The sequence below is a fragment of the Liolophura sinensis genome, chromosome 9, assembly GCF_032854445.1.
Source record: "Liolophura sinensis isolate JHLJ2023 chromosome 9, CUHK_Ljap_v2, whole genome shotgun sequence".
In the NCBI taxonomy this organism is placed as follows: Eukaryota; Metazoa; Mollusca; class Polyplacophora; order Chitonida; family Chitonidae; genus Liolophura; species Liolophura sinensis.
The window spans coordinates 28613735-28685823 of NC_088303.1; the positions used below are offsets into that span (position 1 = coordinate 28613735).

The following is a 72089-nucleotide window of genomic DNA, read 5'->3' on the forward strand; positions in this document are numbered from 1 at the left end:
GACAAATCAAACTGATAAGGTTTCTTACAGATTCTGGTCTGACCCAGAAATCCTACATGTACAAATAGGGGTTCCGTAGTAAATTAAGTGAAGACGAATGATTTCCGACAGGTTTGTGTTGACATGTCTCCGAAGAATTTACCGTCGGCCATGAACTCTCCATTAAACGTACGGAGAACGCAGAGGTTCCATTCCATGTGAGGAAATGTTAGAAATGTCGGTGTCTTTGGTCAAGTCATATCTCATTACACATCTCATTTTGAGTTCGAGATTGACAAATGATGCTCTTAAAGTAGACATAAAGTCAGCCACCAAAGCTGAATTTTTTAATAAAGTAGTTTTCTAGAAATGTTCTAAAAAAGTTTAAAAAACCAAACAATAGTCAGTAACTGACCACTCATTTGGTGACGCCATTTTGCCATGTTGCAGCTATCTAGAGTGACGTCACAAAACTTAGGAGCTCTCCCGTTCCATCGATATTAAACAATGTGACATTGAGAAAATACAAACAAAACCGCCTGATACCCAAACAAAGGGTATCAGCTCTGTTCTGTGTTCAAAGGGGCGATGTTTCGTTTAGTTTGGCGGTCCGTCGGAGTGATTTTCGTGGATACAAGCCTCGTATTTAAGCGGTCCTGCTCATCGTCGTCCAGCATGGGTGTAAGCATTTGGCCTAGCTGGCTGTACCGACTTCAGGGAATTTACCGAACACATCAGGACCTTCTGATTGAGAACTGACCATTTCGTTCAGATTTTGGGAAGATATTTTCGTAATAAATCTGACATTGCTAAGGAAATTTATGCAAAGTCAATATTTTTCTTCAATCAATAACTCTCTCGGGGGTAGGGGGGAGGGGTCCTGAAGTTACTGTGGTATTCTGCCCAACATGTGCGCACTGTGACAGGGGCAGCCGTTCTCAGTTCCCTGCTCATAAGTGTGTGGTTCAAAATGCATTAGTTTTACACATAAACTAATCACAAAATCCAATTTATTGCACCAATATGTTTCTATAAGAAATCACATTCACGCTCGATAGTTAACAGGTTTTTTGACGTGACAGCCAATTATCACGTGGCAAACTTTATGTTCACTTTAACACTTTGTCCTAATACTTAAATATGCAGCACTGGTGGGTTTTCGTAACTGGTATTAATTGTTGTTCGTGCTTTGAATTTCGTATTTTAATCAACACATTAACTCCTGTCCTTGATACTGCGCTTATCATTCGACTTGTTTATCATGTTTAAATATAAGTTATGAATAGAGTACGAACAAATTTCGCTATAGGTAAAAAAAAAGCTACAGTATCAAAAATGTCAAAAAATTATTGAAAATTATTGCCGCATGACATTTACTAAAACATGGGCGTCTGAAAAATCCTCGCCAAAAGCTATTCTGAGGAGACAAACGATGGAGGAAGTTTAGGAGCTGAACGTTTGTGAACACGAGAAGTTTCTGAAGGAAAGAGGGTTTTTTCGTGTCTCTAAAACACGGTGAGACAAATAACCTCCCCATTAATATCACAAAGGCTGGCTGACTGTTTTTATCTTCAACGACAAAAGAGTTCGAAATCGCAACTCCCGTATCATCAGTAAGCTTTTGGAAACATTATGTCATTTACACCAGTTAAGAAAAGTCGATAATATGAACAGTAACGCTTAGTGAACTGTGATAAGCTCAAACAAGAGAAATTATTAAATTATCACCCGATGGAATAAATCACGTGAACCCGATCATCCCTTCAACACTTTTTTGTGAAAACTATTTCAAGTCAGTCATAACTACATGCGGGTGGGCTATCCTATAAGCTATAACTGCGGAAGAATGCACTCGTCTCTAACAGTCAGCTATAACTAAGTAAGAGAGTACTATTTTCTACAAATCAGCTGTAACAACGTAGGAATGTACTAGCCTTTAACAGTCAGCTGTAACTAAAGTGTACTAGTCTCCAGCTGTCAGCTATAACTACGTAAGAATTTACTAGCCTCCAACAGTCAGCCATAACCACGCAAGAGTTTACTAGCCTTTAACATTCAGCTATACCTGCGTACGAGTGTACCAACCGTTAACAATCAGCTATGATAGATGTAACCCTTCCCAGAGGAAACCCCGTCAGTATTCGAATACGACCACTGCAAAGCTATAACGATTGCCACACGCAGAGTTCTTTCATTCGCACATGAGTGCGAAAGTCAGTTTACGTCTGAGCCGAGAAACACGCTAATAATTAGTACTCGCCCTGTGAATCCTTAGAAAACATCGGTGTCCTTGGAAAATTCGGCCAACACCTAGGCTTATTATACGTGTGGGCTAAACCTTATTGTTCGCAACAGTTATAACCCATTCGTGTACCGATGAGATACGATTTATACCGCCTTAAAGCATAAAATAACGAATACATTATTACGTTCTTATTAATATTCTCATATAACTATTATAATGACCGAAGGGAGAATAAAACATCAGCTGTAATCCTGTCATCCTGAAAATGCTTTGTTTTCTTCCGGTAAAAGTTTGATATGTAAGTATTTAATGCAGTGCGCTTATATATTTCAAACAGAATCGTTCGGATTTCAAAGGTTATAGAGATCTGGAGTCACTATTCTGAACTGTTTTACCCGCAAAACAACTGTTTATTTGTCATGTGATCAATAACAGAGCTGTAAGATATAATCCCTTGCAATTGTTGTCTGCTGGGGAGAGTGAAACAAGTTGATCGCATCTTGCCTCGCACACTCGTCGATAGAAGAATTGGCGAATATTCCACAGTGCAAAGACACTAACAATACAGATCATGTAATCGAATCAGATTTTTTGATGTAATATAGCAATTTATTTCCTCCGTTAGAGTTATGAGCTGAAAGTAATCTCTCTGGCTCCCGGTACCCTCTGTGGACCGACTTAACATAGGCTCGCGGCAGCTAACATGACAATCTATACCTTCGGGACCGGGAACGCCTAGCATTATTTTCAAATAATGATCAAGGGTGGGTAAAAAATTGCCAAATCACATCATGGGATGCAATATAATATGAAATATGTCAAACATAAAACAGTAAGGTATAATATAGTGTGTGCTATATGTAAAGTGGAACCCTTGAACCTCTGTACATAGACTTCAAGGCGTCCGAGCAACGTTTCACCATAAATTATGACGAATGTATTATGAAACAAGTTTGAGTGTTACTGATTATTATTCGTCAGTTATGGAATAAACAAACTTTGCTGCTGGTGCAATCTTTTTGTATCTCAAAACATAGTTTGCCTTTTACGGACTAATGGTATACGAATGTCGGACATGACGCTTATATTTGATATTTTATCTACATAGTCTACATTTTAAATTTATCCTCCCCCCCCCCCCACCCCCGAAAAAAAAATAAGGGAAGTACTCGACACACATAACACAAGCGAGCATACAGTATGGCACGATATTACCTCGAGCATAGAATATTTCCATCTTAGTATATAACCTTTAACGCTCAGGTAAAAGTTTGAGATTGTCCACAAAATACGGAATACTTAAGCAGTATTTTTGGACATAGTTTAGATTACCCTGATACTCGATTTTAAATGCACCTTGGTATAAGAAAGTCATATTATCCTTTGGCTCCACTGAAACAACGAGCACCAGCTCCTTTCGTTATGTCTTTGCATAATCCAAGCAATAGGCATTTGTTGGTCATCAGTGCAGTAATTACAGCCTGTCGGAATATATCCCCTAAGTTCACTGTTACCATCGTCTAGTGTCCACTCTGCTATTTCTACCTAAATTACTCCAGTTTGATTTATCTTTTCATAAATTATACATAACGACAGACGTTCGTGCCTGCACGGCTTAAACCCCATTCCGGTTATTGTATTTCCTTGTTTATTCTTTTTTTAACGTCAGAAATGTCGCTGTTTCAGGGTCATGTCAATCCGTCATTTGAAAGAAAGCAAAAACGCCATCGCTAAGGAACAATTACGGCAGCAGAGGCCTCGTAATTAGGCACGATGGCTTCTCGGTGCGACACAGATGTAAAAACTTCACCATGACTACAAACGAAATCGTAGTTTACAGTCCATGCTGTTTCATACCCGCTGAAATCACCTACTTTTCATCCTGGTGTAAAAAACAAAACACACACACGCGCATAAAAAAACATCCTCATTACACCCGAAAGCATGTATTTTAGGTAAACTACATGGAATTGCTGTATTCTGTATTTACAGTAAGAGAGAATGTCCCGCGTGGTTTTACCCTGACACGTGTTGGATCTTGTTCAGATTCAGAATATTGACGTGCCGTTAAAGCATTTGGAAATAACAGCGCACATGGGCCTGTAATTATAGGTCTGACCCAGAAAAAACGCCGTTAGTCAGTACACTCGTGTTGCCGAGCAACGCATCCTAATGAAATTGGTATATTAGATATATAGACGGCGCCACCAAAACATCGGTGTAAACAATGCTCTCCTCTTTCATTTATCTGGGTCACTCGCCGAAAGAATAATTTACTTCTATAGGGTTAAGGCTGTACAAGTTTTTTTATGTTTTTTTTTTCATCTTAAAAATAAACCTTATTGTCTTTTTAATTTACATATATGATCATACCGCAATTTGGTACTCGATTCAGTTCAAATAATACTGCCTTTACGATAAAGTCTCTACGTAATTAAATAATCGTTAAAAAATAATAAAAATATAGCAAATGATTCCAACGATACATTATAGGTATGGTATGTCTCAAATAATACTTCATTTTCCATAAAACTAAATCAGTTTAACGGAAAATGGAAGCTCTGATGTGCCATACCAAGATATCAAAATAACCCACATTTAGGTTTCATTTCAATTCCAATGTCCTTACTAAATGTTTAGCTGATGCCTTGTTTTAACGACCTAAATACAGGGACACGTTTAGAATGAGGGCAGTATTGATGCAAAACATTAAAAAATCCGAGACAGGACGTCTATACTGACCGAAGTGTTTCAGTATGAAAGGAGTGTTTATCCATTTGTTTATCTAAGCACTTGTTCGAATGCTGTTTAATAACTCCACTGATGTGTCATTAAAATTTAGGCAATGAGAGAAAAAAAGCTTTCCTTCTTTGCGACGAGGGAGTCCAAACCTCGTACATTTCGAAATCATTTCGCTAAAAGAAGTCTAAATGAAAAAGATTGGAAAAAATGAACCCTGTCACAATAAATGAAACACGCCTTCTTCTTTTTTTCAGTGTTTCTATGCCTGTGCCATATTAACGATCCCTTTTCGAAGTGACACATTCGAACATATTCGGTACATTCAAACTCCCGCGTGTGATCTTGGTATTTTAGGCATGTTCGATTTTCCCAAGGTAACCTATTGGCAATTAAGAAATATGATTACTTTTCAGAGAAAAGAGAAATGTTTTTAAATGTCACCATCAATCTATAAGTAATTAAACATGGCGTAGTTTTTGTTCGCTCAAATGCGCAATTACATGTATACTAGATAAAGCCCCCCAAAAACATTGAGAATACAAAAAAAAAAAACTTAATTTAAATAGACATTCTTACTCAAGTGGCAAAGGAATAAGGCCATGTCCATTCACTCACTGCAAGGCAGTGTTTGCGGGTTCAAACCCGGCCTTGGACAGGGAATTCTTTTATCTCACATGGCTCTTAGGGCATTGTGATGGTTTTGGTGACAACTATCAGCCGGAGACGCTCATGAGGGAATTAGCACAGTCTAACGGTTGCTGAAGAACTTTCGTCTTCCTCCAACATGATGCGGATATCTATACATGTCCATCAGTGGTAGAACAGTTACAGTTATAACTTACCAAAGATCGGTTGTCTACGCGAGATCTTGTGTTTCCACAACTTATTAAAATGGCTGACATTATATGAGCGACACACACTTGAGTACGGTGTTAAACATCAATGGAATAAAGAAGTGTGAACAATCTGATCAAAACATCTTTGTGAATATTGTAAGTGAGTGAGTGCTTGGGGTTTAACGTCGTACTTAACAGCTTTTCAGTCATATGATGACGAAGGATTCTTCGAGTGCATGTGATGTGCCTGCTTGTTGCAGGACGGGTTTCCACCGTTCTTTTATCTAGTGCTGCTTTACTGTGATGTCTTACCGAAGGCAAGTAAGCCAACCAGCCCAGGCCATTATACTGATACAGGTCAACAAGTCATTGCACTGTCCCCTTCATGCTGAAAGTCAAGCGAGGAAGTTACAACTTCCTCTTTTAAAGTCTTAGGTGTGACTCGACCCAGGATTAACCCTGGATCTTCCCCTTCCCAAGGCGGACGCTTTGCTTACTGTGATATCGAGGCCGGTGTGAATATTGAATATATATTTACATATGTATGTCTTACACTAGAGAATAGCCTGAAATCTTTGTGAATATTATAGCACATACATATATTAACACGCGTATAATTCGGTTTGTCGTACACTAAACAATAGCCTGGAAGACAATTTACAGGCATTATGTTTTACACTTACATGTAAGCGTTGGTAAATCGCCGAATTTTAGCTAATTTTGATTACGACCTTATTAATTAGGACTTGAGTGAGTAAGTGAGTGAGTGAGTGCTTGGATTTTAACGTCGTAAAATTTTTTCAGTCATATGACGACGAAGGAATCCTTAGAGTGCATGTGATGTACCTCCTTGTTGCAGGAAGGATTTCCACCCCTCTATTATCTAGTGCTGCTTCACTGAGACGACTTACCGAAGGCAGCTAGTGAGGAAGCTTTCTGACTAGTGAAAGCTACATACATGTATAGTATCGTATCGCAAATTCCCGTTGTGTATGATGCACAAATGTTGCAGTGCCATGTATCTGATTCACCATGCACTCTTCAGCTTGGGCTCGCATATTTGAGCCTGCAATTATCGCCTGCTGGAGAGAGTGAAAGAAGTTGCCTGCATCTTGCCTCGCACACTCGTTGATAGAAGAATTGGTGAACATTCCACTGTACAAAGACACTAACAACACCAATCATGTAATCGAATGTAATCGATTTTTTTGATGTGACATAGTAATTCACTTCCTCCGTTTGAGTTATGAGCTGAAAGCAGGACCGACCTAACATTAGTTCGCGGTCGCTGACATGTCAATCTATACCTTCGGGACCGGGAACGCCTAACATTATTTCAAAATGTTATCAAAGGTGGGTAAAAAAGTTGCCAAATGACATTATGGGATGCAATATAATGTCAAATGTGTCAAACATAAAACAGTAAGGTATAATATAGTGTGTGCTATATGTAAAGTGGGACCCTTGAACGTCTGTACATAGACTTCAAGGCGCCCGAGCAACGTTTCACCATAAATTATAACAGATGTATTATGAAACAAATTTGAGTGCTATTGATTATTATTCGTCAGTTATGGAATTACAAACTTTGCTGCTGGTGAAATCGTGTGTTCGTAGTAGTACAGTATTTGGCACTTGTATACACAATGGTTTTGAGGATACTCTATACGATTGATGACCCCTCTAAGACAAATACAGATAAAGCGGCGTTCTGGCTATAGTGTCGATTGGTACCCTGATCAATCGTGCCACGTGCCCAATGTGTTTGAAAACAACCGCCCTTGGAATGGATGAGGCCTTATGTAAGAAAGTTTGTCAAGTACCTGACGGTCTGCAGTCACTTTTTCAGGACTCGGTTTCATCCATTTATAGACCTTTCCACTGTTGTATAAAGAACAAAGCCAGTGTTAAGAACTTAGTCAAACCCCAAAGAAATAAGCAACCTGCTGTGATCGTTCTAATTGTTAAAGTTTTGTTCCTAAAAACATAGTTTGCCTTTGATATTTAATCGTAGTATTGAACATGAAATACAGTGTGATGTAAAAATGCAAAAGTAGATTAATCCAAGCACCAGACATTTGTTGGTCGTAAGTGCAGTAATTACAGCCTGTCGGAATATATCCTTTAAGTTCACTGTTACCATCTTCTAGTGTCCACTTCGCTATTTCTACCTAAATTACTCCGGTTTGATTTATCTTTTCATGGATTATACATAACGACAGACGTTCGTGCCTGCGCAGCTTAAACCCCATTCCGGTAATTGTATTTCCTTGTTTATTCTTTTTTTAACGTCAGACATGTCGCTGTTTCAGGGTCATGTCAATCCGTCATTTGAAAGAAAGCAAAAACGCCGTCGCTAAGGAACAATTACGGCAGCAGAGGCCTCGTAATTAGGCGCGATGGCTTCTCGGTGCGACACAGATGTAAAAACTTAACCATGAACACAAACGAAATCGTAGTTTACAGTCCATGCTGTTTCATACCCGCTGAAATCACCTACTTTTCATCCTGGTGTAAAAAACAAAACACACACATTCGCATAAAAAAACATCTTTATTAGTCCGAAAGCTTATATCTCAGGTAAACTGCGTGAAATTACCCTTTTCTGTATTTACAGTAAGAGAGAATGTCCCGCGTGGTTTTACCCTGACACGTGTTGGATCTTGTTCAGATTCAGAATATTGACGTGCCGTTAAAGCATTTGGAAATAACAGCGCACATGGGCCTGTAATTATAGGTCTGACCCAGAAAAAAACGCCGTTAGTCAGTACACTCGTGTTGCCGAGCAACGCATCCTAATGAAATTGGTATATTAGACATATAGACGGCGCCACCAACACATCGGTGTACAAAATGCTCTCTTCTATTATTTATTTGGGTCACTCACCGAAAGAATGACTTTTTTGTATGAGTTTACGGCGTTACAAGACGCTTTTTTTTTCAAATATACCATCTTTAAAATAAATAAAATTGTCTTTTTAATCTACATATATGGTCAGCCGCAATTTTCATGCCGCTATTTTGTGCTCATATCAGAGAAGGTAATATAACCTTTATGATAAAGCAAAAAATATAGCAAATGACTCCACTGATACGTTATATATATGTTAGGCCACAAATAATTTTTCATTTTCCATAAAACTATCCAGTTTAAAGGAAAATGGAAGACGACATGTACTTTTGATAAGGTAGCACGAGTCAGATTCGAACCTACGACCTAATACAACCTAGCGTGTGTCTGTGGACTCGTCATATAGATAACTCAGATAGCAGGATAAGACAATCTAAAAACTTCCATAAATTACCACAGTTGATGGTCCTTTTTCTATAGAGAAAGTATCTAGAGACTATAATTCAGTTTAAAGGATCAGGCTCTGAAAACCAAACCTTTCTACTATCCCCAGGGCTTCAGCGAGGACAAGTGGTCGCTAGTGCTTGCAAAACGATTGAGGGTTCTTCGATGGAGATTGTGCCTTCTACAATCACAGCCCAGAAGAGTAAAAAAATACACCTGTGTGTTCCATAAGCGGAAAAAATTCGTCAGCTATGTACAAAGGACCTATGGTTTACTCTGGGCGCTCCGTTTTCCTCAGATTCCGATCAAAGTGTAAAGTATATGTCTTGAGCACAGCATTAAAAGACAAATCAACCAATTGACAGCATGAACAATATTTATTAAATTATTTTAGACACATTTAAGTAAAACAAAGAATATGTGGACTAAAAGAACGGCATTCTAGGAGACTTTAAGGTAATATTGCAATTTAGTCTCGGGTCCTACTCCACAAACCAGTCATAAGTTCATGATAACTATTCCGTGGGAACATAAGTCTAACAGTGTTGCAACTGTAATTACAATTAATTACAATGATGTTCTGTTGTATCGCAGGAAAGGGCCCTGATCCGCATCAAATGTCTTAGATTTCATATTAAGAAAAAGAATCACAAATCAAGATGAAGTTTGCTAGCATAATACTTAGTTAGGTTTCTAGTGTGTCTGATTTTGCATCTTCAGCTTCATCATGTGTCCACAAGGCTCTGATGTGGCATATCCAAGATATCAAAATACCCCACATTTAGGTTTCATTTCAATTCCAATGTCCTTACTAAATGTTTAGCTGATGCCTTGTTTTAACGACCTAAATACTGGGACACTTCTAGAATGAGGGCTGCATTGACGTAAAACATTACAAGAAAAGAAAATGAGTCACGCCTGTTACAAGACGTCTATACTGGCCGAAGTGTTTCAGTAAGAAACACTTCGTTTAAATAAGCACTTGTTCGAATGCTGTTAAATAACTCCACTGATATGTCATTAAAATTTAGACCATGAGAGAAAAAAGCTTTCTTTCTATGCGACGAAGGAATCCAAACATGGTACATTTCGAAATCGTTTTGCTAAAAGAAATTTAAATTAAAATGATAGGAAAAAATGAACTTTTTCACAATAAATGAAACACGCCTTTTTCTTTTTTTCAATGTGTCTTTTCCTTACATTAATGATGTCTTTTCGAAGTGACACGAATACATTCAAACTCCCGCGTGTGACCTTGGTATTTTAGGCATGTTCGATTTTCCCAAGGTAACCTATTGGCAATTAAGAAATATGATCTACTTTCCAGAGAACAGAAAAATGTTTTTAAATGTTACCATCAATCTATAGGTAATTAGACATGGCGTAGTTTTCGTTGGCTCAAATGCGCAATTACATGTATACTAGACAAAGCAAAATAAAACGTTGAGAATACAAAAAAGCAAGAATTTACGGGTTCAAACCCGGCCTTGGACAAGGAAATTATTTCATTGCTCGTAGAGCACTGTAATGGCCTGGGTGACAACCATCGGTCGGAGACGCTCATGAGGGCATTAGCACAGCGAACTTTCGCTGAAGATCTTTCGTCTTCCTCTTACATGGTGTGCATATCTGTACATGAACATCAACAGTAGAACAGTTAGTTGGTGTATAACTTACCAAAGATCGGTTGTCTACGCGAGATCTTGTGTTTCCACAGGTTATTGACATGGCTGACATTATATAAGCGAAACATACTCGATTACGGCGTTACAGATAAATTAAATAAAGAAATATGAATACTCTGATCAAAACATCGAATATTTGTGAATATTGTAGCACATGTATATATTTACAAGTGTATTATTCGGTTTGTCGTACACTAGACAATAGCCTGGAATCTTTGTAGATATTTTAGCACATACATATATTTACAAGTGTATTATTCGGTTTGTCGTACACTAGACAATAGACTGGAATCTTTGTAGATATTTTAGCACATACATATATTTACACATGTATTATTCGGTTTGTCGTAGACCAGAGAATTGCCTGGAAGACAATTTACATGCATTTTGTTTTACACGTACATGTAAGCGTTGGTAAATCGCCTAATTGTAAGCTCATTTTGATCATGACCTTTTTAACTAGGATTTGAAGGAGTTAATAAGCATAGCAGCGAGGGAACTAGTGAGAAAGTTTTGTGAATAGTGAAAGGTATATATAGCATCGTTAACTATCGCAAATTCCCGTTGTGACGAATAAACCATGACGTATGATGGCCAAGTGCTGCAGTGCCATGTATCTGATGTACCATGTACTCTTCAGCAAGGGCTCGCATATTTGAGTTCTACACAGCTTAATAACAGTGGAAAGACATCCCTTTGTCATGTGACATCGCCGCTTTAAGCCGTGGACACACAAGTCGGATTTTTTTCGCTTGTTGGGACGAAGTTAATCACCCGTGAAATTCGCTGAAGATATTCCCAGCATGGTTGCCGACACACTAGGCCGATTTTTCCGTTGATCGTGGTCAGTAGTATATGTTATATGACCTGGTAAACCATGTGACACAAACAAAATTTCACAGTTCAGCACGATTCCGTGTGGTTTGATTGGTCAGCTCGATCGTCTCGATCGCCTAAATTCGCTGGAGCGGACGGAGTGAAATCGCCGGAGTATTTTTTCGCTAGTATCTGACATGTTTGATACAAGCGAATTTCGGGGCGAATAAGATAGCCTGCGAAATATGCTCTAGCTCGCGAGGTGGATTTTTAGAAATTTATAAAATACGCCTGTTCGAACCAAAAAGTCAAAATACACACAAAAGTGTGTCCACGGCTTTACGTTAAGCTGTGGATACTTCCCTCATACTTAAAACATGCTGGTTTTAAAATTTTACAATTTTGTCAAACATTTGGTTTTAGTAATTTCTCTTCTCAAGCAAATGCAAATAAAGAAAAGAAAATACAAGCTGAATGTCATCTGCTCAGGTCGCAAGTTCAAATCCACAACTAGACGGTTTTACTGAGATCTAGGCCCCGTTGTTCTAAACGGGTTTAACACTTAATAACCAGATTGAAGCCAAATCTTCAGTTTTGTTCTTAGCCTGAACAAAAAATTACATTACATTAAAAATAAAACTGCTGCTGTTGTACTTTGACTTTGGAGAACTGGCTGCTGAGTTTGGCTAATATTTTAAATATAAAATATGACTTAATACCTGTATTAGATAATAGACATTCGAAGGACTGGCCCATCGGTTTATCTGCTATGTGTAATTGCGTAAGTGGTATACTTCTGAGCCGTGAAATACCAATCAAAACAAATAAAAAGTTAAATAAATAATCTGAACAAACATTGGCCTCACGGTGCCAAGATCACAGGTCTATTCTGACTGTGCAATTTGAAGACCGAGTACTGAAATTAATCCCGGAATATCCCGCGTTACCTCGTTAATCACATTCTGTATCCTTGTGGATACTTGGTCTATTTATGACGACTGAAGAACGCTATAATCGAATGGCTTAGAGGTCAAAAATTTAAACCGGACTTCCTTTATATCCACAGGTGTTGAAGGATGTGATCAGGTGTGCTGGAAGTATTTACGTGTTTCACACCTATAAAGACTGACTCAAATATAGAAACTCCTTGACTGGGCAGTCAGTAAACTCTCGAGTTTTATAGGTTCTACCTTTTCCTTACGATTCCGGTGCGTGAAGAAAAGATGCTTTAGGGCATGCCTTCGTCATTTAACGGGCATGTGTATGTATCCTGTATAGGTGGAATAAAGAGAGCAAGTCTTGTTTCGTTTCTGAAGGAGCGAAGTATTGACGAACTCTGTGTGTCAGTCAAGCCTGGGTTAGACAAGTAACGAACACAAAGATCGATTGCTTCACTGTTACCGCCGGCTGCCTCGATCGGCTATCCCGACCGATGACACCAGCTCCCACAAGACACCGTGGTCACGTGGTCGCCACTCTGTAGGCGGACTGGTTGAACATCAAAAGCGACCGTACTCCATTCGGAGACGGTTAGTTCTCGAGAAAGGTACGATTCTCGCCGCGCTCCACACCGTGTCCAAGTTTCACGTCGAAAATGTTCATTTTTTTAGAAAGTGTAGCAAGGCAGTTTCTAAAACGGTCGATCAGCACTGCAACTCAGACGGGACATGTTCACTCCGAAGCGGTAAAGGAAAACTGGGATTAACACCTTGTCCTTTCAATTCCAACAGGCTTTCCTCCCCTGAGATGAAAAAGGGCGATGCGAGTACATGCCGCGCGGCCTGAGCTGTGTCTGACAGCTTTAGAAAACGAGACTTCGCTGTGAGACTCGATATTCACGTATACACAACACCATCCAAGTCTGACTGATCATTGCTCGGCAAATTTATATGGACCGCCAAACGTCTCCTCCGACTTTCTGACGCATACAAGATCTCCGTGATCGTGAGTGAGCGAAGAGCCGTGAGGATTGGCACAAGAGCTTCTTCAAGTGGACTCCGTGCTTCTTAACAATCCTATAGAGATCGCATCACACGGACGGGAATGAATTGTTAAACCCCAGGCTCGTGGCAGTAACTCTTTCGTCGATAAAGGGGGCCATTCATCTCTTTCTGACTGTCTTACCTGTCGCTCCAATTCCTTGGGATCTTAACTGTCTTCGACAGACTAGGCATCAACGCCTGTCCTTAAGGTAGGTTAGAGCATGTACTCTCTACTAATAGACTGCAAGTTCTAGACGCACTTGTGTCGCGCACTGTACGTTGTCAAAAGACTATTGTTCACTTAAAAACGTATGCGTTTGGATATATATCGCTAGGATCATTAGTCCAAATGTAACTTTTTATGAAATAACAAAGGACAAATACTAAAGACGTCTTCCTATTTTACCATACTGCGATCTTGCGTTAAATTTACGACTTTTACATTTGCGACCAAACTAGTGAAAGGCAAGGTCAATGTCATTTATCCGAAGTAATATCGAAATTTATCCTGATCTTTAATATGTCTTAAGATTAAGATCCCAGCTCTCCAATTGGAGCATAACACATAATATCCTATTTCATCCAAAGTGATGTAGTTGATAATAAGTCGAAGAACTGTTATTTTTTCTTTTTCTTAGTGCCTTTATTGACTTTACAATGAAATTGGGAAAATTCATCAGATACACACAAAAATTAAGAAGTAAGATGAAACATTAATAAGATAGTACAAGTAGTATTTGGCCGTCCCTGTATAAACTGTTTCCATGTGTTCTTTATTCGAGAATTGGTATATAAAATAAAACGTGAAAGTGTGCGTAATACAATAAAATTTTCGGCTACATATTTTAGTTCAATTTTGCATATATTTACTTGCATATAGTTTGAAAAAAACGTGACCAACTCATGGGACTTGATGTCTCACATGTTTCACCGTATGTATTTTTGAAAGTATTTTAATAAATATTTGAAGCGATAGTCACGTAGACATGTACCCGTCTGATGATTATGGATGACACAATGCGCTGCAGACGATCAAGGTGTACAAAATTGGTTGTATTATATCCTACAATCACGACCTGTATGAGAGATAACCCTTCTGTTATCACAAAAATCATAACGGTCCTGGGAAATTAAATTGTATGAAGTGGGAAATAACTCAGATTAGGTTGTAGCGCTCTCCAGTACACGTTCGTCAATAACCGCATGGTGAACTTTCTGTATAAGTCGATCGAAATGCTAGTCTACGAAAAGGAACAAAAACGCTTGCTATTAATTTATATACTTGATTGATGTTTTGCACAGTACTCATTCGGGTACCCTGAATTATCCTTAAAGGCTCCCTTTCAATAACGATTCCGCTTGGCTTAATCCGCCCAAAGTTCTAGGATGTATGGAAACCCAGCTGCCGAAGTATATGTCTACTGGCAATGCTACGTCATAATGGTATTCATATTTTATCGGTTTACTGTTTTGCAATTATATTCACCTATATGAATGATGACGACATAATATTACGATTTATTTGATTAGTGTTTTACGCCGTACTCAAGAATATTTCACTTATACGACGGCGGCATTATGGTGGGTGGAAGCCGGGCAGAGCCCAGGAGAAACCCACGACCATCCGCAGGTTGCTGTCAAACCTTCCACGTACGGCCGGAGAGCAAGCCAGCATGAGCTGGACTTGAACTCACAGGGACCGCATTGGTGAGACCCTAATGACTCCTGGGTCATTAGGATGCCATTAAGGCCAAGTGTAGTCGTTCAAGTACACAGGTAAGTAACGGAATTGTTCTAAAGTAGATCCAGTACTCTACCAAACAAAGTCATCAGCTGTCTATTCACGTTGAAGTCATTGACATTGTAATGTGGCATGCGACTATTTTTGTTTGTAGTTAAAAATGGAAATATGTTTAGGGGAGAAAAATGTTCGAATTATAAAAGAACTTGTAAACTGTCTGTGATTTCCCATAGTACTTGAACAGTTTGGGGAAGAATGTCGTATATCAACATGATCAACTACGTGATATTGTCTTTTGATTCATATTTCCTACATCGTAATACTGAACAAGCATGTAACCGTTCTCCAACTGCTATGACTATAAGGATGTTTGGTAAGCGGACTCAGTTGTAAGGAGTGTCCACCCCTATACGAAGTGCGGGTTCAAACCCCGATTCTTGGATTCGTTCGCTGCCATTGTTTTGGAAGCCTTGGTGGCAATAAGTGATCGCAGGTGCTTCGGTTCGGTAAAGACTACTTGCCTTTTCGCCAGTAAATGCAAGTGTAAAATGAATAAAAAGTAAATTCTTTTTTTTTCTACTCACAGTGTTGAGACTTCATATAGCAGTAGCATATTGCAGAGAATTCCTTTTAAAGACATCGAATGTCTTGAGCGTAGTTAAGAAATAAATCTCCATAAAGACATACTTTGCAACGCGCGTGGATAATATTCAAGCTATATATGTATCTCTAAGCTCTGTGCGTAGCCAACCGTTGTTCCCCGGGCCCAGGCTTAGCATCGTCGCGGCCGAGAGTGTGGCGTCGAAAAGCCATTAGTATAAGTAGCCTCTTGGTGTAAGAAAACAGAGGTGAACGGAAAATACTCCTTCTGAAGGAGTAGGTTAGTACTGGCTTCAGCTCAGGAGCATTCTCCTCGGCTCTGGTGCCGCTGCGTACATGTATGCCTAGACTGATATTGGGCTTCTCTAGAATCTAGGTGTGGGTGGGGAAACAATTAATCCTTAATAAGCTGAAATATATCATCTGTGTGCAGAAGTTCTCAAACCCCCAGGGATGACAATGAGCTCTTGTATAATTGGTTTCTTCTTAAAGCAAGAGACAAAAGGATCAGCCATAGCACCAAACAAAAGACTCACCTCATTTAAAACTGTTACGTATTAAGCGATTTTCACATCTGTTGGAAGGGTTTCGTGGACGAACAACCGTATTCCGCAAATATGCCGTGGGTTTTACGCTAGACTCGTCTTTTCATATTTTGGGGGGGATTGCAATAGGTTTGTGTTGGTGGGAGGAGTGGAGGAGGGAGGGTAGGGGTGACATAATCTTACTTCATGCATAGGGCAAGACATCATACCATTCCTTGGCGGCTTGGTTGAGTGTCTGTTCGCAATTCTTCTGAAAATGCCAGGAATTATTACTCTAATACTTCCTGAACCAGCACCACATATCCTATGGCATTTGCTTGATTTATATTTTATGGTAATAAGGTAATAAGGGAGTAAATCTGTGTTTTCGATTTGTACCAATTTCCATGGGTAATGTATCGTCATTATATGAACCCTTGTATTCGGTACATACGTTTTAACAAACTAACCTTGTCGTGGCATTACCAGACTAATATGGCATACAGCAATGTACCATATGCTATAACAGAATGCAATACAAATCACAATTTGGAATTGGACAAAAGGGTGAGGAAGAATGTCAGATACGCCGCAATTTAAATCTTGTTTTGCTTATTAAAGTGCAGGTGGTACAGCTACATCAGTGCAGCTATATCAGTGCAGCCATTATTGCTACTTCATTTCTGCTGCGAACGCTAGACTGCAGGTGCTCTGTGGCTGTACGACATCCGTCATACGTAAGGTGTTCAATGCTAATGCCACAAATGCCACAATGCTGACCACAAACCAGTAATCAATTGGTGTTCCAAAACAGAAAGGAAGTGCCTAAGCACGAATTCTGTGTATGTTGTTAAACTGGCAAATAACATATACAGGATCTTCGATTACCGCACAGACGCACTTACCAAGCACTATCTACATTCTCCCTTGTATACATGTCAACACCAAGACCGGGATTTGAAAATGTTCCTCTATATTATGTACGGGTAAAGCTTATTTCTCAGTTAATGCAATGAATATTAAATACTCTATTCTGTGAAAACAGAAGGTAATGGTATCATCGCAGGCTCTATTTCAAAGCCACACAGATGTTTAGATAAGAATTGCAACCGCTGGTGCATAATACTCTCCTGCCAATAAGTGCGAGAAAAAAAACCGCATGTCTCCCGTTGATTTATGGACTGTTGTCAATAATCCGTCCATCCTCTCTCTATTTTCCTCTCTTATTCCGTACAAGGCTATGTCATATATTTCCATACGTCATCATTTCAAGTGATTCATCTAAGGGTAATAGCATCTAATTGATAACTCTCCCTTTGACATAAAGCCTCAACAGCTAACAGTCCGTCTCCTCTCTAATGCTTAATTAATACGTCAGAATACAAAAATCGATCTGCGGTTTTAGGGTTAAAACTGAGCAAGTGCAAAATTCTCTCAGCATGCATAGCAGCCTGAGCCTTAATATACGATGAATTACTAATTTAAACTCTAATAACTTCACAATAAATTACGTCGTGTTGCACCATTCCCAACAATGCCTGTTTATTGATCAGGAAACTCAATATTACCAGGTTACCATAGACGTACTAAAAGTTTCCATGTTCAAAATTGAAGCGTAAATCTGCTGCAAGCTTGAATGCGGTCCCTTTGGATACCATACTATTAACAAATATGAGCTACCAAAACAGCATTGGTGAGCTTGTGTAGGCGTTTTGTGCTTTTTGTGAATGACAATAAGTTATGCAAGCCATGATGCTGGTTCCAAACCATCTGTAAAGTGGCAAAATCTTTTGATGAAACATACATACAAGTTTTCATCTCAATTCCATAAAATGTTACGGTCATCTTATTATTATTTTTTTGGAATCATAAATTCAGCTGTGTGTCAGACTGATATTTTACGTAGCCCCTAATGACTATAATACTTTTACGACGGTGGTCACGTTTACGTGTCTATCAGAACTGCCGAATCTCAAGAAACTCAAGCTCAGCGTACATGCATATACGCTAAGGAGCCTGAAGAACAGCACACGAATGAAGGTTCGAATTACTGGCCTGTCATGAAAGGAAACACTGCGTGAACATATATGTCTGTCGGCAGATATATAGAGAACACACGGCGTACGCAACGAGTGAACGAGGAACAAATGAAAATTAGATCACGCGTTCAATAAACTTGACGTATTGAGTTACGAATTGACGACAAGCCAATGTCTGTAAATTAATTCCAGTTAATATAGTTCTAGAAACCGTTCAGGAACTCTGTGATTTCGGTGATAAAAATCACGGCAGAATTTATTAGTGCTTGATAAGATGATTTAAGCCTAGTTTAAAATTTAATACCCTTGTGAACAACTGGCCACTGATACCGACGGATACTGTTGTCATGGACGGAGATGTGTTTGTGAGTTCCTTGCATTTCACCGTCAAGCGCTTCATTTGATTTAAAGAACATTTGCTTTCGATGTACAGTTTTTATACTGATGAAATTTATGCCAATCCAGTGGCCTAAAACTAACTCGTAGGGGGTACCAAGAAACCCCTGCGACGCGGAGCAGAAAGTTCAGGTGACCAATCAAAACTTCGCATTATTTATATAACGTGTGGTTCATCGAAATTTACATCATCTTCTTTATATCACTGCAGCTCTTAAAAGTGTAGCTGTGTACAGTTAACACAGCTTTGGTATGTGTGTATTTGTGTATATGTATGCGTGGGGTGTAACGTTGTGCTTAAGAATTTTTCAGTCATATGACGATGAGGAGTCACTGGTTAAGTGTACATGTATTGTGTCTTCTTGTGACAAGCTCAGATGCACTGTGGCCCATGTCAGGCTCAGATGCACTGTGGTCCATGACAAGCTCAGATGCACTGTGGCCCATGTCAAGCTCAGATGCACTGTGGTCCATGACAAGCTCAGATGCACTGTGGCCCATGTCACGCTCAGATGCACTGTGGCCCATGTCAAGCTCAAATGCACTGTGGTCCATGACAAGCTCACATGCACTGTGGCCCATGTCACGCTCAGATGCACTGTGGCCCATGTCAAGCTCAAATGCACTGTGGTCCATGACAAGCTCAGATGCACTGTGGCCCATGTCAAGCTCAAATGCACTGGGGTATATGCAGATACACTATTGTCCATGTCAAACACTGTGGTTCATGTCAAGCCCAGGTGCATTTTCGCCCATTTCAAACTCATGTAAATCAGATGTACTGTGGACCTTGTGAATCAGGTGCACTGTGGCCCATGTAAATCAGATGTACTGTGGTCCATCTAAATCAGATGTGCTGTGGTCCATGTGAATAAAATGTACTGTGGCCCATGTAAATCGGATGTACTGTGGCCCATGTAAATCGGATGTACTATGGCCTATGTGAGTCAGATGTACTGTGGCCCATGTAAATTACGTGTACTGTTGCAGATGTAAATCGGATGTACTTTGGCCTATGTGAGTCAGATGTACTGTGGCCCATGTAAATTACGTGTACTGTTGCAGATGTAAATCAGATGTACTGTGGCCCATGCAAATCAGATGTACTGTGCCTATGCGTGTAAAATGTACTGTGGCCCATGTGAATCAGGTGCACTATGGTAGATGTAAATCAGACGTACAGTGGCCCATGTAAATCAGATGTACTGTTGCCCATGTAAATGTTGTGCGACCAAGTAAATAAGAGGCTCCATGACCCATGTAAATAAAAGGTTTCATAACCCATGTAAATAAGATGTTCCGTGACCCATGTGAATAGGAGGTTCCGTGACCCACGAAAAGAAACTTTCTGTGGCATATGCAATCTAATTAATATCGTAAGATATGTGAAATCATGCTCACTGAGGCCCATGTAAAAAGACGTGCAGTGGGCAAGCACCAGAGGTTCTGTGACCCTCATGGCGGAAATTCCAATGTGACAACTATTGTGAAATATGCACTGTCAGCTTGAAGATAGCTACAATTTGGTTTTCAAATAACCAAGGGTGCAATGTGATCCTGTCACAGTAACAGTAAAACGACAGATATGTACACATTCCGATCGACTTAAGGTATATAGAGACATATCCAAAGGAAAAAATAATATACGTGTAAAATGTTTCATTTATGAATTTATGAACCATGTCCCATTTGGATAAAAAAATTTTTTATCCGTATGGTTTTCCCCCATTCATCTAGATAATGGTCCGGTTAAAGATTTGGTTAAGAACTTGGTTAAAGATTTGACATTTTAATGTGAGATATTCTGCGTGTGTGTGTTCGTGATTGCCATTACCCGTGTCATTTGCATGATACATTAATGTAGTAAAGATTTCCATAAAAGATAAAAGGCGAGAAAGCCATTGCGTCATTCAAGATACAATCAAGAACATGTGGGCATCGATTAATAATTTGCATTTTCTTTAGTATGTCTAAAGTTCTTACTTTGGCATGACTAGACCTTTGATTTAAATCTAAGCGTGTTTTCTTACACACCCTTACAGAAACAACGTTCCGTAACTGACAGGCACAAGACGGGTTTTCATAAGCGACGGCTAACACATACAGACACCTCTTCCCTGTATTTATTCTTGTTTGATATCCGAGCCGAGTAGAACGATAAGAGAACCTCCAGTCGCCCATTAATTGCAGGTTTTCATCGTGGAATTACCATGCCACGATGTAATAACCAAGAACACATTGCAAGGTCCCTGGCATAGGGCTATGTAAGATCAATGGAACAAATGGAATGACGCAAGAGAGTTGTTGCCCATCATAAAGTTGTTTATGTTCATACTACAATTTCTTAGTGAGAAGTATGGAGTCTGAGTGAACTTGACTTATAAGTCAGTGTTTCTCCCCTCTAAAATCAATACGGCGCAGGAATTTACACAGGCACTTAGGCAGATTGGTGAGGCCCAAACAACTCTCCTTATATGAAGGTAGAAATACTGGATTTCGTCATTTCTCTTTGCTGGCCTGTGTGATATTACAATCAAATTGCACTCATCTGGAATATAAAGTTACATTTAAAAAAATGATTTGTCAGTGTAGAATTTTTCCACGAAGAGCTGTTAAAATATACAGACACTATTCCAATAAAACAAGTGATTTGAGTCATACTTTCTGTTTATTTCTTCTTTTAAAGCATTTTCATAAATAAAGAAACAATTAAGATTATGTAAAATTTTATTTAAGTGTCGCAGCCTACGGATGGTCGTGGGTTTTACCTGGGCTCTGCCCGGTTTACTCTCACCACAATACTGACCACCATCGTTTAAGTGAAATATTCTTGAGTACGGCGTATAACATCAATAAAATAAATACATAAATTTATGTGTAAGTTACGGACTTTGACAAATAACAGATGGAAAGGGGAATGAAAAATAAACTAGGACAATATAGGAAAATTTAGTGGATTAAATTTATGCGTGCAATAAAATCCTTCCAAGAAGCAACAAGGTTGGGGAAGAAAAAAATAATTTTTCAAGATGTGTATTTAAAAGACGCATTGCTGGCTCTGCAGATCAAATTATTTAGAAAGTACTGGACGAAATGCACAATTCAAACTGCACTTCTGAAGATTTTAATAACTGGGGGTTAAAGAACGTGGGAATGTCTAGCGTAAATTTTGTTCATTGATTTCTCAATATGCTACGCAAGCTTGATTTGCCCCTCTACACAAGTTTGTATTTTCAATTCCTCACAGTTATGTGCTGAATTCCAATTTTATTCTGATTTCAAAAATCAATATGACATACATATTTTTTTTCAATAGATGAAGCAAGTAATTTCAGTGCCTTGCGTTGTTGGACATAATGTATCTGTAAAGTAGGGTATGATGAAAGTGCGTGCAGATTTTTTCTGTTTGATCTTATCTGGGAAATTGAAAAAAAGAATCTCTTTGTATATTTTGAGAAAATATGAGAATTTGTATTCCTTAACACCGATGTTAAATATACGTCGAAACACGACAGGGAGATTAAAAAATAGGTGGTGTTATATATCAGCTCATGTTTGTAGTGAGTGTAATCAGAGGATATCGGCATACAGTAATTGACTGCGCGCCTTCTGTTTCCTGACGCCAACTGGTATGTTTAGGGGTTTAGGGGGTCGGGGTAAGGCCGGAGAGCTTTCCCGTACTGCACAGCTTGAACGGCTTTTTCATCCCGCTCTGGAGATGATTATATATAGGAAAGCAGCATCAGTATCACGCGGATATTGAGTTATGATTTACAGTGGGAACCGAGCTTGTCTCGCTAACCAAGCCAACACACTCATCACATAGTCATTATACAGCCAACAATTCACGCTCGATAGTTACAATTTTTACCGTTATACCAACAGATGTTCACAACAGATCTCCACCAATTCTGACAACAATACAAATTGTCGATTCATCGCTGGGGCCGTGGCAAAAGCACTGCTTGTCACAGTCTATAATCATGAACCGCCCTCCAGAATCAGTAGCTTGTGAGATTCACGCCAAGGGAGTCTCCTGAGGAGGAGCATTCCACCCACAAATAAGCGTGCTGACAGGAACAAAGGTTCTAATACCTTTGCACAGCGAGAAATAATCTGAATGAGAAGTCTCAGTAAGAACATGTGATTTGAATTCCAAGCAAACCTTAGAGAAACACGCGATCTATAATTCTCATCATCGCTAAAACGTTCTCTTTCTTTCATTTTTTTTCCAAGCAGACACTAAGGGCATATATAGCTATTGAAAACAGAAACATAATATAATAAACATATATAACACTATGTGCTGCATTTCAAGCAATAGTACATTGTTATGCAGCTAAACAAATAGGCCCTACGCGGTGATTTAAGAATTTAAGTGCATTTTTACTCCCTGAGTGGACAAAAGACACTCATCAATAAAGATTTTGTAACATTGATTCTACAAATGTTTTATGCGGGGAAAGTGTAGGGTTGGTAACAGCGCTCATGAAGAGTTACCTGGGGTTGTATTTTACCGAGTTCCTTTGTCGGATTACATTGTTTCCTGGAGGGCTTGGACGACTGATGATCTGTAAGTTTAAATAGAACGAGCAAGTGCACACACTTAACCAATAAAGGCATTTAAAAACGCGACAGTTGTCTCACCACAATAAAATTAACTTATCATACACAGATGTCAAAGAATTATATTACACAACTGTGAAAATCCAGCACAAGCTTTTACGTCTCGTATTTATTGCGTTGCTGGCCTGTGTAGTGAAGGCAATATATAATTTAAAATATTGATCAAAAGAAAAAAAAACGATATGCCGCCACTAATTCATGCTCTGTACCTACTTAGCGCTACAAATTGTTACACTGAATGTTTCAAAATTTAGCAGGAAGTAAACACTTTGCTAAACCTATCCATTCATTGTGGAAACAATTAAGCAACTGCGATAATAGGGTGTGGCAGGTATATACCATTGAGGCATAAGTGAATAACGATGTTCTCGCAAATTGTTGGGTGATGCTACATGCTTTGCCAGATGAATTTAAAAACGCAGAGCATCGAAAACTTTCACCAGTTTGCTTTCAGAGATACGAAATACAAGTACATGTATAAACGCTAAAACATTGTACATGTTAAACAGGCCAGGATGACTTGAAATTACTAGTATAAGGAATGCCTTGTTGAGAATCATTTCGGAAGCCTAAGTATAGCCGCAACATATATCTATGTATATGAGAAAGGACTGATGGAGATACATCCTGCATACACGAAAAATTAATCGCATTTATTCCGGAGGAGACTTATTGTGTTATCGCTGTTGACAGTACACCATCCGTCGTCGAATGGATTGCAGGATTTGGCAGGAGGAAATCCTTTAGACTCCCATGTAAGTACTCATTCTGGTCAGGTACAATTACGGCATTAACTATTGTGCAATTCCGTTCAATTTCAGTACAGTTCAATTCATTGCTGAGCTGCTTTTTCATTCCTGATTAGAAATTGTGGCATAAGTACGCCCACTCGCACATATATGTACAGCTTGTGACAGCACTTCGAAGAATGGCTAAATAAAAAACATTATTAAGAGCCGAACGCGTGATAGTGAACATTTCCTTAATTAGGTTTCATTATAGAGTTACATTTGGGTTTACAGAAAACATAGACGGTCGATGGTTTACTCCAATTCAACCACATAATTAACATGAGAGCCGTAAAATCAGTGAAAAATTCTTGCACACGACGTTAACAACCAGTGGAATAAATAAATACATGGTGTTTAATGTATGCCGGCATTTACGACGACGCAATTATGTATTGCCGAACAGCTTACCGTCAGAACAATGCTACCTTTATTTTAACAACAACATTTTAACAGCATTATAAATCCGGATGCCGAAATTAACGCTGGGCATCAAACTAGTAAATTTTCACCCAAAACTGTTTCCACCAAAATTTAAAAAAAAAAAAAAAACTCGGTTTCACGTCACTGATATCCAGCATAATTAATATGTTTTGTATGTCCACCAAATATTAGCACAAGCCTTAATTTGGCATCATATGTTGGAGTTCAAGAATCTATTAAAAGAATAGTAACAGTTTCTGATTTAATTTTATAGTGGTTTAATACTGTCTTCTAGGGGAAACACCATGTATTGCCGGACAAAATACCTAAGGATGACGACTCATATGTCAGCAAAGCGTTATTTTGGCGGGGTTATATACATGACAAAAAGGAACTGGAATTGTAATACAACATCCAGTCAGCGTTATGCTGGTTTAGAATGTATTTATATGCCGATTTGCATTACAACAGTCCATTATTGTACTTGAGTCTTAGTGGACTTGAATGGAAACACTTTGCATATATGCATTACAGCAATCCATTATTGTAGTGTCTGAGACTAGAATTATATATGCATGTATGCATTACAACAACGAATTTTTGTGACGTCACACTGGACTAAGGTGAAATATTATGGGGATATATGCATGAAAATAACATATTTTGTATAGCTACGCTCGACTAGAATGAATTTTTAAGGCGTTTGTGCATGTGCTAGGTGATACATATTACCATTAATAAACACAGCTGTTCAAAAGGAGAAAATGTAATAAGTGTGTACATTCTGCTGCTCTTCCAGAGTATTACGTAACAGGAAAATCAATTCTGATTTACGCCATGCAAGCACAGCATTCGTTCTACTGAGTTATCACATATACAACAGTCACAAATCAAAACTGTATCTCGAGGATACGATACTGGCCATTCCATTGAGATCATAAGTATAGCTGATTTGATTTAAGGGACAGCGTAGGGATACCATAAAAGTGCACAGGAGAATATAGACAAGTGAATTTACGTAAGACCAGAAGTAAACCAGCCGTTCAGAGTCCGATTATCCCTTGCTTTCCAACTACTTCGCTCTTAATGGGTTTCCTTGGTAATATGGTAATTATTCTACTTAAGTAGCACAGACTTGACGTGTACAGATAGATGGATTTCTCTTAAGAACACGGACATGTGTTATGTCTGAGTCATTGAGCCCGAGCTAGATGGTCTACAGTCTTAGTCTACAGGTGATGAATTTCATATATTAAGAATTTCGGTTATCCAAGTCCGGGAAATTCGAGTTAGACTACACATGAATTAGTGTTAGTAATTTTGGCAAAGTGGTCTCTTCTCAACCTGAAAACTTTCCATTTTGATTCTCGAAGATTTGAACCATAAAGAAAAGAAAACGGATTGGATGCGAAAGCTTCCCACTAAATAAAGCTTCACTGAGCGTTTTTCAGAAACCACACGTGATTTGTTTCTTCTAGCTTAACACCTATAATTAAAAAGCTGTTAAAAGGCCGTGTAAATAATGTGATATAGTTCTGTAGAAATAAAATAAAAGATAAAATGATTGAAAAGCATATTTGCTTGTGACAAGATTTAAAGACTGTTCAGCCAGCTAGAGTATTGTGGCGTGAAACGAAATCTTATTTCGTCTGTGAGAGGTGTATTGATGGTAATATGAATACACTGTTTGTCACGTGGCATGGTCAGTTACTCATGCTCCTTGCCTCCACATAAAACTGAGGTGGCCTGGCATAACTTCTCCTATACAGCATAAAGGACTGTAGCATAGAGTAATACCAGAACGATGACAACAGTGTGATATTTGGCATATGGGCACACGTAACAGTTGAATTCAGGCCTGTTGTCAACTTACCTCAGATATATGGTTTTATTCTAATTGTCCACGTATCTTTTTAAATGGTAGTAACTTGCATCCTCTAGCACCATGGCTCTAGCAAAAATAGGTTTAAAAAAGGGTAATGATACTAATTACAAGTTCCTAGACGTGACTGAGGCTAGAAGTTATTCTCAACTTAACTGCAGAATTGTAACCTTAGTATGTTAAGAGAGTGTTAAAATAGGGTCATTTTAATCTTTACGTCATTAAGAATCATAGATAAAGTAAGCGTAAATATGATTACATAGTATTGCAGTGGTGGTCGTAAAGCAGTATAGGAAATCAGCTCACTGTCTAGACTCAAAAAATGTTGTCCACACAGGAACTTTGTTTAAGGAATTTGTCCGGCAACGATTCATGGGAAGAGGTATTACCTTGTACACAAATGACATTCGAGTATCTAACAGCAACAGGAAGCGGTTAGTTTCGTTATTACTAGGAATGTGTTATTCTCCAGTACCATTATTGTGTCTTGAAGAACTATGCACTTTGTGTATACTTAAAGACTTTTCGTGGCGACCACTGTTTAGCTCTCTGAAGGAACAGTTGAAGTGTTCATGTATTTTTATCTCAGATTTTGTTTCCGCCCATTTGCATTCCACGTGCTATTAGCGGTGTGTATCAGTCCGCACTTAAACCCGGGTCAGACTAACACACATCTGTCAACGTCTCACATGCTATGAGCATCTCCATCTACTTTGTTGTACTTGGGCTTTAATTAGCAAAGTATGGAAACGTCCTGTGGAATGTCCATTTATTCAACACTGTTTTAGAGAAGGTAGAAGAACTCTGTCGGATTTGAGATTGACAGAAAGAGCTCTTTGTCGTTTACGGGTAACCAATATACACCGCTCTCATGTTTGCAATGTGGTTGCTCTTTCACCAGCTTTTCAGTCGAACAGAAATATCGACAGGGTTAAGTAGGAATTTGATTTATGTCGTACGATGTAGCAGCTGGCATCTGACGAACGTAACAACGAACAACACTGCAGAATTTTCTCTGCAATATGAACGTCCATGGTCGAGAACAGAACATGAACTATAGTTCGGTACGATAAACCGGCTGACCAGATGTACCAGATAAATAAATAACGATTTATTGTAGTGTGGTATGTAAATTGAAAGCTTTTAACGCACAGTGTGCCACTAAACTATACCTTCTGTTTTGGAGAGATTCTTTCACATCATTTGATGAAGATAGACTGATCTATTCAAAAGATACTAAACCAGAATAAAAGCTCAGTTGTAATTATTATACAGTAATTGAATTTGCTTTAAAGTCAAGCTGAGAATTTTAACACAAACAGTGCTGCTGTTTGTATTAGACCTGTCTTCACATAATAATGAACAAAATAATATGTAAACTTGTACCAGAATAGCAAAATATATAGCATTGTCTACAACCTATTGAATATGCATTTATACACATATGTATGAGTCGTGAATTTTCACTCATACCGTCATTATATTCATATTAATTTGTATATAAAACCTGCCTTTTAATGACATCAGTAAGCAAACTCGTCTCTTTCTGCGTAGCCATTTTCTACCCTCCCTATAAAGGAGCTTTATTTTCACACAGTGACTCTCCTTGAATAAACCACGCTTGCACTTTGCTCGTACACTGTTAGAATTTCTAGTAAACGTTCACCGATTACTGTATATGTTTTACATATGTGGTGTAAATGTTTACCCTTTACAGTAAATACCTCACAGCTATATAAGACGAACTAGGGCTTTTTACTTGAAATCTTGTACATTGGGATATTAACAGTCCGTAAAGACACACATGGGTATATCCCACTCTCCACCCAAAAAGCTGGCGATGTTAAATCATGATGCCAGTCCAGGCTGCATTTTAGAGGAAATATTTCAGTAAAGGTTAACTGGTGGCCGGTAAAAGTTTGCCAAGATAAATGTTAATCTTTACATTACAAAACCGTGGCTCATTTGGTTAGCATGCTAGCGCAGCGTAATGACCCAGGAGCCTCTCACCCATGCCGCCGCTGTGAGTTCAAGTCCAGCTCATGCTGCCTTCCTCTCCGGCCGTAAGTGAGATGGTCTTCCAGCAACCTGCGAATGGTCGTGGATTTCCCCTGGGTTCTGCCCGGTTTCCTTCCACCATACTGCTAGCCGCCGTCGTATAAGTGAAGTATTCTTGACTACGGCGTAAAACAACAATCAAATAAATATACAAATAAACTACATTAAAAAAGTAAACGTATACTTTCATGTGAAGTGAAACTGTACCAAATCGGATGCAGTGTAGCTGCAACTTTTTCAGTGAACGTTTTACGTGAATTATAACAGTGTATATACAGTGAAAGGTGACAACGAGGCATCTACCGCCCTTGTCTGCAAACACAGATAACATTTCTTCTCGTTAATGACTTCAAAGGCAGGGAGAGATAACGGGATATGTCGACTTAAGCTATGTAATGAAGTTACTGTGCCTTTCATGTTATTTTTAAGGGGGTGCATGGTATTTCTACTAACGTTGTACTGATTGAAATATAAATATCGTCACAAGAAGACAGTCTACATCCGTGAATCGCTGTGATGCTCAGCAGGTGTCGGCTGATATTTGTCTACAACTGAAGCAACTCTGACGTGTAACATGCTATCCCATGGGTGTACAAATTAAAAAAGCGCCATCTTGCAGCGCGCTCCTGTTTTTCTTTGTGGGAAACTTTGCCTCTCAACTAATAGGATACTTTGCTCCATCTTGTTAAACACAAATTCTCAAAATAAATAATATGTTTCAAGCTTCTTCAGGAATGTAGAAAATGTTCAAGATATAGAGCTCTGGCTCATATGGGCAACGGCTAATTACATGTTCTTGCATTTACATGTTTTGAGACTCGCAGAAATATTGCTCTACGTTTATGCCAGGATGGTTTTTAGGCATCCCTTTATGTACGATCGTTTCTTTCGTGTTTAAGGGGTGTATCGCAGGGGTTTGAGATGATTGTCTATCAATTGATTTTTATTTTAAATTGGTGCTTCACGATAAAGTACAGATTTCTTTAGATCCATTGTTCCACATCTACAAATGTTGGCAGATTACAGATTTTGTATATACATAATAAAAATTCTTCACTTGTTTTACTGCGGTCGGGTTCATGGATGGAGGAAACTGAAGTGTCTATATAGTAACTTGTCTCTCATTTGCTGGGACATGTAGGAAATGTCGGTTCTGTACTAGGGAAACTGGTAACTCTCTTCGGTCCTTGTCTAGTTTTCCCTACATACCCCTAAACCTGAACAGAGTCGCCGTAAATATGATACTCTTGAGTACGGCGTGAACATACAATAAATGAATCTTTTAATCCCCACCTCACCCCAACAAAGCCCATGGTAATTGCTCAGTGGCGAGTGCGACTGTCTCTTCAGTGAGAAACCCATCTTCAATCCCGATTTGTTTAAAACTGTCAATTTTCAGTGATCGGTGATCTGCCCGATGTCAATACTCTATGACAAGGTGGATGTCATCCCTATACTCTTTGGAACAAGCAATGGCTGGCCCGGTGTCAGTACATTATGACAACGTGGGGCGTCATGCCTGATACTCTCTTAAGCATGCAGTGGTCCACTCGGTGTCAGTAGGCTGTGAAAAAGTGGGGCGTCATATCTGTATTGTCTGAAGCATACTGATGTCAGTACACTATAGCAAGGTGCATGGGTTGTCATTTCTATATTCTCTGGGACAAGTGGTGGTCGGCCTAGTGTCAGTACACTATGACAAGGTGGGGTGTTATTTCCATTCCCTCATAAGCAAGCAGTGGTCGACCCGGTGTCAGTTTGCTATGACAAGATAGAAGGTAATGTCTGGCACTGTCGGCAGCAAAGCAACAAATAAAGTGACACAGAGACCGACCTGTTACAAGGAGGCACATTAGACTGTGATATGATCGAACAAACCAAAACCAATACTTCATTGACAGGTTAATCACTATTCTTTTAATGTCTCCACACTATCAAACTGTCAGAGTGATGCATATTTAAAACATCCCCGAGAAACTTATCCATAAATAAATGAGGTTGCGTTTGAAAGAATTCGATGGACTGGAGATAAAGGTTGACACAAAATCTATTTTAATTTCGTTGTTACAGTTTACAGGAGCTGTAAGTTAGTGAATCGGCTAATATATGGCCTGTCTTTGAAAAGTATAGCGGGATTTCGTGTCGCGTTCCTGCTGAAACATTTCAAGCGAGTGTGATCAGGTTTTAAATCAGGTTTATGATCTTTCCAACAAGGCTTTCGCGTTTTCTGATGAATTTACACGACAAATGCTGAAACGACAGGTGAAATTCGAGGCTGTGTTTGGACCATTAATTCTTCTTTTCAAGGTAAGACCAGAGACAGTTTGATGTACCGTTAAAGACAAACATTGTGTCGGTGTTCGTCGCTGCATTCTTTTTCTGGTACGATGCGGCTATGGACATAATGGGTGTACAGGTGAAGTCCTATGACCACTCTCTTACGGCCTAATCAGTCAATGGGCTGCGAATGCGTTCTGGACATTAACAAGTTTCCTGTGAGCCTGCATCAGAAAACGCTCCATCATTTATCCATGACTGTGTACCTATGCCCGCAAAGATTCTGTTTCAGACAAATAAAGCCATTTTCGACTGCGAGTTTATAGGAAATTTATTTCTCTAAGACACGCGATTCCGGTCCACTTGTTTTAGTGGGAAAGAGAGGAAAAGGTTGATGCCGATGATAAAATCCGCCGAGTTAATGGCTCAAGCGTTCACTCACCGTACGGAACAAATCTAGCATATTCCAGGAAATGCATCTAAGAAATTGTAAGGCACTTTACAGGCATTGTATAAACCCCCTGCCAAACTGTTGTCGATTCATTAGCAAACTGTCCACTCTCAGATATGAAGTTTACGATGCCACTGAAGCAGGCAATCTTGAAAAGGTCTGCTAGGCGTATCCGAAATGACCCTGGTTAATCACAGTAAAACTCCAGACGTGTCTAAGTGCCTATATCACGATGGTACACGTCATTAGGTCTGCTCCATTCTGACAAAGACCTAAACGGAACTGACCAGTTGTATAAGGCTGAGTGATTGATTGGTAGGATGGTGTATTAGCGGATTCACCACATAGGGAAGAGCTTGTTCCTTTGTGATCCCAGGCTGAATCTTTTAAACGTAAACGGCTTGTATATATCATGCCTAACAAATGTAACAAAACACTTAGAGATCAGAGAGTAAAGCTAGGGCGGTGACGACAGCGGGATGTTTGGTAAATAGTGACACGTAACTGCGCTGAAATGCGTCTTCTTGTCAGTTTACATCAGTGAGGGTTTTATTCTTTTTGTCTAAATGCTTAAATGATAGCAAATTACACCCCCCTAGCCCCATGACTTTGAGCGCAATTATAGGTTGGACTGGTGACTGATTTGATTCTTTTGAGTTCTTTTGCTCTTGTTCCGCCGGCGTAAAAAAAGCTGACAGAAAAGTTATTCGTTCAACACGTAACACACCAATCAGTTACACGCTATACTCCTCGTTTACTAAAGTTCTTGGGACGGAACTAAAAGGAAGATTAGTGAAACGAGAGGAATGACAACATGTTGATACTTGGTTTCTGAACATTCGTAACAGGTGAGAAACAGAGCTTTTCCTTATGATGACGAAGGGGATGATTTAGCATGCGCCACGCCCTTTATTTTTCTTGGATATCTTTTGTTGCAATGCTAGCTAGTATTGCCAGTACTGAGCTTACTAGCTTGATAAGCCATTGCCTTTATAGAGCAATCTGCTTCTTAAGAACTCATCCATTCTAAGATCCGTCATATATTCTCACAATAACTGTCGTCTTTACAAATCCCACATCCTCACCATGATTACCACCCCCTCACCTAACACCATCCTCGTTGACCAAATGCATAAACCAAAAAGACGTCAGAAAATGTGTAATTCTGTCTTGAACCAACACATTGAAATTGGAATGACATCTGAACACACAAGTAAGCTACCAGCATTGAATAGCGCCCGGATTTCTTTGGTTTCTTTCACTCTTTAAGCTACGCTGGAATACCACTAAGTGCCGGCATCGTGGCAATGATAATTCTGTCATTCAGAGACCAAAGAGGTGAAGTCAGGGTTAAGAGTGATTGGAAACAGCAGCAGAACTTTATCCGGAAGGGAGGGGGGCCCAGATGAATTCGTTCCTTTCAGCATAACCCCAGGGACACATGCTGCGTGAACCTTCTTTACGGTGTGAGGTTTGTTAATACTTGGAAGTAATTTCAATATAGCAAAGCAGTAATCCTAGTTGCCGTATAAACACTGTCGAACGATCGGTCATTTAGTGACTGTTAACATTCTCTTAGCCATTCTGTAAGTATGAACAAAGGCCAATCCCCAGACGCAGTTTTATGAGACGGTCCCTGTTTCTGTGAACTGATAGGTAATACCTCATTTCATAAATATCTTGCTTTTTGTCGTTTATGCTTAAGCTTTGTTTCTTAACAAAATATGTTTAATGCTTTATGTTTCTTTGAGCTGTAGGTTGTGATCTGGTGTTCTCTGTAGTTACAGGAATTAAAGGCACCATTTCTAAGAATCAAACAAATCCTCAGAAATTTGCCCCTAAGTCGGTGGCTGTCTTCCCTCTGCAAGATATTGCTTCCACAAAGAGGTTTTGTACTGAGCAGTTTTACAGGAGTTTCCCATAGGTCACGGGCCACAGTCGAGTGTAAGTTTGTGTTTAGCTGCGTAGTTTACAACCCATCTGATGTCGATAAGGATATTTACAGCCTGTTTTATCCAGGCTTTTCGTTACAGGGAAGACATCCCTTGACAATCATCGAAATCTTTTTTGTCGGTGATATCGGGTTGACACCTTTATCACCGGAAATTTCAGAGCTGATCATTTCGCCAGAATTACACCCATATGATAAGTCCACCTTGTAACATGGCCGTATTGCAGAATATACAGTAGTTGCGTCAGAAATTCTAATGTACATTTCGACTCTTTCCAGCGAAATCACTTTCTAGTTTGACACGCAAATGACGGCGAAGTACTCGTCTCGAGGTAGACTTTAATCCGGGTGTAGCGATGGATCAATCGTCGGGTCGTCTGTAAACGCTCGTACAGAGAATTTGGAGGGAACTTAATGGAATGGTTGCAGAGGAAGTTTGTAAAAAGTGATTCGAAAGGAAACACAGCCGGAAGTCAGATATATGGCATTTGGCAATTCCAGACTTTCGCGCTTTCCACGCTTTTCGAAAGCTGGGCTGATTCATTATGTTATACCCTCGTATACTTGGTAAAGCGAGACGGCACGAGGCATGCTTTAAGAAAGTCGTCGACTTCGCACATGATATATGTCACGTGCGCGCTTCCATCTCGACCTTCATTACAGCAGGCCTCTTCAAACACATTACCAGCGGCGAGAGAAATGGAAATGTACGTGCGAAAGATGGAAAAATAAACACCTAATCTATGTAGAAAAAATCTTTAGCCGTTGACTACCTGCTACCTCCTGTTATACATAATTGACTGTTTCTGGCAGATACGTGGATTAAGTTAAAGTCAGAGCGTCTTTGTCTTCATTAGAAAAGCTTGAAGGAAGACCCCGACTACCTGACGCTTATATACCTTTGATGAGAGGAGGCCTTTAAGAAATCCTTCTCTCTGTAACTGATGATAAGTCATAGCATTTCTGTCATTCTCAGCCTCATGCGGTGACTGGTGTTGGTGACTTCCATAAAAACAGCTTGTATACTTAGTGCACCTTTCATATTATCTTTTGACCATATTAATCAAAATGCAAGACTACCGTTGTTGTTTTCCGAGTTTCCGGATGTCATTTATCCGAATCTCGAAGATACAGATGGGCTGACAGATTTATGCGAATCTCTTCACATACAATACTGTTGTCTGGGTACTGAACAAAAGCACGCTCTTAGCGTGGGCTTTGAGACACGTCTGTTAATACCAATAATAACTACTGCTGTCTAACATTTGTTTTATTCTTAGTTTGGGTTCAGTCTCAAAGCCATGACATTTCTCTCCATATTCAAAAAGCTTTACAACAATTCTAGTCATTACACAGTGCAATTTGTGATACTTCTGGGGCAAACTTTCATTCGAGGTAGACATTGTTTAGAGGTAGACATTGTTTAGAGGTAGATATTCTTTAGAGACAGATATTCTTTAGAGACAGATATTTCTTAGAGACAAATGTTCTTAAGAGACTGATATCCTTACAATCCTGTATTTGCCGCAATGTCCATTATTTTATCGGATTGTTGGTGGCTTTGATGACATATTTATAAGTTTCTACTCAGTTCTTTTTACCTTCTTAGAAGTCCAGCTCATAATGACTTCCTCGCCGGCCATATGTGGGAACGTCTGTCAGCATTCTGAAGACTAGGGGTTGCTTTCCCCCGGGCTCTCCCCTGTTTCCTCCCTTCATAATGCTAGCCGATGTGGTATAAGTGAAACATTCTTGAGTACGACCTAAAGACAAATCAAGTAAATAAATAATATATTGTCTCTAATATTAACATAGCCTTCCCTATGACAGAATCACAGTAACTGATTATATACTTTGTTGGGTCACACTCAGTACAATAAAACCCCCAACAGTATTAAAGAGTGGACAGGTACTGCATGTTATGAGTTAAATATACATTTATAAAAAGCGCTATCTTTTATAGCCTAGGGTTGTTTTGTTGCAAGGTGCTTCTTAATGTCGAGCAAGTTAAAAATTTGACAGACGATAAGAGATCGATTGCAAGGGTAAAGATTGTGGGCCGTTAAAAACCGTCTGTCATATGTTTGATAGAGTGTCTGTATGAAAACAGATCGCATGTTGGCAATCTAGAAGAGAGTTGAAATGGCCCATTAGGACCGAAGCGTCTTGGGTTAGGATACGGTGATAGGATCTGTCCATCGGGAGTTATTGATCGTTTGGCGGGCTGGGTGAACCATTATCTCCTGTCATCCGCGACGGATTAAACCAGGTAGACTCTCAGCGATACATCTCATCCCTTCAGATATATTAACGTTAGCCTGTGCCAAGTTCGTGAAACAGTTGCGTTTGTTCAATGTCTCATAACGAGATCAGTAATGGCTAAAAAAATTGGATCGCCTGATTTCGCTTTATTACCTATGCCAGGAGTGCATTGCTGTGCCAAGATGTCACAGGGCAGTAACTTTATGCCCTAGACGCAATTTCCAGACAGTGCAAGCAAAATATCTACGAACTTCATACTCCCTACTTTTGCAAGCACTTTATTGAGAATTTATTTACGACACTGACGTCTACTGCTCGAGACAGAAGCTGGTGTTACATCCTTGTATTAAGTCATCTAACGTTACACATGATCGAGTGGTTAACGTAATGGCCTTTCAATCCCTAGGACACGCAAAGCGAGGGTTCAAACCTGCAATTCGAATTCCATCACAGAATGTGCAGATTTATAGACGCTCGAGTTGCCATATGCACACTCCGACGTTTGTTAAAGATCAGTTATTGATCTGCACGGCGCCTATGTCTCTACAATACCTCACACGCGAAACAGTGGGTCAGTTACGTTTCAGAGATCGATAGTTTATAAGGGATACTCAGCTTTCCACCACCCACAAAACTAGCCTTCATCAGTTAAAAAGTCTTGGGTAAGACGTTATACAACAGGTAAATAAATAAATGTTATTACACACTAATAATAAGAATTAAGCTTTCTTTTGTCCAGATGCTCCCACGTCAAATGAGTGCAAACGATGAAACGCTGTATTGGTCCTTGGACATGATCTAACTTGAGCGTGAACTACCTAACTTTACATCGGTGAAGTATATAGAAGGGTACTTAAGTGAAAAAATAACATAATTATGATTTAATTGTCCCAGGGGATTTCGTGAGTCGTTATTCCATGCCATATATCCTCACGCCTAGACAAGCAATCGTTAAGTTACCCCAAGCGATTTTGTGAGGTGTTATTACAGGCCAGCTATCGCTACGTTATAGTTTAGACATTATGTTCCGTGGTAAGCTATTCCACGCGATCTAAACTGATGTGATTCGGTACCAGATACATGTATAGTTACGTTATTCTAAACAATTTATTGTTATCCCTGGAGAGACGATCTCGTAAATTATTACATTATACTGTCCTTCATTGTTATTGCACGTGATGTAGAATGACATATGCCTGTCCAACGCTACTGTGGCCCAGTTATGTACACAAATTACCCATTTTACCTGATTCCGACGGTTCCACTGATCTTAAAACAGTGTGTTAAAGTTTGTTTGGAAATTTAATCACCGAATGCAATATTTTAGGACCTTTATTTCCTTTTTTTGCTAAGTACGACACTGGCAATCTGGAAAAACACATGTAAATGACAGCTGAACATTCCCATATAGAAAGGTGCCGGTCGTATTGGATGTACGTGTCGTTGTTGTTCTTTTCGTTTCCAGCGGGATTAATCCTAGACGTTGCCTGAAGGGAAGATGTCTACTTGTCAAATGGAAAACATCAGGAGAATTCTCCCCATGACACGGCTGAAATATTTCCCAAACTGGGAATTGTAATTTGGTTAGATTGCGGATAATCACATCAAAAACGATCCCAATAATTCGATAAATCCTTTGTATTTCCAATTAAGGTCATGGGAAAAACAAAAATGTGTTTATTTACCAACGAGATATCACGATATATCGCTACGCTGAAACGCAATATAAAGAACAATGCTGCATGTATTGTGCAGTAATTTTTGGTACCGATGATTGTAGTGTTGGGCGCGCTACTTGTCTCGGACAAGCATGCAGTCATTTGAAAAAATTATATTAAACTGCGAAACGTTACACAAATCCACAGTAAAATCCACAAGTTTCTACTTGAGTCGACCTTAAAGGAATAGTATTTTAAATATGTCAATCGACATCACGATTGGAGAGGTGCACATACGAATTTGCAGATTGAACACAGGTTCACATTATATACTTCACGCATTCTCGCCTTTAGGTTATCAACTAGTTTTCATTTTATTTACTCATTTATCCGTTTATTTATTCAGGCCGTTTTATGAGTAAAATTTTAAATGCCAAGGATAAACCACCGACCACTGGTACGTTTCTGACTAACATTCCCACAGACTTCCTCGCCATTTCTTCTACAATCATTTGTTTGTTTGCGTGGTCAGTGATTGAGACATTGAATTTGTTATATTTGTATTCTCGTGGGAGAGAGCCGTTGTCGTCGAGTGAGCTTGCGGGTATGTGGGATCTATTTCTTTTCAAATTGTAGCATTTCTGCCATTTAGAAAGAATCATAACGGTTATATCGCGTAGGACAATGAGTGAGGCCAAACATTCGTCAATATCTGACCTGTTGACAGCTCTCCCGATCTCATGAAAAACGCATCGAGGCTGTGATTGTACTGTGACACCGAACGAGTGGCCGGGGAGATTTAGACTCCCCTAAGCTTTTTGTCAGAACCAAGCCTTGAGCTGTGCTTGGACCAGAGTTAGTCTGTCATGGCGCACAGTATAATTAGGAAACGCAAACAGATGCTTATTATCAGACTGACAATCATCTTGTTTCTCTCTCTTTTATCCACTTCAGTCCGTTTCCGGATATTACGAACGGTCGCTAGGATGATTAATTGCAGCCGCCTCGCTTTGCTTCCGCCATTTGCTCTAGATTCCCATAGTCCTACCCGAACAGGCCCTGGTCATACCTACCATTCCCGGTAGACAGGTCGTGCTGAGTGGAATCCTACGCACATTTTCCTCTCAAACTAGAGAAGCGACTACAGCCTAGGAAGGCGAGCTATGAATTATTTATACTTTGATCGCCAGGACAATTTGAGTCAGATTTCAGGCATCATTGTGATCAATTTTTCTTGTCCGTGACTTTCCACGCGGTAACGGAAAGGAGCCAAAATTGTGCAAATATTCCTCAGGTTTAATTCAATACAGAGAATCACTGTTCAAATTTAACTTCTAACTCCATTCGTGAAGTCGTTGATATGCCGTTCGCCGAGCCCACTTCAAGTGGAACCATATGCCGACTAACCTGTCTTCACCAAAACTCGCACAACAAGACTCATGTGACCAAAGCTTCCCGTGGATCGGATTTCCCAGCGCTGACGAGACTGACCCTGTTACATTCACTGTGAACTCACACTAGTCGATCCATTTTCCATTTTTATTTCATTGTAATCCAGTGTTGAAACATGTCCAGGATCAAGCGAAAATCATTTACTGTTGACACGTTGTGTCCGTTTTTATAGCCCTGCTCACCACAAACCTTCTGTTTTTCCTGCGACAAGCAGTTCTACAAGTCTGTCTGCGTGTCTGTCGGTCGGTATAGGACAGTCGATTGCTGAATTTTTCACATCCTAATTTTAACCAAGGTCATTCATTTAACGAAGGGCCTAAATAACACGACATCGACCTTTGCGGGTTGTCTCAGATTCGTATGAGATGTCTCAGATTCGTGCAAGATGTATCAGATTTGTATGATATGTCTCAGATTCGTACGAGATGTCTCGGATTCGTACGTTTCTAGTTGACAGAAGCGTAAGTTCTTCATAGTTTTGACATTTATGAAGATGAAAACATTTAATACATTGATGACGTTGCACACAGTTAGCTGGAAAAAACACAGACGACGGGTGCTGAAAATCCATCATTACTGTTGAAAACATACTGTTGTCGCTTCTCTGAGTTTACTCTCTATGGTTCTATACAAAAATAAACTATATCATTTATCACAAGTTACTGTTGGCAAGATAACAGAGCGTATGATAAATGAAGAGAAGTGCCGACTAACCAAGTTTTACATATAATAACAAATTGCCACAAATAAGTCTAATAGAGCATATTGTCTTCGTTATGTTATCATGTGATTATATTATATATCATGGCTGAGTATATACACCAATCTAAATATCGTAATCGTGTCTAATTCCGCTTAACCCTGGCCGAGGGACTTTAAAATTCACAGGTTAGGTTTTTCATAAATGGTAACCGTTTCGCCTTCGTCATTTCCCTTTCTTGTAGATAAACATGCACTGTGTTGTTTTATATACTAAAACTCAGCCGTAGAGAACATTAAAGTACAAAGCACAGCATTTTGCATAATAACACAGACAGATGCATCAGATTCCTAAGGTAACATTGTGTTTATAGAAAAATAAAAAGTGCGTTTTCAATTTAACAGGAGTCATAAACCTGAGCATGATTTCACTTCTATAAGAAGAGATCAAGAGATAGGCTTACGAAGTTCACAGAAAACCATGTGTGAGATGGTGCTATTAAAATGAATTAAGATTGAAATTCAAATGTCACATATGCGAAAGCAATTACACCTATGCAATTCATCTTGCAGACGTAAGAGACATCGATATGAGCATACCGTAGGTCAATCCTGCACTTCTCCAAAGCAATATTACGTTGTACAGATCGAGAAGCGATCCGGCATGGAACCAGAAAGTTCAATTACACAGTGTCTTGTCAAATTAAATCAATTGTTTGGCCTCTGAATTGAACGGTGAAGAGTTACGGGCCTTTTGGGACCACTATCTGTCTGCTTTTTGACAGCTTAGAGACGCTCTTGAAATTCGTTCAGCCTTATCTGCCACTCTGAATGAGACTGTCCCACGAGACTGATTCCTATCAGGCAAATCAGACAACTGCATGTGAAATTAAACACAGACATAAATTCCTGGCCGTCTTATCTGGTAAGACAGTATGACGTCTCCACACTCTAGGCACGTCGACATGAGATAGACGCTGTGAGGGATAAGGCTATAGGTTCTTAATAGTCACGTTAGGCAGCATTTCACTACACACCTTCACAGACTTGTCGATGTCTTAGACATCCTCATACCTGTATGGAATGAGGCGGTATTCCAGTGCTATAATGGTTGCAGTGGGACTTTCCCTTTAATACATTCGGTAGAGCGCTGTTCTTCGATTTTGGAGATCAGAGTTCAAATCCTGGTGTGGGTCATAGAGTAAATCTTTCAACCAGCAAATTAATTGGTGCCGTAACAAAATAGGTTCCAAGAAGCGTGGGGCGCTGCGGCCAGTTTCACAAAGCGACATACGACAATTTTATTGTACATTTGTCGTACGATATTTTGTAATTCACTGTTACCATACCATTGTCCTATATGTGCGATTATCGTACATGTCACGACATCTTTGTGAAGCTGGGCCCAGGACGTGTGAACGTGGGTGTGCCCTGGGAGTTGTGAGGATTAAAGTGTGAATGAGTGTAACGGGAGCAGATTTCCAGTGCTTATACCAGTAATAATTAAGTGGAATCTCCCTTTAGCTCCGTTGGTGCAGCATTGGACTTCACATCCTGGTTTGATGTACTCAGTAAATCTATCACCAATTAATCCTGCACCGCATGCTTGAACTTTGTCGTAGCTATAAAAACTGCCCAGTGTACGGCTGCCAGAGATGGATAGGCCTTCTGCTCATTAAGTGTGTAAAGTACTAAAGATATTATTTGAAAGACCGCAGCATAGAGAACAAAATCAGAGCAATGAAGACAGATTGGGACCTCTTGTTAATTTACCTCAGTTAGCGTCTTTAACGGCTAGAAACACACGGAAGTCGGCATAATTCAGTGCATTAAGCAGTCAAAGACAATTTGGCTAAATCCATTTTAACCACACTGTCTTCCTGTACCCACAAACCTATCCGCCTATTTCAGATAATTAATACGGGAATCAAATTAATAAATAAAATAAAAAAACAGCTACAACGAATAACACTTACAGTTACGTATACAAGTGTCAAAGTTTCAAATCTAACTTCACACACAATTTAGCGAGACTAATTCAGCTGAAAGAATCCGAAGCTGATTGGGACCAAACGTGTTGATTGGTCTCTCCAACTACAGATTCGTCCAGTGACACTATGACACTAGACCCAGTCTGTAGACATAAAATATTTACGGTTTACGTTCGCGTAGCGTGGCTCGGGTGAAGAGACACAAACCTGTGTGGAGTTTATTAGGCAGTTCGTTGTTAATTTGAACACTCATTAACACGAACTCGATAGGCCATCCGCTGACCTACTCAGACGTCTTGTTAAAGACAAGTGAGCAATCCTGATCGGACAGCCACAGATGTGCCTCCGCTAAGGAGACGTAGCGGAGACAGTATAGGCCACTCCAGTCATGTAAGCGATACCAGCTTACATGACCAGACCACCGTCACCCAAACTCAAGCTCAGTCCGTGTTCTTAATATTGGATGAGTCGTCTAACGTCGACCAAGCGCCAATTTATTTCGGGTTTAACCTGATCCAGTGTTATCAGATTACCCTTATGTTGTCATCTGTCAGACAGCGAGTTTAACTTCACGCATTTGAGCAGTTTTGATCAGTCGATGAAAAAATTGTGTCTTTTTTTTTCACCTACGTTGGATCGTTATAGACAGCAAAACAGGTATGCCATAATGGTGGAAGATAAATGGTCTCCAGCGGACGTTAGACTACGCAAACGACCATATGAGCGTCTTCCAATGGTTATGGTGACCCATTCCCCGCCAAGCAGTGAGAGCGGGGGGTGGGGGAATCAAACTGCCTGTCCAGGGCCGGGGATGAGCCCACACACGTCGTATGTTCTAGCAAATGCGCTAGAGTCCGTTATGTTTGTGTTAAACTTTCAGGTATGTTGCTGGGAATTGTACTGATCTGCCCCAAACATCCGTCATTGCAACTGACCCTCTGTGAGACACGGGGCCTCCGTTGCCGGAAGGGTTAGTGTGCCTTATAAATATGGTCATACATGGGAAGGCCTTCCAGAAACCTGCGAATGGTCGTGGGGTTACCCCCAAACTATACGCGGTTGTCTCCCACCATAACGCCGTCGTAAAAGTGGAATATTTTTGTTAATGGCGTGAAACACTAATCAAATAAATAAATAAATTCAGTCTGTGAGACACCACGTCACTTTGACATAATATTGTAACAGCCTGATGAGCTCTAAGCTGCTTTGTCCACAAACACATGTTGTAATGAACACGCTGGTTCATCGATGGTAATATATATAGAATAAACAATGCTTATTTTCACGTTTTACGTAACGCTAAAATGACAATTTGAAAAAAAAAACACTTCATAAAATATCGCAGCAATCCAGGCAAATACAACCGGATTGAGGATTTCAGCCAAAGAGTTGTTGTTGTTTTGTTTGTTTGTTTTTTTTTTTTTTTGCGGCTGAGTCGTTTACACCGTTCATTCCTTATAATGAAATTCATTTAAATTTTTCATCATTGTTGATAACCTTCAGTTGAACAATTGCACGCTGTTTCACAATGTAACTTTAATATCCAACTGATAATTAATATATCTTGCGCTCAGCGTGACTGTGATTATATAATTCCAATCCACGTAGTTGCTGAGATATTTCTGGCGGAAGTACAAAGTACAAAGTGAGTTTGAAATAAGTCAATATTCCCTGCGGTCATGCACGTCATATTTTGATATCTATAGACTTACGGCTGGATATTTATAGCGCCTTTTATCCAAGAATAAGAAGAGCCAGTAGGAGAAAGTAAACAACGCTGCAAATTTAAGGTTGATCTATCTGGTTAAAATAGACATCCTATATATCTTAATTTCCAGGTTAGTCACTTCTGACGCAACTTGAACAGTTATGAAATTTCTTTTTTATCTTTCAGTAATTTACAAAATCACAGATGGACTAAATTTTTCTTTGTTTACATGTTATTAATTGATCAATCTGAAATACAGAATGTTTGCATCTACTGCATCACAATGTGCAAAATTTTGCGTCAACATACAGTAACATTTTAAAACCCAAAATTTGACTTCAGTCGATAAATACATTTTGAAACTGTTACATATACATGGGAAGGCCTTTTTATAGTATGTATACACCTCCCTCGCTCACCCTAAGTCCACCCTGGTGTACTCAATATAAATTTTTGGCCAAAATTATTTATCGAGATCGTCTGTGATTGGAATTCACCAATGGGTCAGTCCCACGTTAAGCGCCTTGTCTGCTTGAGCCATGGAAAGGTGGATAAAATACGGAAACTTTCAAGACTTAGCGTTAGCAATAACGTTTAGCATACAGCCCAGTGAAAACTAACACCTTTGACAGCGGACGGATCGCCGGTCGTCGCTCCCGGAGGACTAGAGAGATTTGTCCGGGATGACCAAGGCTTCCGTTCTGGAGCCCTTCCTGTCCCTTCTGATATGTTGGAAGAAAGGTCAGTAGGTATTTACCGACGGCTGGGTGTCTGGTCCGTGTCTCAGGAGAGCTTCACTGTGTGCTCGGTCTCCAGGTGACAATCTCCATTTAACACTACTCTTGCCACTTCTCCATTACACCGTTTGATCAGTATTTCGTAAATGGATAGGAACAGGTGTCCTCCGTCTACGCAATTGCTGAGTGTGAAAGATGTTGATTATTTGTATTACGCACTTATAAAACAGTGGCGAGGTTTACGTGTGGAGGAGGAAAGTCAGCGCCCGGGTTGGGGTTTGAGTGTGAGGGGTGAGGGTAGGTGAAACACGGCTTCTTGCCTGGTTTGTGTCAAACCTGGACCTAAAAGCGCAACAGAACTGCTGAGAGCTGGAGCGGAAACTTCTACCTCATTGTTTAATTATAAAGTTATAAATGATAAAGTTAGTCTACTTTGCAAAATATATCTATCATCATTTACATCTGAGAAATTAACGAAGGATACCATAACATTCTAACACTTTCTAATGAATTAATGTCTTATTTGGTTTTACACTCTCGTATTATGTTGTATATTGTATTCGTCCATAAACCAGGATTCTGCTGGTGAACAAAGTGTCACCGAGGCCTGGTCTCTTTGCATTGTATTGTGTTATTTTATATTAAATACGATGACAACATTGAGTAATTCCAAACCAAGGATCATTATTAACTTGCAATTAACATAACTTGATTTTTCCCACCTAGGTCTGCTTAAACCGTTGTGCTTTTACATGAGCATCTACAATAAAAGAATAATAAATAAATCTAGAACAAAACCCTAAATTGGAAAAAGGCCAGATTTCACTAATTAAATATGATCATTTGTCAAATATCACATTGTCTAAGCTACTCTGTTTTACTCTCCGTGTTGTGGTCTACTATACTGACTTGTAGAACAATGGTGAGTTGAAGATAAATACCGCCCTGCGCCAGGTTACTGACATTTCCCCAGACTTAAAGACACCATGGAAAGAGTGAGTGTTGAATTTCAGCAGACAACTGCCTCCGTCAATTTCCGGTCTCCAGGAACGAAAGCAATGTGTTAGCGCCGCACTATTTAAAGTTCCTTCTTTCTTGTTAATTTTACTAATTTCGTCCCTATAAATTCTTATAAAATTTAACTGTTTTAACAAGTATTTGCTCATCAGAACTTTGTAATTCAAATAAATCAGATTTGTCCCTTACAGCCTATCAGATCATAACATCTTTTGTCACAGAGGGTGTTCTATCCAAAGAATCCATTGGTCAGCAGTGATAGCATGCGTGATATGAACGTTGGTCCACTAACGGTAGTTAGTGCAAACCCAACTATGATTGACAGACATTTTCCTTATCAGAATTATGGTTTAAGTCACGTAGGTGTCAATAGTTATCTAATTATCACACCAAGTGCAGATAATTAGACACAGCCACATGCTTACAAGATTTTGCTGGCGCCTTTCTGTGAGGATGCCTTCCGTCATTATTTATCATATTTTACCCCAGTGAAATCACATTCAAAACAGATTTTCAGAGAATACATCTGTCGTCTGTCCTGAATTTGTCAATTTGTTATTTACCGTTTGAAGTAATCAAACTTCAAATATAGGACTGCAGGAGACATTGCCAGCTTTTCTTGGACTTCGCTGATGGAATTGCCTGTGGTTTTCTTGATTATTTCACGTCTTTTGAGGTTTGCCTGTGAGTCAGGCACTTGCCAGACCACTTAGAAGGCTTCATTGTGACAGAGAAGACAGCACGTAAAAAGGTTTACCCAATATATTTCCAAAAATAAATAGGTGTTGAAATATTTATGTAAATGGAGACAGAAGAAATCAGACCAATACCAAGTAACTGCCTGATGCGACAAAGCAATATGTTGTTTATAAATTTCCAGACGAAATTGAGTTCATAACTATATTTGATATCTGTGTATTCTTGATGAGGTAAATGCCTATAAATATAGGAAATAAATATATTTGGATATTTTTTTCTAACTTTGCTTTATAGCTGATTTTAAAGGCGTTTGGTTTTTTTTTTTGTTCTGATTTTGGATATTTTCCTGATTTTAACCTAGTCATTTCCTCACTCATTTTTTCATTTTCTTTGTATCAAGACAGAGATACAATTTAAGTGTTCTTTTCTTTCAGCATAGCTCTTTGTGTCACCACAAAAATACAGTTCCAACGTTCTATTCTTTTAGTATAGAAACTGAATTTGTCGTTGTGATGTTTCCGCCTTTGACAGGTAATTTGCTTGTAAATAACTACCAAAACGGCCAAAAATTGCTCATCCAAACTGACATACGAGCAGATAAGGACGGGTGGAATGAAACCCAAAGGTCTACTTTGGAATAAATCAATGTTAAAATTACCATTGCCGAAGGAAAATGTGACCGACGTCTTGAATCCAAACCTCGTGTACCGACGAGCCACTTAGCGTTACCTCAAAACGCACGCTTAGCGTGACCTCAAAACGAACAATTATTTGGTTCATTGGCAATTAACATCATGAACAGAAATAGAAGATTGCCAATTGAGGAATTTATTACATAGTAATTAATGGTTATTGAAATGTTCACATTACACTACAACATTCTTCGGGAGGCAAAAGCACGGGTTGGTGTATTATGCAGAAAGATTCAGAGCTCAGATATCATTGGACCAAAACCAACAACGTATTCAGAATAAAAGGTTAGGTTGTGCTACTTACAGTTCAAACTACTAACTCGCTAGTTTTAAGAACATGGTGCCTCAGGGAGTTTGCAGAGCATGTGATAAAGAATACTAGAGCCTCGCTCGCCACGCAGTATCTGCTGAACTCGTTGACTGGTGGTTTAAAAAAATGTTATCACGCAAGATTGAGATCTAATGCGCTGGCAAAACTGAATAGAACAGACAATATTTATTTATTTATTTGATAAACAGGGGGAAACCCACAACCATCCGCAGGTTGGTGACAGACCTTCCCACGTACAGCCGGAGGGGAAGCCAGCATGAGCTGGACTTGAACTCACAGCAACAGCATTGGTGAGAGACTCCTGGGTCATTAAGCTGCGCTAGCGCGCTAATTGACTGAGCCATGGAGGCTCATGAACAGATAATAGAAGTGCACATTACCTTCTTTGACAGGATTTGCAGACTATCACCTTGCCACATTTCTTGTAAAGATTCTTTGCACAAAATACATACATGTATATCTTTGATTGTTTCAAAAGCTAACGGTAATTCTTTTCTATTCCTCTTGCTTTACAGGGTAGAAGAAAAATCGGAGAAGAAGTGGTGTAAATTCCAGTAGAAAGATTGAAGTAAGTATACTTGTTATAAATGGTGTAAAGGATATCTCCAAATCATTTTTGATATGCTTTTATCTTAATGTGCGAAATATGTTCGATGTCCTTAATGGATTGAATTTCCACCCAAACATCCAAAGCTGGTATTGTCGCTTGAGGTGAAAGCTTTAATCTAAGCTAGCCCTTAAGTCACAGTTAACTCGGTTCATCCAATCCATACCCTTCACGTGCTACTCCCTCAACCTGGCGATGGTTCCAGTCGCATATCTTCTCACTCGAATGAAAGCCCAGGTAACTGTGATCACAGTGGGTTCAACAGTACAATATTACCACCTACACAATAAACTTCCTATGAATTACCTCCCTTGTTATACGTCAACAGCTGTGACATATAGCGAGATTAGTTTGCGGCCCTATTCAGTATACAGAAATACACAATTTGTAACTTTTAACGAATATGACACGGACTGACGCCGTTATGGCAAGGTTACATACAGCGAATACTATAATTATCATATACTATTAGATACATAAGATTACATTTTCATATTTTTTAATATATTTAACGTATGCTTGAAGTGAAAGGAAATGTTTTAAATTCAATCGGCCACAGACCGGCTGTCATATACATATCAAAGCCTCGAGTTTGACCGGAATCGAATTTTGTATTTTTACTGGATTTCCACACAAAAATTGTATTTCAGGTGTTAAGCAGGTCTTAATTTTAGTAGTTTCCAGTTATCAACACACTTGATGAGCAACAAGTTTAAATTTCATATTATGATAACGAAGAACCTGGTGACTTGATGGTTATATTTTTGTGGACCTGCAGAAGTGAAATGTTGGGGTTTCGAAAAGATGCATGTGTAATTTGCAATCATGACACCATGTACACTTTCATGAGCTGTTTAATGAACACTATACGAAGTATGGGTATACCATTGACACCATGTATTGCAACGGGTACTGCACTAGTATTTATAATTGCTGCTTTGTTGAACATAACTGTTCATTTTTTTTTTCAAATATCTTGCGTAAAGTGCATGTTTTTTCGCTGTAGATGGACCTGTTGGGTTTGTAAGTGTACATATATAAGTAAATGGTATTATCACTTCTTTTCTTACAGTTTCTCGCCATGCTGATTCCGGACAACTCTACGGTGGGCTATCAGCCTGATGGGGAAGGGACCCAGGGGAGCGAGTCGGAACGGTACAAGATCTACATCGTCATGTCCTACCTGTCCATATTCTCTGTTATGGGCACAATTGGCAACGCCCTTGTCCTGTACGTGTTCTCCAAGATGCTGAAACAGAACCTTACCTCTACAATCTTCATCCTGACGCTGGCCGGTACGGACTTCGTAACATGCCTCGTCACGATACCTTTCACCATCGTTATGGAGTATTTGGAATTCATAATACGATTCGAGGTGCCCTGTAAGATTTACGGCTTCATCCTGTCTTACACAGTGATGTATTCTTCGCTAATCATGGTGGCCATTGCTTTCGACAGGTATCTTTGCATCTGCCACCCTTTTTTGCACGCGATGAACATGAAAAGAGCTCGTATCATTGTCATTGTGCTGGCCATGCTCACTTTCGCGCTGAGTTTGGTTCTGGCGGCGAGCAACTCCGTCTATGTGTACAAAAAGATTGAAGACTTCAACGGGAGCAGAATTACAAGTGGGCAGTTTGGCAACAGCTCTTTTCCGGAGTCCAACACAACGCGTTGGGAGCATTACTACACCGGTGTGTGTTCCCTAGACAGAAACGTCCTCGGAGAACATATCTATCTTGGAATTAAGTACATCCACAACTCGTTTTTTGTGCTGGCAATCGTCGTGGCGTTTGTCCTGTATTCGCTGATCATGAGACGTGTGCTAGCTAGAACGAAGAGCAGGCGCGGGTTCTCTATCAAGTGTCCGTGCCTGGGGACCAAGAGTCACGGAGATACACAGCTTTCGCCCATGAATGGAGAGAGTCAGTTGTCGAGTAGCACCTCTCAAGATCCGTCTCTTGTCGACAGTGGTTCGGCGAAACCAGATGTCATTCAACAAAAACCTTTGATTCGACGCGGCTCGAAAAAAAGTGACAAAAACCTTATGGCCAATTTGAAAATAGCTGGTACATTGTTTGTCGTGACCATCGTGTTTTTTGTAACATTTTTCCCGGCTTGGTTGATGGTGACCGGGACTATCGATAGTGACATTATCCTGTTTAACATTTACTTCCTCTACAACGTGGCTAACCCAATCATATACGCTTTCATGAACCAGAATTTTAGAATCCATTTACAAGAGTTATTTTCGTGTATGAAGCGTGGGACAGGAAAACGGAAGTGACACTTAAGGTGATCAGCCTCACAGGATGCATCCTTAGAAACCAGACCACCCTGGTGACTTTGTACATCAAAATGATCTGGTGCATTCTCGAGCACAAGTGTAGGAATTATTGTAGTTCGTCGAAGATGTTTGTTCACGAGCGACTCGGCTGTTGCTACAGGGTTACCTTCCGAAAACTGCGAATTAGTCGCCAAAAGTGTTTTTGTGTTTTCAGAACAATTGGTGTTAAAATTCCTACAGGAAGCCCAGGACATGAATTAAGAAGGTTCCTGTGACTTTTAGAAGAGACTTACCATCTGATAAACGTGGTTTTAACCCCAAAACTCCGTGTTATTTCGTTAGCTGTGTACAGTTAAAGCTTTGTATAACTTTCATCAACATATCAAAGATCGTTTCAGTCTGATATGTTGTACAACACATACCAACCATGTAGAGCTGCTGTCTACCAGAACCAATAAATACCCGATGAGAACTGAATATCCAGCATAACCTTACACTCATAACACTCGTTTGGAATTGTGAAAAGATGTGCATGAGCATAACCTATCAAAACAGAATGAAAATTACAAAACTGAACGCATTTAAGTACCCCTGTACAAGTAAAAACTTTGTTCAGGTGAATACTGCGCATATACAGCGTTGAGACAAATATTAACATGAATCGAAATGTGACTGATATATTTTGATTTGAAGAGCCACATTCTGGAAACAGCTGAATATAATGACGGTATGTTTGAAACAGACCTTGTTTCCGGATCTGTAAGGTTGGCATTATTTGTCTGACTGTGAAATTTTATGAAAGACCAGTATGCGTTCACATCTCTGTGCACAATCATGAACGACACTCGTGGACACAGAACACCGACGGATAACAAGGAAATCAGTAATTGGGGTATGGCACCCGTTTTGCGTGCAGGAACAAGCAGATACTTGCTACTCATATCTTGAAGTTGATTGCAATGTGTGTGTGACCTCTGACGTGCCAATAAGATATTCTTACCAAAAGTGAAACCGTCTGGAAAATGTCTGACTATAAACACTGGCTTCTGGTGTGTTTACGTCTGATTTCAAGACTACTGGAATACCGACGGAAATATGTCTGACATATAACTCTGGTGTGTTTTTGGCAAACCAACAGACTGGAATACGGCTGTCTGTGAAACCTGACGTGTAACTCTAAAGCCAATCCCACGGGAATACGTCTGTCTTTGAAATCTTACATGTACCTCTAAAGTGAAGCCGACTGGAATACGCCTGTCTGTGAAACCTGACGTGTAACTCTAAAGTTAGGCCGACTGGAATACGTCTGTCTGTGGAAACTGACACGTAACTCTTAAGTGAAGCCGACTGGAATACGTCTGTCTGTGAAACCTGACATGTTACTCTAAAGTGAAGCCGACTGGAATACGTCTGTCTGTGGAAACTGACACGTAACTCTTAAGTGAAGCCGACTGGAGTACGTCTGTCTGTGAAACCTGACATGTTACTCTAAAGTGAAGCCGACTGGAATACGCCTGTCTGTAAAACCTGACGTGTAACTCTAAAGTGAAGCCGACTGGAATACGCCTGTCTGTGGAACCTGACATGTAACTCTAAAGTGAAGCCGACTGGAATACGTCAGTCTGTGAAACCTGACATTTAACTCTAAAGTGAAAAAGACTGGAATACGGCTGTCTGTGAAACCTGACGTGTAACTCTAAAGTGAAGCCGACTGGAATACGTCTGTCTGTGGAACCTGACATTTAACTCTAAAGTGAAGCCGACTGGAATACGCCTGTCTGTGGAACCTGACATGTAACTCTAAAGTGAAGCCGACGAGACTACGTCTGGCTGCTAGCCATGACTTTGATACCTTAGGTGTATTTATAATAACTGCTCACGAAACCTATTGGAATAGGAGGCCTAACTTGGCAAAGCCAACTGAAATAACATCTATAATCTCTGACCCGTAATCTCGTGAATGGGGTTCACCCTGCTGCTATAATAATGAAAACGGCTTGATTGACATCCACAGAAAGTTGATGTTCATGAAATGTTTTTCGTGTATCACCAAAAGAATAATTCATTCCATGTTAACACTCATCTGAATATTTCTTCCTACTCCTTTTTAAAAATATATTCCCTCGCATTGACCACGGTGATGTACTGGATACTTTGTCCGTCCACACTTAAGCCAAATGTTGCATTATTATTGATTTTAACGTCGTCGCCATTTGTGAAGGTACAGATGTGGAAGCACTCCGTTGACTCTTCTAGCGAAAGATAACATTGTTAGTATCGATGGATTTGTTGAATGCGACACTCTTAGCACAGTTAGAATAAATGCTTGGAATATTTGTTCAGCCCTCAGTAAGGTTTACGCAATTTGTAAATTGATTGAATATTGGATAGGGTCTTTAAAGTGTTCCCACGAAAGCCATTTCTCGCTCTGCCTCATCTGTGCATGAAACCCATACCTGGGTAATTCTTGTTGGCATGGATACTGTTGGCATGAGTTCTGTCAGTTGGAAGCCTTTCATCCATGTGAACTTAAAATATTAAAAACACTTGTACGTGCGGTTTGACCTATATTCGGACTGAAGGCACTGCTGGACTTCGATTGTTTCTTTTCATTTCTTGTGCAACAAGGCGGGTTCTCAGCAGCCACAACTGTATCAAAAGTATCGTATTAGCAGTTTCATTATTCGTCACCCTGCTTAAGAATTTCCAGTCTTCAAACTGTGTGTTGTGTGTTGCCTATTTAGGCAACAATTGTAAATGTTGCTCTTGTTGCCACGCCCACCACATAATGCCCCGGAAAAGCCCTTGAGTAATTTTGCGGCGATGAAGAAATTTGGGACAAAGTTTAAACTGTACAATGCTGAAGAACTCAAAAGAACCAGTTCACAAAATCGGTCAGTGATTTAGAACTGATGACAGCGGATACAAGAGCTAGGCTGTGGTAACATGTCATGAACGTCCCAAAAGACGAATGCCAGTACTTCTCTCTGTACTCCAAAGTGGAACTTAAAGGGCAAGCAAAAACAAGTAAAACGATGACTGATTATATCTCTCACCAATAAAAATGATGCATGGTTAGTGTGTGACATCGTCTGGATCCTAATGCCCCGTTTTAACAAACTTTATGTAACACGGCACAGATATATATTTAAATATTATGGCGTTCAGACTGAACATGCACACACTGACGCCTTTTCGTCGATGATGACAATGATGATGTACAAGTCTACAAGATTACAGTCTGTTTTACCTAAGTTTACGATCTTGGCATTTTATTAAATTACTAATGCACAGTATTTTTTGAAAATACCACGTTTTCAGAACACATCTGGGGTGTCTAAAATGCTGTTTCATGCAGAACGATAATGAATGATAGTTTTTCAGGGAGATCGTGGTTGCTGTGTGGAATTGTGCTGTAAACCCACAAGAATCCATGAACCCGAGTCCATCTTAGATTATTTGGCAATGTGTGGTGCAATGGTATTAAATATTGCATAGGCGCTGTTTGATGCACGCTGTAAAACTCCAATACGACGGTTAAACAAGCCTGTTATTTCACGACACTGCATCACATCTTAAATTATTAACACTAACGCAACCAAAGACTTTGGCGCAAAGCTATAAGGAAGCTTCACTTCAACAGCATGGTGAAGTTTTGGTCATGATCTCTAATACTATTCAATTATTAACAGGATTGTTATAACGTCACGGGAATAATGCCTTTGAACCTTAAACGTGTGGAATCCATGGACAAAACATCCCCGCAGTCAAAGATGTGATTTACTCCTTCTCGTGGACTAAGTCGATAAACCGTTCATTGTCCCGCTGGGCAGAAAACGAATTATATGAGCAACAGAATCTCGCTGTTGGTGCTGTTGGATTATCATACCACATGTTGTTGAGGATAAATCCAATAGACCATTTTAATCGCGCTCTTAACAAACATGGTATAAAACTTGCTAGTTGTTGGACTGAAAATAAAGCTAGGAAAGATTTGACTGCCACCACAGGGTACATCGGCTCCTAATTGGCGACAAAAGAACCTAGAAGGATTGCAGGACACCTACTAATTGTAGGGGTCACAATTGTATTAATTGATTAACACCCATCGTGGTATTTGAGTGTGAGGAACGCTTTTGGTTTGAATTTGTGCTCAGTTTCAGAGGTTCGTGGGACTCTTTATCGTGCAGAAGCAAACCTTTACTCATTTATATGACATTGCATACATAGAGAAGAATTATGGTATCAAGTAACCATAAACAAAAACCTAAATTACAAAGAAAGCCGGGTACCAAGGTAAAAGGTGGGAAATGAGTGTAAACCTATACTTGTTTTCATCATGTAGGTAGCTTTTTTGGTGTGTTACAAGGGACAGTTACAGCGGTGTCTGCATTATTGGTGTATATGTTTATATAACTAGCCATGTATTATCACATTGTCGGGTTTTGTTTATTCCTTGATTTTGGACTTTTCATTGTATGATAAAAGCAATGGCCATTTATGGAAATACCCAGTGACTATGTAAATGTATTTTGCTTCATTTCTTGTTTTCCTAAACCAGAAATTAACTATCTTTCCGGAGGAAAATTAAAGAAAAGAAAACCTTTAGAAACTCACGAAAACATGAATTGTGTAACCATTATTAATCTCAAGGTCGCTTATATTACTTGAGGCTATTCATTACAAAGTAGCCTCGTTCACGCCCTGATCCGTAATGACATCCAGCCCTGATATTGGCACATACCCTGGGGCATGGCTACTGTACATAGTTAATATTGTTTACTCTACCATATTTATTCTCAGTGTGTATATATAACACACGTGTACGTGTACGTACATGTGGACGTGTACGAGTACCTTCACACTAGCTTGGTTTCCTGGCTGTTTTGAATGTTTCTCTATGGTTGAGCCCAGCCTGCGGACACCTTGTCGGGGTTTCTCAAGATAGTTCCTGGGCATCGCCTATACACAAGTTCCAACGGGTTCCGAAGTGACAGTCATATAACAGTTGTGTGTATACGTGTAAACTGTGTGAAACTTTTGTTAAGTGTGCAGTAAACAGTTTGTTAACTTTTGTGGATCTTCTAATTGGGCTCCTTTTTTTCCGTGGTGTTGTGTGCATATGTAGCCATGTGCCGGTATTGTATCTTTGGATGTCTCATTCAAAAATAATTTTGTTTCTTTGTAATGAAAAGTAAGACGCCTCCAATTTATGGTAGGTTTAAGTCCGTTCCATCTTGCATGCACGAGGTAAGTAAAAGTAAGACGCCTAATTGTAGGTCTAAGTCCGTACCATCCCGAATGCACGAGGTATGTGTCTTTTTAAGAGTTATACCTGGAAAGAATGTAAAAAGACAGAGCTAGTAATTGTTTTGTAATTGGTCTTCCCAGGAATGAAATGGAAATAAGGGTGCCATCGGTCAGGAAATTGTTAGAATATAACTGCATGGTCAAGTGATAAGTAAGTACTAAGAGAATGGAAGTTTCATGAACTACGATGTGAAACATTAATAAAATCAATATATTTCAAGAAAAACAAAAACAACATGTGCAAGCAATGTTCTTCATAGCATTAAACGCCATTGTGAGAATTTAGGTAGCATTGATGCTATACTATAGTAACTATACAGGATAACAGATTAGCCGAGTACAAGGATAGGTCTACTTTCCACTTTACAGCTGTGGTCATAAGCTCGATCGTTTATACCATGACCAGATCTGCAGTTTTAAGGAGACAAATTGTAATTAATAAGGCTGACATTTTGTTTGAAAGTCAAGGTTTTTGCTTTCTAACATTTTTACTGTTAGTGACGACCACCTTATCAATCTTTATGGCAATAGCGGCTGCAAGGCTGTTGAAAATTCACGTGAAACATCAATCTTGTTTTAAGGTTTAATAATAATAAGGAAATAATAATTCTTTTATATAACGTCTGACAGTTCTAACAAGCGTGGCTTTACATTGTTTAGTATATGGATGATACGAAAACAACAACATGATTTTTCACCGAGTTACAAACGATGAAGCAACATGCTGACAACTCGCAAGTGAGCTCAAGAATTGTAGGCATTCAGTAAGACACGTATTGGAAAATGCACTGTCGGTGTCGTACCAAACTTTGGCATTTGGTGTTGTAAATGACTAAAATTTAGACACACAGGTTACGTAGAAAGTATGGTATACATATATTGTGAGACGTGAATATGGAATGCTTTCTTTCCTATACCACATGTGGAAGATCAAGTTTTCATAGAATAGAGCGCAAAAAATAGAATCCGAATTTTTCACCCGTTTCTCGAGACGTGAATTCTGATTCGGGAACACACGCTGGTTAATTAGGTAGAGGTTAGTGTGAATTAAATTTTGTATGGAAAACTGGACATAAGTCTTGTCCTGGGGATGTAGTGTTTACGCTGTGTGTCGGTGAATATGACGAAACTTCATGCAGGGAACTTTTAAGGGCGGTCATTTCGTGTTTCGCCAAATGTGCCTTCCACGTCGCTTGATGGCGGGCGGTATTTTGGCCTGCAATCCACATTGTTTAATTTAAACCTCCAACACCGGGACATCTTGTGAATGTTTGCATGAATACGTTATGATATATAAATGTACATAAGACATATATGAACTGTTACATTATATACAAGAGTGTTGTACATTGTTCAAGTCATGAAATTAAAGTGTTTCGCCTGTACTTTTGTGATGTAAATGTGTATCGTTGTGTTTTAGCACTGACCAGGTTATCAAAGAGTGTCAGATGATTAGATGGAGGTGTTAAAAGAATTAAAATATGTAAAACATTATCATAACGACCCAATACTGTCCTTATTTTCCAAACCTTATTGAGAAAACACTGTTATTTTTATTGTTTGTTTAGTTACGCATGCGACGCATGCAATCGAACAAAAAATCGTTTGTAATTCTGATGTGCCATACTTTTTAGGAGAAACTTTCTTTGTTCCAAGTGAGTAATTTATGTTGGCTGTCAAACATTGAATGGGTCATAAATATTCATTCAAAAGTTGGCTTTCTGGTGTGTGGTATTGTCACAGTGAAGCTGGAGACCTTTTTTTAAAAGTAAGCCTATATACGAAACTGGGTTTTCGTAATTAAATGAATTCTCTGTGATTCTCCATTAAAACACGCCATTTAAAGACCAAAATCTTTGCATGTAGTTTTATGAAAGAGAAACCCGATGTAGTATTTGGCCCACTGTGACTGCGTTACGTTACGAAAGAGTTGTGGAAGAAGGAGACAGGGAAAGGGACAGTGAAAGGGACAATCACACTATAGCTGGTAGTATATTTTTATAAGCGATTATTCGTTTTGTATAGGGGTAGGTGGTGTTGAGAGCGGTTTTAATTTAATTTCTGTCAGTGCTTGCTTGGTGAACGAATAATGGACTGATATTCGAAGAGATCATTTTCAAAGTAAATTTTGTTAATATTTTGTAGAAAGTGATACATGAAAATGTGAATTTGTTTGTTATTAAACTGACTTTTTGAAAATGTAGTTATTAATTACCAGTCGAACTAACAAAACCAACAAAATGTGGTCGAATGCCATTGTATGTTAAGACCACATGACGTTCATGTAGTTAGAGGCTACGTGTCTTCATCAAAGAGGAAGAAGAAAAAGACTGGTGTAAATATTTGTTTTGGTCAAAATTAAGTGTGAATGTTTGGTACATTTGTGTGTGTGTATATATATATATATATATATATATATATATATATATATATATATATATATATATATATATATATATATATCTCCCTGATATAATTTTGCATGTGACATGACCTCTAAAGAATGTGTTCGTTGAGAGCACGGCCAAACTGTTATTACCTTGTCACGTGATCATCAATCTGCCTGCGATTGAACCTCACGCTTTTGTTGATTGACAGCTGTGTATTACTGATGTAAAATGCACGACATAAAAATTTTTGTTGAAAGCAATTTTGTGGAATTGTTTCAATTATACATTTCTTTATTTAAATAGCCTGGCTTTGATTTGATTTGATTGCTATTTAACACAAAGGATTTTTCACTTTTTTGATGGCCGTCAGTTTTATGAAAAGAGGAAGTAATAGCGAGATGAACCACACACTTTTGGCATGATTCTGATGATGTTTTTGTGGTGTACAGATGCAGATGAGGAGAAATGTAAAAAACAATTTAATGCCCTACACGTGGTTTGAACTTGCACCTCGTGTGTACCAGCGATTAAAAGGTTAGCAAATTAATCATGGTCCGCTCCTGCAGGTTGAGTCATGACCATGTGGTTATGAAGCTTGCTTTCAATGCCTTGGACGCGTAAGATGTTGGCAGCGGTCGCTGTGGGTTCAAGTCCAGCTCGTGCTGGCTCCCTCTCCGGCTGTATGTGGGGAGGTCCTCATCATGCTCCTCATCAAAGGGATAACAGTGAGTCGACATAAAGTTCTCACTCTCTTCATCACGGGTGACAAATTCACTACATTAAAGCAAGTTTGGACGCACGTAGTTCCTTATTAAATCAGGATTAACAGAGTCTTACATTGCTTACGCCGTGGAACAAGACGAGATCTCGATAGATATTGTTCAAGCATTTTCATAAACAGTTAAATTAAAACCTTGGCTGTATTTTACCCCTTGACTCAAAGGTCAAATTCCAGTTATCTTGCCGTCATCGTTGGTCTGGTTTTATTCTCAGTAATGTAGTTTTCTACGTGTATATTTCTGGCTGAAGCTGAGAATCCAAAATCTTAACGACATTAACGGACAGAATCTCATTTCATGCAGATGTATATTGTACAGTTTATGTCAAAATATTATTTATTTCAACTGTGTTTTAGGCCGTACTCAAGGCTACCTAACAGCACCCTCTGGAAACTAATCTTCACCATCAGGGTAACCACCCCTCCCCCCACACACTCCCTCCCAACCACACTCCAGACTACACTATGAAATCTAGAAAAAATGTATCAATATAACCCTATGATTAACCTGTTTTCACGTTCAGCTTTATTTCTCTAGTTTTCATGGTTTGATTTGTACAATATTATCAGATCATTTTGAAGTGTTTTTTATGCTATGGAGTGGCATTGTACGAAACCACATTGTGATGAAAATCCGTATTGCAGCGTCTCGTCCAGTGCACATTTTCAGCACAACATGGTTGAGTTCAATACCACACCAAAATGTACAAAATATTTCTCAATAACCTATTTATAATACAGCTCAACTTTTTTGCCTGAACTTTACCAAATTATGGTATTTATTCCTCGGTCAATATTTCGATCTCATCAATTTTTGCAGAGAAGCGGCGAGAAAACGATAAACACCGCAGTACCCCCAAATGCTTTAGCATATATTAAAGTTACCTCCTTTCATTGCTACCGTACAACATGAAAATAAAATGGCTCTCCGGGGGTCCAATATCGCTTCAAGTACAGGACGGTCACGTGATACGATATGACTGATTTTAATGGACGATATTTACAGCTACATGATATATACATGTAGCATGTACGGCCGGAGAGGAATCTACATGTATATATGTAGCTGTCCATTATCGTCCGTTGAATACATTACATGATTCACAAATCTACCACTCCGAGAAGTGATACATACATGTCAACATGTATGTAATGTAAACATTACCACGATAAACAATTTTAAAGCCGTGAGCTGCGTGCTTTTTTCCATGAGCACTCTACATGCGTGAGGGAGTGAGCATAGTTTAAGTATAGTACGTTTATATCAGTTCTGCCATTCAACTGGCTGATTACAGACTTGTACCACAGTCAGGACATCCTAACTTCATCCTCATTTAATATACGTGACTGCCGTTAACCTGATAAATTTCGATGACCTATATGTCAATAAAACTGGCTGTCGGGAGAAAACGCATTGCGACTTCCTCCCGCACTAACTAACCACTTTGTCAGAGGTCCTGTGTGGGCCGATGGCTACAGATCCTGAGGTCTACAATGTATCGCCAACCTGGCGGTATTTGTGCAAGGCTAATCTGGTCAGCTTTGATAAGCAGATACCCATCTTACTCTCTATTCCAACTGTACCAGCCAGCTATTTGGTGACTGATCAGGTTTTGTAGCGTGCGGTTCTGGACTGATGGTTATATCTCCACCACACCGCCCCAAACCCTCCATGGCATCTATTTAAACCTGTGAGGTGACAGACTACTGTTCAGAGACCCTCCGTCTGGACTCATCTTACCAGTCAGTGGCACAGTGTCAGCAAATTCTCGCCTGGAGCGATTTTAGTACCCACATCGAACAGGATATCAAATCCTCCGTCACTGCGAGCAAAGGGGATCTCCCTAAACAAACAGTGGCTATAACAAACTCTACGGTTTCCAGGAATCTGCAGAAACTTACAAAATGGGACATAAGAGTAGAACGATTTTCCATAATACTGATTTCATACTCCCTCAAGTATCCGTTGAAAACTGTAAAGCCCTGACTCATTTAAAAACAAACACGGTATTTTTAAAAACTCACTCGCACTGTACATACTTGGTACGTTATCTTCAGTCCGTGGATGAGCTTCCTATTGCCATTAAAATTTTGATGATAAATCATTTAACTCATTGTTTTATTGTTTTTGTTCATTCATCTATATACAAACAAAGGTTATACCAGGTATGAATGTGTCAATTGTCATTTGCCATCGCCAAATAAAATTCAGCTAAATTAAAGATGTCGTCAATTTCTTATCAGTAAAAGTGTTAATCTTTTGGTCTTTTTGATGGGAATAACTATTGAAGTATTACAGCTGTCGACGTTTAGTACTTCCGTGGATTCGCAGTATCTGTTTAGATCAGAATTTGCTTGAAAGAGAAAGAATTAATTGTTTTGTCTGATTTAACATACATGTAAGAACCAACTGCGTCGTGGATTAGTGGTTTCCATGGCCAACTATCACCAGGTCAAGTCACCTGTCATTATTCTGAAGACTGATTTCTAAATCTAGCCAATCAGCCATTCTTTAATATCTAGCCAATCAGCCGTGCCCTGCGTTTCCATTGTCTGATTGATGGTTTGCGCCGTATGCAACATTTTGTGAGTGATAAACGCCTCCACGATTACAAGTCTTCATTTTTTCCTTAAAAATGTCGTGTCCTCTAAACGGAAAACTGGGTGTCCAAGTGATAGGATTTTAACTCCGCCATCGTATCGTCAATTCCCGTTTTTTTTTTCAGATATAACCTGCATGTTAGACAGTTGTATGCTAAACAACAAATCACCATGTCATTTATAATCACATACCCTGTACAGTATGAGGACTCAAAACGTGTTTCGTCGTATTTATAACCATTGCCGTTTACAATTTTTGTTCTATTGAGTTATTGTCTTAATTCTTGCTGCAGTGAACGCGGCGTGGTTTGTCCTTCATTCACGACGACACAGTTAGGAAGTACGGATTCATTTCCTGGCTTGGAGAAATAATTTGAATTTTACTATTAAGATCTTGGTGACAATAATTATAACTTTGGTCGACGATGTGCGTTTGACCGTCAGTGCAGTCTATATTCCGTTACTTTTATTCCATATACACAGTATGCATTATCGGTGCGTCACACAGGTAGGAAGCTTTGTCAGTTACTTACCATACGTCAGTGGTCAGTTGGTCGCCCCAACTATCTCCATAAAATAAAACTAATCACCATTGTATACGCTTAAAAATGAGCGGTTAAACAATAACAAAAAATGATTCATTCCAGATTCAATATATAAAACTTTTATAGGTCCTTTCATAAATTCACTTGAACACGTCACTACACATGAAAATTAAATATTAAACACGCTGAAAAGGTTTGTCTAAAGTATTTCTTTCAGACAGAACATTTGAACACCTCTCACAAGAGACTATGCCCGGTAATGTAAGAACAGATGCATACATGTAAGTATTTGTTGATATTAGTTGTACAAATGTCGTAAAACTTTAAAGGTTGACTACCAATTCTTTAAATAGGAACCCAATTTGTGATTGTCTGAAGTTTATAAGTCCATGAAATAACACTATGTAAGTATGTACGTCTTACTCTATCTCTGAGTCATAGCTTCCCGCCTATTGTCCAGCACGAGACAAACGAAACAATACTTTTGCCGCCCTTGGTAAGCGCGGGATTGACGAGCAGCCAATCACTATGTTCACCGCCTTTTGAACCGGCAATCAATCTCATATAGCCAAGGATAAGTATATGCATTCTATCAGGTGGTCAGTTGCTCATACAAATTCTGACGGAGCAGCCACATATAAGCCTACAGATGGCCTAATAAGCCTGCACAAGTTCAATTTCCGACCAGTGGCATAAGTGGCAATTCCCAGAGGCCAACTATGGGAGCATTGGCCTACCCACAACCCGCAGAATGGGCCTACAGAGGTCTACCCTCAGAAAACCTTCCAGACATGGAAACCGTGTCCCTTATCTTGAGAAAGAACATTAATCAAGGTAAAAACATTAACCTGGCAGCGTTGTTAATATCAGATGCCGAACAGTGTCTTGTCGTAGTTAGCAATTACCCAACAAACGCCAGGCCTCAGCTTTCATTAACGCTTGGAGAATTTATTCAGGCATTTAATGGGCACAAAAATGTTATGTTTGAAGTGTTCCCTCTCAGGAGGGGCGAGTTAGATGCTTACCTGAATGATGTGATCGAAATATCTTTCGATAGAACTTCATTTTATAAATACCACAAGGCATTCGCAGCCTAGCTGCATCTTTGTTGTCAAACAGAAACATCAAGGTCTATTAGAGACAACAAGTTATTCACGACACTATTTGCAGGTTATCGTGCTAGCACTTGGGATAGATGTAAACGCCATGTCTCATGCCATACATTTCTGTCCAAACTTATGTAAAAATGGGTTGACGACACAGTCACTTAAGCCACAACCTAACAAAATCAAAGTTAAGTCTAATTTATACAAATTTGGTCGTGTGAGAATTTTGTTTTTAAACAGAGGGATTTGTAATAATTTCAATGATAACGGCTGCACTAGAAACAGATACAAATTTGCTCATGTTTGTAAAGACTATAAGGGACCCCATGCGGTTAAAGCATGCACATGTTCTCCTAAGGCTGGGTGGGCTGGAAACAGCGAAGTCAACACTATTTCTAGTCAAGAGTGTTTTCGGAGGTAACAAGGCTTGAGTTCCTAATCAAAGGGCTACTACCCCAATCCACATAGACCTTTTAGAAGAAGACCTGTCATAACACCCTGATAGGCATATGCTGAACTATTTAATTACTGGTCTTAAATATGGTCATGGCACAGGGGTAACGAATCTGCCCACACGGTCCGTTGAGTGTCGCAACTTGATGTCTGCTAGACAGGGCACTGAGGAGGCTAATACAACAGGAGGTTACTAAAGGTTACTTGATAGGTCCATGCGAAAGCCCGCCATTCGATATTCATCGTGTTAGTCAAATCGGTTTAGCAACAGGAAAGTACTCGGGCAATAAACAGTCGATGTAGATTCATCTTCGCCGCACAACAAAACTGAACACTCAAGTATTAATGATTTGATAAGCACAGATGATTTCTCTCTCAAATACATCAAGATCTATGAAGTTATGAACAAGATCGCTGAGTTGGGTGAACGTTCATATTTGTGCGAAACGGACATTACTGATCCCTCCAAGCTAGCTAATCCCCAGTGATCCACAGTTGTGGTACCTATACGGAATTAAGTGGCAGGGTTTGTATTTCATTTATGTACATCTAGCCTTTGGTTCCCGATCTAGTCCCAAAATTTTTGACCAACTGTTCGAAATGCCTATGTTGGTTTGCTGTGAATTAATATAAGATGGAGGTAATATTCCCTTTACTGAACGATTTCTTTGACTGTAGACAGGCCTCATGGCATAGCCGAGAGAACCAGGGCTCTCCAATCTCTTATGCTTAACAGACTAAATATACAGGTAGCCGCACATTAAACATGTGGCCCCGTTATAGTCAACGAATGCTTGGGAATTATCCTGGACTCTGAGAACATTGGAATCTAGACTACGACAGGACCAGGCATTTAGGATCATGAAGATAATAAAGCCATTCCGAAGAGCACTGTCTAGTACCAAAAGAGACTTTCTAAGCTTAAGGCACCTCAATTTTGCCACTAGGGTTATTTTACCAGGTAGATCTTTTATTTCATTCCTATTGGATCAGTCTAGTCAGGTAACGGAGTAACATTATTTCGTCAACATTACCACAGATGCTAAGAAGGATATTCGCATGTGGCCTGTATTCCTTCAGCAGTGGAACGGGAAGAGCATGTTTCTGAAGAAAACGACCATAACTAGGCCAAATTTAGGGCTATTCACTGGCGCTACTTCTACTATAGGCTTTGCTAGAATTCTACGGGGGAATTGATTCCAATCGACGTGACCCTCAGACTTGGAAGCTATTTCTAACAAACACATATCTATGGCACATACGGAGTTATACCCTATTGTAGTTGCATTCGTCCTGTGAGGACATACTTGGGCAGGTAAACGTATTTTATTTCATTCCGATAACATCGCCATAGGATACATCATTCAGAAAGCCAGATTCAAATGTTCGTGCGCTTGATGATGCGTTTTACTTGGTGTCAAGTTGTACACAATTTTGTAGCCTACGCTAGACATCCCTGGCTGTAAAAATGAGATAGCTGATTCTTTGTCTCGATTCCAGATGGAAAGGTTCAGGACATTGGCACCTTGAACACAGCAGAACCCCACATCTTGCTCATCTCACTCAGAAGTGACTTTCGTCTGAATTACATAGTTGATGATCTACTTGAAAACTCAGTTAAATCCAATACCAAGAAACTTTATCAGACATCCGTACACCCATTACTCTGCTTCATGCCAATGCATGGAATTCAATGCGCTTAAAATTGCTTGCCAACGTTAACCGAAGATCTGGTTATTCTGTTCGTAACTGATTCTTATGACAATTTACATCTCAGACACACTACCATCAGGCCTTACCTCTCAGAAATCAAGTACAAGTATAGTAGGATGGGTTTTGGTAACCCTATACCTGATACATAAGGGCGTTTACAGCTCGTTCTTAATGCCACTTCTAAACTCCCTAATGAGTAGACATCAACAGAGATTAACTGTTACATATGGTATTTTATGTAAGCTACATGAGAATTATTCAACATGAGGTGTTTAACCCATATGTAGACGAATTGTTACAGGCAGTTTGCTCGTTGGCGTTGTTTACATTCCTGAGATGTGGAGAATTTACTGTCATAGGCCCATTTAAATCATCTTTTCACCTGACGCTAAGTGACTTGAGGTCGTCAGGAAAAGGAGATGACTTCGTGCTGACACTGAAGTCCTCGAGGACTGATCCCACATATCGTAATTGGTAAAAGTAATTCAGAAGTTTGTGCCGTAGTATGTATGTCTAGATACTGGTGAACTAGAGTGAAATGTAGTCGTGACCAGCCTAACCCATTGTTCCTCACTGATGATCGCGAAGCACTTTCCAGGTCCTACTACTTCGGCAAATTAATTATAGTACTGGAAAGATCGAGTTTGCAAGAGGAAGCATACTCTGGACACTCATTCAGGATGGGAAGGACTACTTCCGCTGCAGAAGTGGGCATACACTACCACCTTATTAAAGAGATGGGGCAAGGGTCATCGAACTGTTATACCACGTATATTAAAACTGATATCACTTGTAAGCAAAATGCATTGCAAAGAATGGTTAATCGAGGTTTTTCAGCATGACAATAATAATACATATTGAGATGCATCGTATTTCATTGAAGCCAGTACTAAGTTCTTGACATATAGAGCGTAACTTGGCCTTCATATGATCCAGTTTTATCAGAGAACAGGTCTCAGCCATATTTGTGTTCTCTTGTCGAGGGTATATAGGTTTCGCACATTAAGGTACATACAAATATGTTTCATTACACTATGGTTGATGTTGTAACATGGTGCTAAATTGTTATTCCCATACAAAACATGTTGCGCCGGGAATACGGGTGGATGTTTTCACGTTTCTTAACAATGTTACAATATCATCATTCAAGTGTGACCATTTGTGTACATGTCCACCAGGTACCTAGGCTATAGTTACGAGTTCATTAATTACACTGGAATTAATAATCGTATACAGTAATGTGTGACCCATTCACTTATCCTATACCTAATACAAAGTTATTTTCACTTTGGAGTATTCAACTGTATCCGCAGTCTCAACTTGGGCATTAGTTGAAGTGTACTATCAAACTTCCCTTTATTTCTTTTCCAACTGTGAAAATAATTAGGCCGACGACACACTTGAGTTATTCAGTTATCTACGTACTCCCCAGAGCACCATGATTCATCAGATCATAGTCGTTTCTCAGCAGTGAAACTGGTGTTCCAACCATAGAATACCCTCTTATATGTTCATTGTGCTCAGAAATGGAACTTGCGAATATTACTTAAGCCAGAAGCCAAAACAACGCTATCTTTCACTCGTCGAGATTCCATCCGTAAGGAACTGGCTTCTTGTAGATACTTAAAACCTCGGGCTCAGATATGACATAGAAAGATAGTCCGTGCTAGGATGTCCCTATAGGCGGTGTTCTGATTGCAGAGGCGAGTGCTTCCAGAAGATATAAAGTGATATCATTAAACGGCAACCCTGAAGACAACTGGCCCAATACAAAATTGCTCCTTGTCTCGGCGTTTCTGGTGTGAAGGCTTTGAGCCCTTTAATAACTAGAACGAAGAGGATATACTGATGTTTAGGTTTGTGTTTCGATCAACAAAAATAGCGTTGGCAGAATAATGTATATATGGTGATTAGGTTAAATCTGTTTCAATATCCTTCCTTGTCTTTAATTATCAAAATAAAATCATCACACACATGCATATATACAGTTCTTTTGTTACCTGTGTTCTTGATTGAAGTTTATAAGTAGCTCTTCAAGACTTGAAACATGCAAGATGAACGCTTTTCTATTCTCTGTCTTTGTCAGTTGGACTGGGAAAAAACATTTATGACAACATAGATTAAGACTTCCCCTTCCTTTGTAAACACTGCCTGGAAAAACATTCCTATACCCATGCGCTTGGATACGTGTTTTTCTATGAGCACTGCACATGCCTGAGGTCCGAGTTTCCGCCTGTACATCAGTTCCGCCATTCAACTGTCTGCTTGCAGACTTGTAATGGAGTCGGGACATCTTCACTACAACCTCTGCGGAAAGCCTGATAAATTTCATTGACCTGGAATGTCAATTTTCTTCAGTAACTAAGGTTTACGAGCTAATTCAAACTGACTCTCGGGAGACAACGTATCGCGTCTTAATCCCGCGTTAACTAACCACTTGATCAGCCGTCCTGTGTGAGTTGAGAGCTACAGCCACTGAGGTCGAAGGTGTATCAGTGATCTTCGAAATATGACAAGCAGTCACTCAAATTCGTCTCTATTTCAATGCTACCAGCCAATTATATGGTGGCTCATCAGTTTTTGTAGCTTACGGTTTTGAACTTGGCTATACGCCCACAACCGTAAACCCTCCATGACGTCTTTTTGAAGCCTTTGAGATGACCCACTGCTGTTTAGTGACCCTCCGGCTGGATTTATCTTACCAGTTAGTGTTACCGTGCACCCATTCTGGCTCACACATCCAACAGGATATCAAACCCTCAGTATGTGCGAGCAAACGGGATCTCCTCAAACAACGAGTGGCTATAATATACTCCATGGTCTCCAGATAACCCAAACGCATGGACTTGTTCATTACACCGAAATCAGGGAAGCTAGTTAAAGTGAGGATAAGAAAACGTGGTTTATCCGTAGTATTCAATTCACCTTTAATTAAGTCTCTATTGAAAATCATCAAGCACTGGTTCATTAAAAAATAAACATGGCATGTTCTGAAACTTTTGCACGATGGAAAACATGTTATTTTCAGTTAAAAGAAATAAAAACGCATCAGAGTTCCTGAATTCATTTCTCATTGCCGTTCAAACTTACGATGATAAGTTAATTAACTCACTGTTTTATCGGTGGGTTTTTTTCCTTTGTCAATCACCACTGTGTCAATTTCAATTCACCATGGTCAATAAAAATCAGTTCAAATAAAGATATGATACATACTCATCATACATCACAGGTTAACAATTTTTGTTCTTCTTTTAAAGGAATAACTAATGAAGTATTACAGCTTTCGACATCCAGTTCTTCAGTTGTTGTTGATTAGCACGACCTGCTCTGGAACAGTGCTTGCTTTCGAATAATTTCTTTTGTTTACTCACAGAATGGGCCTATATCAAGTGTTTTGTGGAATAAAATAACTGTGTATATTCTCAATCTTATGGTGATTCGTCCAAGAACTATTGATACCGATTTTTGTCACTGTGTAAAATACAAAAAAAAGATCCGTGCGAAGTCTAGCGATTTCGGCTGAAGTTGGCCAAGACTGGCAGCACAGAAAACAGATTCACGTAAGCATGCATGCTGCAAAACAGTCAAACAAACTAATCCATAACAACTGGCGTTAACATCATTCGTGTTTATGGTCATATAATGTAAAGGCCAGCTCGAAAACACGAAATTTCACACACTGGTTTACAGAAGGTTTCTACTCTTTAAAAGGGGTTTCTTTGTATATAGGTATACAAAGCAAGAAAACAATCATGCAAACAGAAAATAATTGTAACTGAGCAATGTGTCGCCTGGCGCCTTTTTTGCTACTATGACAGCAGTGGCAACCCTGAGGCTAAAGCAAATCACATTTGGTGTTTAGAATATACGTTTTGAAAATAGGTTGTCATTTCCGGAATCCCTGATTTAGTTTTATTCTTTAGTCACCTAAGTTACATGTCTCTGAAACTTCCGGGACATGGGTTTGACGATAAAACTTTGAAGATTATTGATTATGTGCTAAATCCATTTCCTTCCTGACAGCTTGTCAAGAGATCAACGTTAGAAAAACATGTTTTAAAACAAATTCTGATCAGGAAATACACAAAAAGTCTGCCTTTGCAAAAGAAATCGTTCTGCAGTTATTTTAGATTCAATCTCTGAGTGATGTATTTAATCACCGCTATAGCTTTCTTGTTGAAATGTTACTCAACAGATCGATTCGAGCGAGATTATGGACGTCAGTTGAAAAGGCTACCAAATAGCACAGGATAGTCACACTTCTTTTGACAAATTACGTTTTAGCTGTTCAGGTATATTTTCCAGTAAAGTATTTCCATCCCAAATCCAAGTCAACTCGGCTGTAGATGTAATGAAATCATTTATGTCGCATATCCCCTTTCAGTGACCGAAGAGAGGGTAAGCGGCTAAACTCTTCAAACGTGCCTTCCGATTTAGAGGAGTTCTTATATAAAATTTCGTAGTGCTCATAGAGACTCCTATAATTAAGACAATGTCCACAAAATTTTCTAAAAAGGAGTAAAACACAGTGGAAATCATACATAGCTGATTAACGCTCACTCGAACTTCTGTAATTGAGTGACGCCCCATAAAAACTGTGATTTTTAGTAACGATCGGAGAAACTTCTGTTCCTGACTACTATACCATCGCTCCGTGAAACATCTGTTTTTTCAACTTTTTGAAACCTTTGCGAACTGGAAACAAATGCTCAAAGAAATGTCTGTAATTGTGTAATTCAGATAGTACAAATTGTCCAATTACTGACTGGCCGCTTAACCGTCCAATGAAAACAAAAGAAAAAACAAGATTCAATATGAGTTTTTCGGGACCCTGGACGAAAGCAATCGATCTTGCAAATTCATCGGCCGCTCGCCGCTGGTCCTAAATTGGGATAATTTGTGTCAAAACTCTGCGATTCTGATCTAAAGACAATGTTGTTTAGATTTAGACAGACAAGAATACACTGGCTGAGGTGTAACAAATGAGTAGTCTATACTAATCACACTGGAGCAATTAGCTGGAATTCCGTGACACATTTGTAAAATTGTCCAAAGATAGAACTGGCGCATTGTTCTGAAGCCAGAAAAGTTTCCATCCGTAAAGAGTTGGCCTCTTGTAAATATGGAAAACCCCAAAGGTGACACAGAAAGACTGTCCGTGGGTGGTTGTCCCTACAGGCTCTGTTCTAGTTACAGTGGCTGGATGCGTCAAAAAGATTTATTTACTTATTTGATCGGTGTTTTACTCAAGAACATTTCACTAATACAACGGCGGCCAGCCCACGAGGCCTCCGCGGGTTGCTGACAGACCTTCCCACTTCAAGAAGGTATAAAGTGATGTGATCAAGCGGTCACCCTGATGACGTATAGCCCAACACAAGCATGCTCTCAGTCTCGGCGTTTTCGATGTGTAAGTTTTGCGCTTTTTATGAAGAAGAAGAGGATATGCAGGTGTTTAGGTTTGTCTTCGACCTAGTAGCTACACAAATAGCTTTGGCAGAATTATGTATACATTGTGATTAGGTTAAATCCATCAAACCCATATTCAATATATTCAAACCTTCCTTGTTGTCTTTCATCAATACAAGATCATCTTTACCCACACATGCACATGTGCAGTTGCTTTGTTATGCTCTGTGTTCTTGTTTAGATTCTTGTTAGCTCGGAGAACAGTTGGCCATGTTTATAGGTTAGCTTTCACATTAATCACTCTGAATCATTCACAAACCTAGAACTCTGTCCTGTCGCCTGCGCTGTTTTCATAGTGTCAAAGCAAGTTTCCCCAACAAGTTTCCCGTGATCATAAAGTAATTCTGCTCTAATTCCACACCCCAACTACATCATTAACCTAACACAAATTTATTAATCTAACCGTTTAATTAACCCATTGCTACATAGACCTATTATGTCGTTAAGTTTTGACTTGTGGAATATACAAGCCCAAGTAATTAATTAATTTTGGTAACGTTTTCTCTTATTTGGCCTGTTGAAAGGCATGAGTTGATATATTACATAATCCCACAAGTAGCTCTTCAAAACCTGATAAATGGAAGATAAACACTTTTCTATTTTTTTATCTTTGTCAATTGGACTGGGAAAAACATTTATGACAACATAGATTAAGACTTCACATTCCTTTGTAAACTTTGTAAAACCTTTGTAAAAATTCCTTTGGATACCTGTTTTTCTATCAGTACTTGACATGCCTGAGGGAGTGAGCTTGAAGTCTGAGTTTCCGCATGTACATCAGTTCCGCCATTCAATTGGCTGATTCCCGAATTGTACCGGTCAGGACATCTTCACTACATCCTCTGCGGCTAACCTGATAAATTTCGTTGACCTGGAATGTCAGTAACCTAAGGTTTACGAGCTAAATCAAACTGACTCTCGGGAGAAAACGTATCGCGTCTTAATCCCGGGTTAACTAACCACTTGATCAGTAGTCCTGTGTGGGCTGGGGGCTAAAGCTACTGAAGACGACAGTGTATCAGTGCTCTGCTAGGATAAGGAGATACTCAAATTCTTCTCTATTCTAATGCTACCAGCCAATTATTTAGTCGCTGATCGGTTTTCTAGCGTACGGTTTTGAACTTGTCATCCTATCACCCTAAACCTCAATGCTTGTTGAGTTACCCTCCGGTTCCATTTATCTTAGTAAGTAGTACCTTGCCAGCCATTCTCGCCCAGTGCGATTCTAGCATCCACATCCAGCAGGATATCCCAATCTCAGTGTGTATGAGCAAACGGGATCTCCCAAAACACTAAGTGACTTTAACATACTCCATGGTCTCCAGATAACCCAACCGTTTGTGCTTGTTGGAGAAGCTTGTCAAAACGGGGAATAAGGAAACAACATTTATCCCCATTATTCAATTCACCTTTCATCAAGCATCTATTGAAAATCATCAAGCAGTGGTTCATTCAAAAATTACCATGGCATGTTGTGAAACCTTTGCACCCTATATACGTGGAACGTTATCTTCAGTGAGAAGAATAAAAATATATCAGCGTCAGTGGGTTCATTTCTTATTGTCATTAAAACTTAAGATAGGTTAATTAGCCCACTACTTTATTGGGATTTTTCTTCATTTATTCATATCCAAACAAGGGATTTGCCAATCACACTTTGTCAATTTTATTTTGCCATCGCCAAATAAAAACCAGTTCAATTAAAGATGTCAAAAATACTCATTCTACAATATATAACAGTATTACAGCTTTCGACATTCAGTATTTCTGTTGTTGTTGATTAGCACTATCTGCTTTGGGCCAGTGTTTGCTTCCAATAATTGGCTTTATTCACTCAGAGAAGGGGCCAGTATTAATTCTTTTGTTGAATGAACCAATTGTGCTTAGCGTAAATTAGCAGGTTACATCACCAACCATCATCAGGTCAAGTCACGTGAAGTTAATCTAATGACTGACCTCTAAACTTAGCCAATCAGTTCTTCTTCCCAGCCTATCCAATTAGCCGTTGCCCTTGTTTTATTTGAAGGCTGGTTTCAATCCTATATAAGAATAGGTCAGGAATAAACGCCCTCCGGGTTATAGGCCTACCTTTTTCTCAGAAATGTGAAGTCTTCATAAAACATTAAAGCCAAAATTACGCTTCAGGAAAATGTACATATTTATATATTTCAAAATTGAAGTGGATATTTCAAGAGATCTTGGAAAAAATGCTCAAACGTTCAACATATTGCGGAAAACAGTGTTCTTT

The 72089-nt window shown here is 39.4% G+C and overlaps 1 protein-coding gene and 1 long non-coding RNA gene across 2 annotated transcripts; both read left to right on the forward strand.

The window, feature by feature from the left end:
* The first annotated feature begins 13647 nt into the window (after window positions 1–13647).
* LOC135475412 (uncharacterized) lies at window positions 13648–48272 on the forward strand. The gene is made up of 3 exons (XR_010445045.1): window positions 13648–13789; window positions 47098–47150; window positions 48262–48272. It is a non-coding gene; the product is annotated as an uncharacterized LOC135475412 (long non-coding RNA).
* LOC135475765 (cholecystokinin receptor type A-like) lies at window positions 48271–50491 on the forward strand. The gene has a single exon (XM_064755703.1). The coding sequence runs from the start codon at window positions 48271–48273 to the stop codon at window positions 49474–49476; it is 1206 nt and encodes a 401-aa protein (XP_064611773.1). The 3' UTR covers window positions 49477–50491.
* The last annotated feature ends 21598 nt before the right edge of the window (window positions 50492–72089 follow it).

What these genes read in the sequence shown, in the direction of transcription:
- LOC135475765 (XM_064755703.1), top strand. Translation starts at nt 48,271, where the DNA reads ATGCTGATTCCGGACAACTCTACGGTGGGCTATCAGCCTGATGGGGAA.